General features: G+C 48.8%; 1 protein-coding gene across 1 annotated transcript; it reads right to left on the bottom strand.

The window, feature by feature from the left end:
• Positions 1-1,492: 1,492 nt before the first annotated feature.
• On the bottom strand, positions 1,493-31,376 carry LOC142488469 (uncharacterized). Its single transcript, XM_075588991.1, has 7 exons — positions 31,242-31,376; positions 20,421-20,816; positions 19,318-19,407; positions 18,491-18,574; positions 6,381-6,438; positions 5,936-6,035; positions 1,493-2,293 (listed from the first exon to the last, which is right to left on the bottom strand). The coding sequence occupies exons 1-6, from the start codon at positions 31,300-31,302 to the stop codon at positions 5,963-5,965; spliced, it is 762 nt and encodes a 253-aa protein (XP_075445106.1). The 5' UTR covers positions 31,303-31,376; the 3' UTR covers positions 1,493-2,293; positions 5,936-5,962.
• Between the last annotated feature and the right edge of the window lie 29,572 nt (positions 31,377-60,948).

Here is a 60,948-nt window from a genome sequence, read left to right as displayed (position 1 = left end):
GGCCTCTCTCTTCGACACGGGCGGTCAAATGCTGTCTGGGCAGAGCGCCACTCCTAGTCTCACTGTTTCTCTGACCAGGTGGTCAGAGTCATATCTTGGGCAGCCGCCCTTATTCTATCACAATTTAATATCAGGTCACCATCACACTCGCTCATTATAGTGGGTGGATTCACATTTATTCACCCTTTCGATTTAGCGCTACCTATTCCTTTTCGTAAGTCCTGAGTAGTTACAGGCCGTGAAAGGCCATCCTGTGAGTTTACCCTCTCACGCAGCCTCTCTGATTGGCAGGAGAGGTGGTGACATTGGGTCTGTGTGACAACCAATGCTGTGGCAGATCTAGTGCCCTCCCTCCTGTCACAGAGAGGAGGCTCCCTAAATTATATTGGAGTGCGCCCCTGAGGTGAGGGATTTATTCCTACTTCCCCCTCCTTGGGTGAGGTTCCTCCTCACCCCTCCTGGGAAGAGGAGGTGCGACAGGAGTTCCAGCTTTCTCCTTCATGGGGAAAAGGAGCAAGACATGTGCTTAGCATGAGGTCTGTATTACTACCTGCTAGCCACTCACCATCCAAGGGCCTGAGCCCTTTCTCCAACCATATGCATACGCAGTGTCATCATCTAGCAGTGGCTGCACCAATAAAACCCTCATTTATATACCACTAGCTGGAGCGCGGTCCTTTAGCCAGGGGTGTTGGAGAACAAAGTGTCACGGTGGGAGGCTACTCGCAGCTGTACTGTGACCTACCGTGGCTGGAGGCGCTGACACCAGGATGGAAAGGACCTTGGAAGACTCTACCCTCCTACCCTCAACCCCCACACCATCGCGGGATACTCACATCTCCTGTTCCCTCGCAGGTACTAGCAGCAGTATCCAGAGCAAGGTCTCCCTGTACAAATGTGCACACACATTCTTGTGTAATATAAATGCACATTGGAACAGTGGGAGAGGGAGATCCCGGGTGTTTCTCTGCGGGTCCCTGCCTGCTCGATCACCGCTTCCATATTCTGACATCAGTTCTGGTGACGTCCGGTCTATGGGCAGAGGAAGCTGGGCTGGAATCTATTGGCTGCCAGGACTCTGAACTCCAGTACTCTAGTGCAAACAGTCGATTCAACGCGTTTCGCCGGAGCTTTGTCTGGAATCTTAACACATCCTACCACTTCTCAGTATTTATGCACATCTAGTGTCATTAATCAATTATCAAATCAATCTTAGCTATAATTATTCAAATAAATATATATACAATCTTGGCTGTTAGTGATATAGCGACATTCTCAAACATTATGTGTAGCACCTTTACCCTAACCCTATGTGAGATTGGGTCGCTACCTGTATGTTTCCTGGTGCTGTGCATACCTGTGAGGCAGAGTAGATCCAAGAAGGATCAAAAGATTCCCCACATGATTGCACTCAATGCTAGGATTGATTATCAAGACAACAATGGCCTCCCAAATAATTTTTACTGTAGATCAGTCAAAGGACCCATTGGGATTGGAAGATTAGAACAAAATAAAAAAATGTTTATTACATCAATAATAATTCAACACAATTAGGATTAAAAACATATATACAATATTAAAAATTCCCTGTTGTGGAGTGGATCATAGAGTCTTAGTTTATAATAGCGTACACCTAAAATAGGTTCAATAAACTCATGAAACTCTATAATGACATCTAAGACAAATCTGCAATAGTTTCCGCTCAGTTATATAAGTTTCAGTAGATTCTAGACTTTATATAAAATGGATGTACCTTTATCTTTAAACTATATACTGCAGCAAATCAAAGTAGTAATTGATAGTGTGAATTCAGTCTCTGGATAGATCTACCAAAGTAGCCACAAGGTAGTAATATCAAAGAGACTGTTAGCTTAGATGTGAAAGTAAATGCATATCTGTCTGTACATTGTATGTTATAGTAACCAAAATCTTGACATATACTTAGCACCCACAGTAACACATGTTGCAACAGTATATCCCAGATAGGAACTGTCACGGAAGACCAGTGCTTATTGACACATTTATTGGATTTACTGGATCCTTTGATTGACCAAGCGTGAAATAAAATAAATTGGTGACATTGTTTGTAGTTGGAAAATCTATCGGCACTCTATTTGTAAGAGTGGTTTGTCCCAGTTACCACCATGATGAAGTTATTTCCAATCACAAAACGCGTAGGGTTCATTTTTGCAAGCTGTGTCTCTCGGATCTTCTTGCACTCCACACAGCAACAACATGGAGACGGTCTGAAAGGTGGATCACAAGGGGCTACACTTACACCGGTGTCCACACCCTTAACAGGAGAAACAGAAAGACATTATCGGACAAGCGGCATTACTACAGTGCGTCCCACACCCCCAAAAGAGTGTGAATGCCTTTTTATATCTTGCCAAATGTGAGTTGAATGTTTTTAATAAATTGAATTACACTATGGGCGTTCTCTGCGCTTTCCTCTCTCTTTGTTTATGCATTTGCCAAAAAATGCATTGCTCGTCACTGTGCTTATCAATAGCCAGAAAGGGGCATAGATAAACACATTGGCAGTCCAATGAGCATCCTAAAAAAATAATAACACAATTACATAAAATGCAATCAATGTGTTTCCTACCTTTTGCCGGATTCATCCTCGTCATCCTACTGCAGCACCAACTCTTGACCCACGACGCAATGCTCAACAGCCTGATGCGAAGAAGTCCATGATCCTCTGTTGATTGGAGAGACGTCTCTGGTAAGTTGCTCCTTTCTTCTCTTCTTTGTAATCCAAAGGGGCCCGGAGATGATGTTCCGACAGCGTCTTGGGCTCAAATGAGAGGAGACTGGCCTTATATAAGGCCTGTGACCTCACATTTAACTGTCAAATGGTACATCCCCCAATCTGATTGGTTGGTGTACCATGTGACAGCTTCCATTTTTTTTAACGATGTGATGTCATCGTCAAGGGAGGGAAGCCACCCAATCAGGAAGGATATGCTTCCCTTCCTTTAAGATGATGTCACCATAAAAAAAATGGAAGCCATCACATTGTACTGTACACTAACCAATCGGATTGGTGGATATGCCATGTGATGGCTTCCATTTTTTTATGGGACGTCATCATAAAGGGAGGGAGGCATGCTACCTGATTAGCTATCTTCCCTCCCATTTTGATGATGTCACTCAAAAAAAGGAAAGATATCACATGGTATATCCACCAAACCGATTTGTCTGTGTACCATGTGATGGCTTCCATATTGTTTTTGCTGAAGTGACGTAATCTTAAAGGGAAGGAAGCATATGAAACCTGATTGGCTGGCTTCCCTCCCTTTAAGATGAAGTCACAGTCTTTTTTAAAAAAAAATGGAAGCTGTCACATGCCATCTCCTCCCATGCAAATGGTGTTAACCTTCTGATTTAATCCTGACCAACCTTAAAACTTGCCCCACAAATCAAGCATCCCAATAGCCTCTGGCTATTGTCCCACACCCACAGTTGCTCTTACCACCCATTGTGACCAAGCACTGCCATCCACAGCACTTATTCCCTCACCTCCTGTCTCTGTAAGTCTCCCATCATACCACTTAGATTGTAAGCTCTTCGGGGCAGAGATTTCCTTTCCTATTGTCTGATTTTGCTACGCTTAATGTATTATTAAAATTCCCTGTACTATATTCTTTGTGAAGCGCTGAGTTCAGTTTTTGTGCTATATAAATAAAGACATACAATACATGGTGCACCAGCCAATCAGATTGGGGGTATACTATTTGTAAAATGTGACATCACAGGCCTTGTATAAGGCCTGTCCTGTCTCATCTGAGCCCAAGAAGCCATTGGATCAACATCTCCGGGGAGCCTTTGGATAACAAAGAATAGAAGAAGAAAACAACAGAGACTCCTCTTCAATCAACAGAGGATCATGGACTTCTTCGCATCATCTTGATGAGGAGCATTGCGTCGTGGGTCAAGAGTTGGCGCTGCAGTAGGATAAGGCGGGTGAATCTCGGGAAATGTCAGAAACACATTGATTAGATTTTATTTAATTGTGTATTTTTTTTAGGATACCCATTGACTGCCAATGTGTTTATCTATGCCCCTTTCAGGGTATAGATAAACACATTGACAATCAATTCATTTGTTTGCAAATGTTTGGTTTTATTTCATTGTAATGTATTTTTTTTTTTTTTAGCTTGCCCATTCATTTTTATTGTGGCAATCCATGCCCATATTGTGGGCATGGCTTACCACAATCAATAGCTTTATTGGCAAATGTTTGTTTTTATATAAATGTCATTTATTTGTATTTATTTGTATTTGTGGTTACCCATTTATTGCCATTGTTGAAAACCATGCCCATATTGAGGGTGTAGTTGGCCCAGGGTGGGTGGTTAGGCCTCTCGGGTGGGTAGCAGGAGGGGTTAACCTCTTCATTACGTTAGCGGTTACCACCGCTATGGTAATGAGGGGGTTAACGCCTCTCGCAACCTTCCTGGTATGTCTAACTACCCATCCTTAGGCAACTTCCCCCTTCACCCACCCCCTCTACCCTCAATAAACCAGGTACTCTGTCTTAACCCCTTCATTGCCGCAGCAGCTAGCCGCTAAGGTAATGAAGCTGTTTTAATGTTATTTTTAATAAGAGTATTGAAGCAGGGGGTCTCCAGAGCTGAATCGCATTGATTTCAGCCTCAGGGAATCCCTGCTTCCTAAGTTACAGGCCCCGGTATGGGGTGCTGGTATCCACCGCCATGTTTCAATACTCCCACGTCACGTAACCCAGGACATTTAAATGCATACTGTAGGAGATACCGGCACCCCATACCGGGGCCTGTAACTCTGGAAGCAGGGGGTCCCCGAGGCTGAATTTAATGCGGTTCAACTCCGGAGACCCCCTGCTTCAATACTCTGTTAACATTAACATTAAAACTGTGCTATCGCCTGTGAGAGCTGTGCAGGGAGATGCAGCTCTCTGTGCAGGGAGATGGCCTGTAAGAACTGTGCAGGGAGATGCAGCTCTCTCTGTGCAGGGATATCTCCTGTAAGAGCTGTGCAGGGAGATACAGCTCTCTCTGTGCAGGGAGATCGGCTGTAAGAGCTATGCAGGGAGATGCAGCTCTCTCTGTGCAGGGAGATCGCCTGTAAGAGCTGCGCAGGGAGATGCAGCTCTCTGTGCAGGGAGATCGTCTGTAAGAGCTGTGCAGGGAGATGTAGCTCTCTCTGTGCAGGGAGATTGCCTGTAAGAGCTGTGCAGGGAGATGTAGCTCTCTCTGTGCAGGGAGATCGTCTGTAAGAGCTGTGTAGGGAGATGTGGCTCTCTCTGTGCAGGGAGATCGTCTGTAAGAGCTGTGCAGGGAGATGTAGCTCTCTGTGCAGGGAGATCGTCTGTAAGAGCTGTGCAGGGAGATGCAGCTCTCACTGTGCAGGGAGATTGCCTGTAAGAGCTGTGCAGGGAGATGTAGCTCTCTCTGTGCAGGGAGATCGTCTGTAAGAGCTGTGCAGGGAGATGCAGCTCTCTGTGCAGGGAGATTGCCTGTAAGAGCTGTGCAGGGAGATGTAGCTCTCTCTGTGTAGGCAGATCGCCTGTAAGAGCTGTGCAGGGAGATGCAGCTCTCTGTGCAGGGAGATTGCCTGTAAGAGCTGTGCAGGGAGATGTAGCTCTCTCTGTGTAGCTCTCCCAGGCTGCTGGAGCGACATTGCAATTTAAGCAAACACAAGCTAATGCAATGTTGCATTTTTTTTACCGAACTATAAAACGTGTGATTTATCTTAGTGAATACCGTTTTGAAACACATTTCTTATAGTGGGGTAAGAACATGCAAACCCGCTCAGTAATGCACTGAAATTACCGAAGTTTAGTGAAGAGCCCCTATGTGTTCCTGGAAGTAGCAGTCAACGGTTCCTATATCTCTGGTCACCGGGTCCATGGTCTTAACCCCATTTGTACAAAAAGAAGTAATCTCACCTAGAAAGCAGTGTTCTTCGTTACAGGCTATGCTGTGTCCGTCTTCAACCTGCGATCTTTTGCTAGTTCCTGTAACAGCAGGTTTAGGCCAAATCTATTGCTAAAGGAGAAGGGGGTTAATCAAGGCAAGTTTAGGGGAAAATTGACAGAGTATTAATATATGTGCCATGTATATACTGTTACACATACAGTATATCGAGAGCCCCGTAAAATGCAGAATACATGTGTGTCCCCAGAGGCCCACATGTGTACAGACTGTTATCTATGTTTTTATCTGGTCTACATAATTATGCTTTTAATTTGTAAATTTCACAGGAAAAAATGGTGTGGTCAGTTCCAGTAAAGGTCAGTTCCAGTAAAGGTCAGTTCCAGTAAAGGTCAGTTCCAGTAAAGGTCAGTTCCAGTAAAGGTCTTCTATTTGCATTGATATTGATCTATTATTTACCTTCTGGTCCATGCAACAGACAGCAATTCTCGAATATTCTTCATACACTTCTTCCCATCTACAATGCAGATTACTAATTACCAGTGGGTACAAACATGTCACTATGTTATATGACATAACTACTTACATATTATATATTCACGTTTAACCAGCTCAATGCTTTATGTTATACAGTGGGAGTTATGTGGGTTAAATATCAAAGCCTTCCATGTACAAATCCAGTGCAAAAAACTAGCACCAGATTTAATATATATATATCTCAAGTTTATTTTGTTTGATAAATGACAAAGGGTGGGGGGCCGTTTGGTTCCTTTCTCCCATGTAGTAACAACGCAGGGAGAGGGAGGAGGGGGTATGGTACCTTTTATTGGACCAGCAAGTAGTTGATACGTTACAACCTTTCCAACTTCTCAGGATCAGGGTTACCCGATAAAGGACCCTGAGAGGTTAGAAAGGTTGTAACGTATCAACTACTTGCTGGTCCAATAAAAAGGTACCATACCCCCTAATCCCTCTCCCTCCTGTGTTAATATTTGATAAATGTAAATTACGGGAAGATGGGGGAAAATAAGGGGTGGAAAGTGAGAAGAAAATGGGGGGGTGAAGACAGGAATAAAGGCTGGGGGAAACAAAAAACCCGGAATGAATAAAAATTGGCATGATGCAACATGCACAATAATGAACGCTTCCCTGTAGCGCGCCATTTTAATATATGCCCATTTGGATCTATTAAAACACTTACATACAGCGCCATTGAAAATATATCTATACATCCCAGAGGGGGACACAGGGAGGCTTCACTAAATCGTCGTGAGATGTTCTGGATTTATGCCCTTGGGACAATGGCACCCAGGTGCATGAATCAGGACTGGGAGGTGAAACACTTCCTCAATTGACAAAAACACCAGTCTAGTGTCCTCACTTCAGATGCAGGCATTGACCTATGTAGCATTCATTTGCCTTACACATCAAGATATATATTTGACAATACAATTCTTATGGAATCTAGTGTCTACTCATATATAGATCTTATTATACCAATCTAGATATTAGTCCGTCAAGAAGACTAATAATTATTGTTCCAAAAGTATATATGCACCATACAAAATCAATTCTTTCTGTTTATTCACCATATTTAGTGTACCCTTAGTTATCACATTAATTAAGATATATGGGGTCAATATTAGTTTCCCCACATGGTGAAATAAATATGGCATTCACAGATACGACTGATCATTATATCTCAACATGGAGTATAATAGGGACAAATTGTCTTATACCTGGGGATAAATGTATTGCTATGATTAATTATGACATATTGGCAATACAACACTAAATGATTGCCCTTTAATAGATTCTGTGATCTCCATTGCAGCTAAAAGATTTGCTATACAATGTTTAATTGTTCATGTCTGTTGTGTATGTTTTTATTATTATTGTGCATGTTGCATCATGCCAATCTTTATTCATTCCGGTTTTTTTGTTTCCCCCAGCCTTTATTCCTGTCTTCACCCCCCCATTTTCTTCTCACTTTCCACCCCTTATTTTCCCCCATCTTCCCGTAATTTTCTCTCCCTCTCCCTCTCCCCCTCCTCCTCCTCCCCCCCTTCCCCACACCCCTCCCATACGATTATATATTCATCCTCACAGAACACAGAGACGGGCAGTTCAGAGCATTTGTTTATTTTTGTTGCTTAGCAACGTCACGTTGAAGGAGGGGATGTACGCGCAGCTACCAACATGCGCGTCATTACCCGGCTCAGAACACACTCGCGGCATATGGCTGCTGATTGGCTAATAGTACCAACCAATTAGGGGGTAGTTCGGCGATTTTCGCGCCAAATACACGCAGCGCGAAGACGCAGGTGGGAGGGGCTTACCCTTTAAAGATGGGGGAATCAAACGGCACGAATCAACTCTATGATTAAGGACTTTGTGGGTCCGAAACGCATAAGAGTGTATCCCCCATACCATGCTTCATTAATAAAGTTTAATTTTTAACCTACACCTTGCTGGTCTCCTGTATCTACCAAGCTGTGCACCGCTGGAATCCAGGGATTTCTACCACAACATTGACTATGGAGCGTTGATGCACGCAACCAAGGAAGCAGACCTCAGTGAGTATTGTTTTTCTCCCCAAGAGGAGACTTGATGACCGGTAACAGTGCTGCAGCCGCAGTGTCCTGCATGGCAATATTCCACACACCCATGGTATGTTATACCTTCATTTTATATCTTTATTGATACATGGATCATCTCACTCTGCCAGTGATTTGTTAGTGGTTGTTATCTGGCTGCCTCTACATAGCACTGGGTCCAATATCTCACTGTATGGTTAAAACTGGCTTCACACCTATATGGACTGCATATATTCATATGACTGGAGTTCAGAATTGGATTGAGCACTGCTATTGGGACGTATGCCCCAAACCACCGATTGATAAATGTAAGTCTGTAAACAACTCCCTGGGTTTCCGAAATGAAACATATCTTACGTTATGAAACAAATGTTAAAAACCGTTACCTTATTATTTATTTGCCATATTTCAATACTTAATAATAATAATACTTATACTGTATATGTTTTGGATGCAGCTCTAAACATAACATGTAACTACAGTATAAAACTACTGCACTTTCTATTACATTCAGTTTAGGTTCTAAGATTATCATTGAAAAACAACTAATTATAGTGTCATGTCCCATGGGTAAAGGAAGATATTTTGATGTTGAATTTCGGAATATTAATGTAGCCATGCCATCTGTGGCTACTAGTTTGTTTCCCTCCTGGCAGTAAGCCCTGGTACAAGCAGGCCTTGCTAGTAGTTCATATGTTTTTTTTCCCCCTCCTGGGTCCTGCATTTGAGTTACAGTGGGAGGTGGTGACATCAGGCCTGGGCATGACCTATCATGATTCAGACCTGGTGCCCTCCTCCTGGCTACACTTAAGGGCAGGCACCGCCCAAATTTAGCAGTGCCTTTGCCCACTTGAGGAAGTCAGGTCACACAGTGGAAAGGCTGATTATTGGCCTTCTCCAGTCCTCTTCCCTCCGGGGAGAGTGAGTGTGGACCATACCTCTGCTTCTGCTAGGGAGGCAGGGAAAAGCTAATATGGTTGTGGGTGCCCTTGTCCTGAAGTAACGGTCCAGGGACCATCCTTCTGTGGTAGCTGAGAAGTACTGCATCGGGCAGTAGTCTGCCTTGGTACTGTGCTCAACAGAAGACAATTAACCGTTCCTCTTTGCATATACCTCCTGCCTGGTGCGTGACCTTACTGGGGGGAGAGGTAATAGTTCTACCATTGGAGATCACCTTCAGTTCCTGGAGCCAATGGCAGATGGAGGCGCTGCAATGCTAAAGAGATATGTAGGGTATGAACCCCAGAAGCCTAGTTCTGTGTCCCCACTACCACCGGCGGATGACTCAGCCCTCCTGTTACCAGCAGGTATCATGCACCACACGACCAGTAATGGCCAAATCTCCCACCGGGTGGAAATTCTGAATCCTCCACTTCTCGCCAAAATACCAAATTATATTTGAAGATAAAAAATTTTTTGGTGATGCCTACTGTGACCTTTTTCCTTTCTGGTAGTAAATAAATGGATCTTGTTTTTCCTGTAGGAAATACTGTTTTTTTTTAATGTAGTTCATATGATTTGAAATCGCCTGATCTCCCATGTTAGAAGAGCCCCACATGGCTCCAAGCAGGGCTGCCAACAGGGGGGGTCTGCTGGGGTTGGGATCCCAGGCCCGGTGCGTCAGGGGGCCCCCTGCGCAGCCATGCCAGTGTAATAATAATAAAAAGTGTCATTAAAAAAAATGCCACGGGTATGGCGGTGGCGGTACGATCGGGTCCTCTGACTTGTTGCGCAACAAACCGTCCGGCGATCCCCTTGCGCATGCACAGAGGTCTCGGTGCGCATGCGCAGTGAAGCATGGTGGACCTGCTCCCCCCCGCTCCCAACGTGGGACGGTTGGGTAGCGCCTGGGCAAGCCATTGCCGTGACTGTGTGCAAATTATGCGACCTTAAAGATTTTTGTGTGTTTTTGCCTTTCTCGGGGTGCTGGGACCAGGAGATTTCTAGGCTGTAAGTTCCAGGGTGGGTTTGCCGGAGAAAGCCTTGACAGAATGTGGCTATGTAGCGGGATTCCAAAGTTACAGGATACCCCAACGATGTATCCGGGAATCAAGTAAGATTCTCGGATATATCAAAGCACTTTGCTCCGGGCAAACTCCTACACTGAAAACTTTCTTGCGACTCACCGCCAGGATTCCTGCTTGTCAGGGTTCTGCTCGCCACAAACCAGGACCGGACCGCGAGGCTGAGGTGGGGTTGTAAAAGCACCGACCTGAGACCGCGCAGGCTGATCCGGATTGCGCAGTTCGTTGTCGTACATCGCAGGATCAGGATAGGAGAAGACAGCGTCGTCGTTGTACAAGCCAGGGTCAGGGCTGGAGATATCAGGATAAACATTGTTCAAGCAAGAGTTTGGCAACATGTAGTCAGGAGAGCCCCGCTTCAGCTTAGGAGCGCGGGGTTGGGCTTTGCGCGAGCGACGACCATGGCCCATGGTGCTGGTCACAGGAGATGGAAAGCAGACCAGCGTAGCACACCGCTTAGCTGCACGGGTGAACCAGTGCTACAGCGCAAGAGTCCTGAGCGGCCTGGGGAATCCTCTGTAACAGCGCAGGAACCAGGACACGGCCTCTCTAGATTAGGGAAAGAGTAGGCCCCAGGAACCAGGAAGCTATAGAAAGACAGGGAAACCACCGCTGCAGTGCAGGAATCCAAGAAGCTGAAGGACGCAGGGACGAAACCTCCGCTTCAGTGCAGGAATCCAGGAAGCTGAAGACATAGGGGATACCTTTGCTTCAGCGCAGGAGAACAAGCGGGAGCTTGAAGGAAGCTGAAGGACGCAGGGCGGAACCTCCGTATCAGCATAGGAGAACAAGCGGCTTGAAGGAAGCTGAAGGACGCAGGGCGGAACCTGGTATCAGCATAGGAGAACAAGCGGCTTGAAGGAAGCTGAAGGACGCAGGGCGGAACCTGGTATCAGCAAAGGAGAACAAGCGAGGGCTTGTGGCAAAACAGTAGACATCCAGTTAGGACTATGCTCGGCAAGGAGCATTATGGGAAAGCAATACTTAAAGGCCAGCGGGCCAATCCCCGGGTACTGCTCCAAATGAGTGAATGCAAGTCTATGTTGCAGTGATAGGCTGCACAGCTGCAATAGATACCAGAGGGAGTGTGTATTGCTTTGGTGAGTGAATCCAGGCTGCAGCAAACATCAGGAGAGGTGCTCCAGGACTGCACAGATCTGCAAGGTAAGGCAACCAGTAAACCGCGGAGCGGATTCCTTACAGTACCCCCCCCTTCACGCGAGACCTCCGGGCGAACATGAGCACACATAGAGTTGGGGGACCGGGAATTGTTGCTGAACCGTCTAGGATTGGGGGTAGAGTCGTGGTCCAGAGACTCGTGGTTACTCCTTAGTGTACCCCCACCCCACGGTGAAAACTGCGGCCAGACAGGACCATCCATGGGTCTTGGAGACATCGAGTTGTTCCTAAAGTTCTTTAGGTGGAAAGGGGATCCGTAAACGAGCAGTTCCTTGGTGAGTACAGTTCTAGGAAATGAGAGTGGTAGAAGAAACATTCTTGGTACATGGCTCGCCCCGCAAAATGACTTGGAAATCCAGGGCTGTGAAGAACCAGAGAGTTCCAGAGCAGAAACGGCAGAAGAACCCCTACAGGAAGCCCAGTCTTTAATAAATGAACCGGAATCTAGGATCAGCGACCCTGATAGTTGATCGAATACACCAGGAGGAACTTTGTAACAGAAAAAGTCTTGGCTGACCACTGCATGTTGGAATTTGCGAAGAATTTTTCCTCTAGAAGGCTCCCAGGTAATGGTTAGTAAGGGTATAGGTTGGTTGGAAGCATCTCCCGGTATTGGTATGGAAGATGACAAGGCAAGCAGTAAACCAGGCATAGGGACCGAAATCTTGGGATACGTACAGAGTATTTCCAACTGAGAGGAAATAACAGGGGCAACCGAAAATTCCGAGGGACAAAACCATGGTTTAGCAGGAGCAGAGAAGCAAACAACAATAGAGCTCTCCAATACTGGGAAATCTTCATTGGGAGATAATATTGTCAGTGAATCAGGAATAGTCCTTGGGATCTTCAAATCAGTAGCTTGAGAAAAAGGCAGAGCCAGGGTAGTGGTGGGAGGGAAGCTAACATCAGAAGCTGAAGTCTGTACCTCAGTGACAGGGCCCTGAGAATCAACAAGCAGCAAGTATGAACTATGAAAACTCTTAATAACAGGCACCTTAGGAGTACAAGGAGTCTTTTCCGAAACTGCAATGGCCCTAACCACAGGGGTACCTAACCTGACAAAAACATGAATTGGTGTGTTTTCTAGTGCAAAATCTCTGATCACAGGACTCCTAACCGATAGTGAGGGTGTCTGGGTTTGATTAGAGAAAAAATCAGATGTATTGATAAGTGACTTAGAAACAATTACTGAGGTTTTAGATTTGCTGGACATGTGAGAAAAAATACCCTTTAAGACAGGAGTTTTCATTTCTTCCCAGAGTAACCCCATGTTTGCTGGGGCATATTTAGACACAGTACTGAGGGACTGGGTTTCAGCAAAGGCAGGACAGCTAAATAGCTCAGATTTAAACCCCAGGACTTGTAATATATGCATGGTGACCTCAGACAGTACTAAGGAAGTGACCACAGATATGCTGATCCCTGGAGAATTAGCCTGGAGAGAGAAATCAGGGGGACCCCCAGACAGGATACTCATTGTAGAAAGAGCTTCAGAATCAGAAGGAGAATCATTACCTCTCAGAGTCTCAAAACTAGTAAGACACAATTCAGCGAAAAGGGAAACAGAGTGCAAGCTTTTTACTAATCTATATGAAAAAGCGTCCCTTTTGGGAGAAAACCGTGCGTCAGCAAACATTCCTGGGAACACAATATGAACCCCAGGAGGGACATACAGACTACTGTACGCCTTTAACCCTAAGCTTAAAGAGGAGGAGAACTCAGACAGTACACGGGGGTTAATCATAACTGTACTGGTCTCTGAAGTAGGTATTTGGTAAGGAATATCTGGGAAACCAGAAATTACTGCAGACTCCATGATGTGGGAACTATGCGCTGAAGCAGGGATCACCGCTATGTGGCGACAGGCTGGTTCAGTGAAATACCCGGGAGAAGGAACTCTGCGACCAAGCTTAGGGAAAAACCTGACTCCTGAATACATTTATCAGGAACCAGAACTTTAGCCGAAGTCTCCGGAGACGAAACTGCGGAAACTTGAGCTGAAGCAGGGGATTTATAGCAAAGAATATCTAAGGACTCCATACGGTTATGGGAATCCCTCAATGCAACCTCTGCTGTCTGACTTGTGGACTCATTCTCTGAGGCTAAAATGAAGGCATTAACTTGGAGGCAGCAAGAATTTACAGGGGTTAATGCAGACAATGCCTGAGAGTAAAACATAGGTAATCTTCTCTCTGTATTAGGACAGACCAGGAATCTCTCCTCTGGAGCTAGGGGCGTGACCATGGCTGACAGAGAACAGGGATTTACCAAAGGAAACTCAGAGAGCTTCCCCACAGAGGTTAATACAGAAATAACCCTGGGAACAGAACTTAGGGATTCTTTCTCTGACGGGGAAAGCGCACAGGACTGCCTAGCAGAGTTTAAAGCTGGAAAACCCTCAAGAGCTGGAGTGACAGATTCGAAGTTAGAAATAGGGGAACAAAGGGACTTATTCTCTGATAGTAGAACCTTAGTGTTGGCTAGTGAAACATATGTATTCTCCAGGGGAACCTCACAGGACTGCTCGGCAGGGGTTAAAGCTGGAAAACCCTCAAGACCTAGAGAAAGGACTTCTGAGCTAGAAATAGGAGAACTAATGAACTTATTCTCTGATACAAGAACATTAGTGCTGGGTAGAGCAACATATGTATTCTCCAGGGGAACCTCACAGGACTGATCGGCAGTGGTTAACGTAAACCTATCATTGGTGTCAGGGAACCCGGCCATACAATCAGAGCTAGGGACTGTGGCAATCACTACGCTGGGAGATATTGGTAATGGTTCCGTTTGGTCATCTCCTGGAGAGGGAGATACGTCCCCCGGTTTAGCAACAGGACTGGCAGCCGAGGGAAACCGCCAAAGGACGGCGTTAGCGGCCAAGAGACGATCCTGTTTTAACAAGCAATCATCCAATACACAGGAAAGTAAATGCAGCGTCTCGTGAGCGAGAGCCACCATGACGGAAGGGTCCGGGAGTGTTACAGGAATGTCCAATGATAAAGCCAGAGCATTGAGTGTACTACAGGCGTTGACCAGTTCCACAGGGCTCACCTTATCCCCAGTTAAAGGGGAATCAGGGGAGAAAACACTGTTTGCACTGGCCAAAACACTGGCCAGATACTGTTTTAAGTCTCTGAGGCAGTAAGCCTTATAAACCAGATTATTACGGCATTTCTTTTGCAAGGGAGTCAAGCCCTCCGACATACTGCACCGACACACTTTATTCGAGCAAATACCCAATATGTACCTGGCAGATACCTGGAATGCGCCGCTCCTCACCTCTGACAATCCCCGTTGCGTTTGCCTTCCCAGCCTGGGTTCATGCCTGGCTGACGGGCGGCTGATCTGTTAAATGATAATGATTAGGATTTAATAGGCTGCAATGCTTCGCGTGTCTACCAGATGGCATAAATTCATGAATTGTAATGCAGTATATATATATATACTGTGCAGTATTGCAGCCAGCGGGAATAAAATGCTTCAATCCCTGCCTGGAAAATAACCCAATGCACTCGGGCAGAAAACAGTCACAAACCTCAATATACCCGGGTATACCCGAATTCGTGGGACTAGCCGAGCTCGAATAAAGTGTGTCGCCAGTGTAAACGAATCTTCCATCAGGGGTATTATATCGCACAAATAATCATTCTCAAACTGGGACTGGTCTACAGGCCGGGACAGTTTTTTTAGGAAAAAACTTACCAACCCGCACCTCAGCGGGGTCCGAGTTTGTGCGGCCGAGCATACTGTCAGGGTTCTGCTCGCCACAAACCAGGACCGGACCGCGAGGCTGAGGTGGGGTTGTAAAAGCACCGACCTGAGACCGCGCAGGCTGATCCGGATTGCGCAGTTCGTTGTCGTACATCGCAGGATCAGGATAGGAGAAGACAGCGTCGTCGTTGTACAAGCCAGGGTCAGGGCTGGAGATATCAGGATAAACATTGTTCAAGCAAGAGTTTGGCAACATGTAGTCAGGAGAGCCCCGCTTCAGCTTAGGAGCGTGGGGTTGGGCTTTGCGTGAGCGACGACCATGGCCCATGGTGCTGGTCACAGGAGATGGAAAGCAGACCAGCGTAGCACACCGCTTAGCTGCACGGGTGAACCAGTGCTACAGCGCAAGAGTCCTGAGCGGCCTGGGGAATCCTCTGTAACAGCGCAGGAACCAGGACACGGCCTCTCTAGATTAGGGAAAGAGTAGGCCCCAGGAACCAGGAAGCTATAGAAAGACAGGGAAACCACCGCTGCAGTGCAGGAATCCAAGAAGCTGAAGGACGCAGGGACGAAACCTCCGCTTCAGTGCAGGAATCCAGGAAGCTGAAGACATAGGGGATACCTTTGCTTCAGCGCAGGAGAACAAGCGGGAGCATGAAGGAAGCTGAAGGACGCAGGGCGGAACCTCCGTATCAGCATAGGAGAACAAGCGGCTTGAAGGAAGCTGAAGGACGCAGGGCGGAACCTGGTATCAGCATAGGAGAACAAGCGGCTTGAAGGAAGCTGAAGGACGCAGGGCAGAACCTGGTATCAGCAAAGGAGAACAAGCGAGGGCTTGTGGCAAAACAGTAGACATCCAGTTAGGACTATGCTCGGCAAGGAGCATTATGGGAAAGCAATACTTAAAGGCCAGCGGGCCAATCCCCGGCGGGGGTATGAAGGTACTGCTCCAAATGAGTGAATGCAAGTCTATGTTGCAGTGATAGGCTGCACAGCTGCAATAGATACCAGAGGGAGTGTGTATTGCTTTGGTGAGTGAATCCAGGCTGCAGCAAACATCAGGAGAGGTGCTCCAGGACTGCACAGATCTGCAAGGTAAGGCAACCAGTAAACCGCTGAGCGGATTCCTTACACTGCTGCAGCATGATCCAGACAAGGTAAACGGGGCATTGTTGCAGGGTAGATGCAACCACACATTTGTGTTCTTGCAAAGGCTTATTTGTTGAGCCTTAAAAATATGGAACACAAAAAGAAAGCGGCTTCTTTTCAGCATATAAAACAGAAAATAAGTCCTGAGCGGGGGTTGGCCCTTTTCCCAACAAGTTCTGTTTAGATTCCAGCGTAACAGTCTAGCAAACAGTTCATCAAAATAGTATAGTGCAGACAGACCTTAGCAGTAGTTCTCCCTCAGCAATTCAGTATCTCTCACTGGATCAGACAGGCTGCATGTGTGTGCAGCCTGTTTTTTTTTTAAAGCTCCTTGATGATGCAGCTGAGACCAGACTAATTGACAAGACCTTCCCAGCTGAAAGTTAACCCGGTGATTGCTGCACTGCAGACCTAAACATAGGTCTGCCAGGCAGATAGCTGGTGACGTTTATTCACCCTGTCACAGGCATGAAGGGGTTAATGTATACCTGCAACATACAGGGGGTCCCTACTAAAATGGGGGATGCACAGGTACATGCCCAGGTACCCTGAACCTAGAATAGGGGTTATGGGGATGCCAGGTTGCCGCATGCCCCCTTACAGACTGAGAAAAGGTGCCCTCCTGGCTTTACAATACCGGCAAATTGGCGATTGGCTGGCAGGAGACTTCCCACGCTCTCATAGGCTGTAGAGGTTGGTGAATGAGAGCCTGAAAGCCTTAAGAGGGCTTGCAGTCAATCAGGAGCGCGGATTCCAAGTGCCAAACCAACAGCGGCAAATTCAAATACGCTCTGGACTGAATTATACGCGAGCCAGCTTCAAAGATTTTGAACTCAGAAGAGTTTCGAAGTCCCGCTTTTGAGAACGTAGCGGTCGCGTCTGGCATTGCATGCCGAAAACAGTTCCAGGACTTTTGTGAGTAACTACCGGTCATTGGAAAGTGCTCTAAAAAGGCCATATTGGTGAATATCGTTCCAGAAATTGATTTATTCGTTAGCCCCGTTCCCAGTAAGTGTGTTAACCTTGTAATTGTGTTACATTGTGTGTTTGTCTTTTCGTGAAATAAATTACAATTTATTTTACCTACTTGTTTTGCTCAATGATCTCGGTATAAAAAGGTGTTGATAAACCTGGTCTCTCGTGACAATCTGCTCTCCCTGACACGTAAGTCCTAGTAGCTACAGACAGGGTCAGGCTTAATCTTGGGTTTCTCTCCCCCCCCAACACAGACAGCTTCCCTGAGTGACAGGGGTGGAGGCAGGACCTGGTCTGTGTACGGCCCAATCCTGGGTGCAGACCTTGTATACTCTCCCTCTGTACTAGGGAAGAGGCAAGTCTAAACTTAGGGTAGTTGAGCTCTGAGGAGTGAGGGTGTCTCGCCCTACAGTGTGGGACTGTCTGATCAATCCTTTAAGGGGACTGTGAAAAAGCAAAGAAGGAAAGACAAGTACCAAATCATATCATCTGACACAGGGACCATCCGGAGGTCCGGGACCTGAGAGAGAGAAGGCAGTACAGTATTCACTGTAGTAACATGCAGTATGCAGTGGATGCTAAATAAAGAAGCTCCTGTTTCAATATACTCCTGCCTTGAGTCTGCTGTCAATCAGGGGGAGTATGGACTGGTTCTACCGTAGGGGATACCTCCAGCACTCCTGGAGCCTGCGGTGGATGGAGGCGCTAGCACCGAGAGACTGAACCAAGCATCTACCTAAAAAGACTGTCCTGTTTTCCCCAACACCATCAGCGGAACCTCAGCTCTCCTGCAAACCAGCAGGTACCATGCACCATTACACACTGGGTAGCAGAAAAATCTCCCATGGGGGGGGGAGGGGAGGGGAGGGAAGCAGCGCTAAATAAATAAATAGGCAAAAATAACTGAGAGAGAAGAAATTCCTCCTGATGTTACCTTTAACATAGAAGAACACAACCACTGCAATTACAATGAATCCACCAGTAATGAGAAACGTATAGGTGCTGCTTTCCTTCCAACCTGTAAGAGAAACAGACAGAAGAGATGTGAAACTCCCAGTCCTACTTACCACAACAATAAAGAAATATATCTTGTATGTATACTGTATAAATGCATCAGACTCCTTGATTTGGTTTCTTGAGTCTACAAGAAATAGAAGTCGTTTGTTAATCCTTTCAAACAGAATGCAAAACAGAAACCCTTACTTAAAGGTGCAATGCCTTGGAGCCAGCCAGGAAACCACCTGGTGTAATGGTCCAATTGGCTTCCCTAAATGTAACTATACTAATAGCAAAGGATGTGGCTGCTTTAATCTTTGAGGGAAATGAATTAGAAAATGCGGTTTTCGGGGTCCACTTCTAAATAGGGAAGTGTTTGTAAATCAAGTGGTTTCTTTAACCTTACCCCACCTTATCAGAGAGCCTAAATAAATAAGGGGAAAGGGGTAAGTCTGTGCAAAGTATTTTTTTTTAACACAAATTGACATCAGACAAAAGGGATATCATACCCCTCCCAGGTCTCAGCTGACCATGGGCTAGATTCACTAAGATTCATTATACCTGTGTAAAATATGGCATTATTAAATAATGGGATTGTGACAATATTATTTGGAATGACTCCAGTATACACTACGAATGATGTAGTCATAAACGTGTGGTGATGTTGCAGATTATTTGGATACATGGAAATAGTTTTACTGCTAGTCTGGGGTAAAGAACACACAATGATAGAAATGAAGCTCTCACAAGCAGGGTCCCCATTACCTTCTGTGTTTCTATGCGCTTGTTTGTTCTTATTTGGTAGGTTATTCCGTACATGTGATTGATATCCTTTTGTTCCTCCATTGTGCTGCGCTGCGGAATAAGTTGGCACGTTATTAAAAAATTTTTTATAATCAGCGTTAATGATCGTTAGGGATAATTATGTGTAACCCTTTTATCATACCCCCCCCCCCCTAAGTGAGATGGGGGATATGCTCCTTGCTGGTTACAGGGCTGACAGAGGAAAGGCCCAGAAAAAGAAATAGCTGCCGGAAGGCCAGGCTATAAATGCAAACGAGGAGTTTACCCTAATACAGACATTATTATTCCTCTTCACCAAAAAGTTAAAAAAAAAAAAAAAATGCTAACTGACTAAAATTGAGATATTGGTAATTTTCATGTGAAGAAACAGTTTTTGTCTGTGCAGGTTTTAGTGAGAGGAAAATAAATGGCAATGATACCAGAAATATAATAATATATATAATAATTCAGTATGTACCCCTATCATAGTGTATTTGATATTGAGTAGAAAGGGGCCCACAGCTATTTGTATTAAGCTTGTGGCTGTCACAGTGATAATGAAGGCAAGAAGTGGACATATCCTCGTGATAAAGTTGAGTTGTCACCATGCCCCCCGGGAGGACATTCCTATCTCAGTGGTGGTGGTGGGATGAAGGTTTCTTTGGTGATTGTCTTTCTAGAGAGTTCTATAAAAATTTAATATTCCTGGTGAGCTCTGGGCTCATGAACTAAAAGCAGCAGCCAACACAGCTCAATTATTATCTCTTTTTGTTTGTTGTAATAACCTGAATGAGTTTAGCGTTTAGATCATGGGAACCTGCAGCCAAGCAAATATGATCCTCTGATTTAGTGGCTAGTCTGCGAATGGAAAAAATAAGTTGGCAACAATTTGCCAGATAGCCAATAACTGGGGGGAACATTGCTATGGCACGTAGGGTGAGACATTGCGAACCAGCTCCCAGAGACTAATATTATAGGAGTTAAACTCACAGGCTTCTTAGGGGCAATTGCTGCTTTAATGTAAGTGAAGGGTTGTTTAGTATAATGGTTACAAATTGATATAAGAAATAACAATGAACACTTACTTGCTTTTGTCTCTGTGTCCACAGTTAATGTCACCTCACAGCAGAGTTGGCCTCCTTCTGGTCCAACTGGAATTTGTGCCACAAAGCATTTGTACAAACCGGTATCCTGAACAGAGACCCTGTGCAGCTGAAGGGTGGCATTGCGAATGTGAAACCAGTCTTGGCTCACCTCAGTCCTCCCATGAAATTGATCACTCTTTCCATCATCGTCGTCCTCTCCATTCTGGTAATGCACCACCAGGTCATCCTGATCCTTTCCTTGCTTCTTCTGCCACACAACCTTGTGATCACTGGGAGGTTCCCCATGCCAGGAGAAAGTGCAGGGCAGGTATACGGAGGCGCCAGGATGGGAACGGACTTTGACATCTTGGTTTGAATTTGGGCAGGAGAAATAAGCTGAGGAGAGATGATACAGTGTTACATTTAGAGACAAAGGTGCACCCTTCTGTATTTAAAGTGTCATCAGTGCCATCAGTAACATGCAGATGTGTTCTGCGTTACTCAATGGTCGAATTTGATTAACAGGGCAGTTAGATTGTCTCTAACTTAGAAAATGTCTACGTTTCTTAAACATTAGGGCAAAGCTCTTTGAACTGTTTTTGTAGCAAAATGTAATGAATGGTTTTACTATAGAAAAATGATAAATGATCTAATGTAGAAAAGGCTCTCTAAAAGAAATATCTTCTTAAAAAAAGTGTAACACAGAGAAGTGCGGCAAATATATATATTTGTTTTACATTATCTGTTGGGCCAAATTAAATCCATAGCATACCGTATGCTTTATTTATTAACCCAGTGATTCCAAACCAGAGTTCCATGGCTCCGTGAAGCAGTCTCAGGGGTTCCTTCTAAGGACTATGGACCCTGCACCCCTACCCCCTCCCCCCCCCAGAGCCCGCTCGCTCTCAGGACTTCAGGGTGGAGCGCGCTCTGGCAGTGTGACACAGCACTTCTGGTGCCTGCTGCTAGCTAGAGCAAGCGCATGCAGTCCTGCTTGCTCTGCCATTCTGCTGTCCGCCTCCTCCGCCACCGGCAACCGGAGGATACCAGCCTCTCCTCCCGCCTGCGATAGGCAAGGGGGGGGGGAGAGATGATGTGAGATCCAGGGTGGCGGAAGGTGATGTAAAATGCAGAGGGGGTGGGTGATTTGAGATGCAGGGGGGAGAGTGATGTGAGATACAAAAGGGGAGAATGATGTAAGATGCATGGGGGAGGGTGATGTGAGCTGCAGGGGGGGAGGGTGATGTGAGATGCAGGGGTGGGTATATGAGGATGATAATGAGGGGTGCTGAGAGAGATATGAGGATGATGATGAGGGATGCTGGGGAGAAATATGAGGAGGATAAAGATAAGGGGTGCTGGGGGAGATATGAGGATAATGATGGCGATGATTTTACCCGTGCGGACCAAATCTGTTTTCCTGGAGCAGTTCGGCCCTTCTCACTTTACAAGTTTAATATGTATTGGCGGGGGCATTTTTAATATGTGTTGCGGGGAGGGGTTATATGTATTTAGTGGGGTAGGGTTTTTTGGTATGTATTTTGTAGGGGGGATTAAGTGAGAGTGGGGTAATTGCCGGAAGGTAGGGGCGAGTGCGACGAGAGAGGGGGAGGGAGTGAGTGAGGAAAAGAGGGAGTAAGAGTGAGACTAAGGGGATAAATACAGCGGCGGGAAGGGGAGAGAGTGAGTGAAACAGAGGGGAGAGAAATACATGGGTAGAGGGTGGGAAATAGAGATGGCTCGTGAGGTGTGAAATTTTGGGATTTGCCTGTCGAACCTAATATGTGTCAGACAGATAGGGGTTCCCTGAGATTTTTTTAAATAGTTCAAGGGTTCCTCCAAACAAAAAAGGTTGTGAATCAATGTATTAACCCCTTCAGGGCATATTTCACATAATTCACAAACATTTCTATGCATTTAGCATTGGGACCTGCTATTGTGGCTTACCTTGACGTTGGTGAGCAGGCTTGTTATCCTGGAACCAGGGTCACGTATGATGTATGAATAATTCCAGTTAGCTTAACTCATGCCTTCCCTCTACCAAAGCACGACAAGTCCCTTTGTCTTTCTCAGTTTTATTGCAAAGTCAAGGAAACAAAGGGTTCTTGTAGATGGAGTAGTGTGGTAGAGAGTGCTTCTCTAGAAGTGCTGTGTATCACCGGGTAAGGCGTGTGTAAAAACAGAAAGGCCTTGCTGGGGCTAATAGCATAAAGGTACTCACTCAGAGTCCAGGGTGAAAAGGAAGTATATTGCTTTCTGGGAACAGGAATAGTTTGAGGGTAAGACTATCTGTGAAAACAGACAGGGGAGTAAGGAAAACTACTCTAAACCAGGGGAATTAAGGGGTTGCCAAGACAACCTGGTTATGAGCTAACTGGAGAACCCAAATGCAACAATGTCTCAGTACCACAGGCACTGTGTGTTTTCAGAGCAAATATACATGCAGCTGAAATAAGGAGCTGCAAAGGGGGGTAAACAGATATATGGATTCTGTTGCAGGACACTCCGTCTGGTATCTGTAGATACCACTATATTAAATGTGTGTGGAACATATGTAAAATGCAAAACAATACATAACATAACAATGCAAAGTTCATATCCACATAGTGATGTGATACCGGCCGGTACCACTGGCTTAAAAGTCTTTTTGCAAGGTCCTTTAGCAAAGGATGCCAGGTGGATACACCGATCCAGGTCAACTGGGTGCACCACAATGTCTTTGTGCAAAAGTCTCTGGCACCGTTTTCTTTTAAATTTGTGAGAGAACAGTCTTTTTATTTCTGTAGTTTTATCTACAGAGTGCATCCCCTTGTAGATATGCCAGTCGTGGTAGCCTGTCACTCTATCACCTGGCGTTTGGCAGAAGGAGATGGCTTTTGGCTCCTTGTGGAAGCGGATCAACACTCCTGAAAGACTGGTTGTTAAGTCTGGTCCAGTGAAGAGGGCGTCATTCAGGGAGACTCTCTGGTGCTGAGCGCTGGAGCTGAACACTACCTGGATTTGACCGGGCCTCTGGGGATGGTAGACACCAAATGATGGGAGATTCCAGCACTCTTCAACTTCCTTTAGTGGGGCCGCTGGTTCTGCATGTCCGCTAAGTAATATCTCTTGCATGAAGGCCACAAGTTGATTCTTGGTCTCCGGCTTCCTTTGTAGGTTGTGGTGGAGCGAAGAGAGCCTAGTGATGACATGTTCTTTGTTGCTTGGAAGGTGTCTTTTTGGTGAACGGAATGGTAGCGGAGTCACCCAACTGCCCGGTCCGTCTTTTGAAGAGCTCCTTAACCGTTAACCTCAGGAATTCTCTATCTTCCATTGATGTGCTTGCTTGTCGTCGTCCCTTGTTGCCTGGAACACTGTGCACCCTAAGTCGTCGGTACATTTCTCTGGCACGAGAACGTCTCCATGTATTTTGGTGATACGCCTTTGTGTCTCTTTGTTAACTGCCCTCAGGAGGTTGTTTTCTTCCTGGACATGATAAAGAACAGTCTCTTTTGCTCTTGTAAATCCCTTTGTGAAATGTTTCTGCGACTGTCTCTTTTTATGCGTGTAAAAGAACAGTCTTTTGGCCCCTTTAGTTTCACCTGTAGGGGTCAATCTTTTGCAGCCATGCCAGCCGTGGCAGCTGGCTGCTTTGCCACTTGGTTTTCTGCGGAGAGGAATGACTGTACGTCTCAGCTGTGCCATTGCTCGCAGGAGGACTGTCCGATTGTTTCTTTTCTTTTGGACGATCCCTTTGTTGGTCACCTTCAGGAGGTTACTTTCTTCCTTCAGTGGAGTCGACTCATCATCCTTAGTTGCCTGGACTACTGAGCATCCTAGGCCATTGTCACATTCCCCTGATGCAAAGGTGTTTTTGTTGATCTCAGGGGTACTGTATGACCTTGTCTCTTCTCCTCGCTTGGCCTTCCTGTCACTTGGATATGGCCAATACATTGGTCGGAGAGGGATGTGTGTCCACATTCTGCTATCACTGTTCTGCGGGCGTCAACATAGTCTGGTTCGTGCCCTTTGTCAATGCACACGTTGCCCACTATCACCCATCCTAGGTCATCTTTGGGCGAATGGGACGTTGTGGGGTCTGTTGCGCTGTTTGCAGACCTTGTGAACCCTCAGAATGTCCCTACCGAGCAGCAGCAAGATCTTGGCGCCTTGTTTCGCCGGCGGGATGTGGTTGGCTATTCCCCTGAGGTGTGGGTGATGGCGTGCCACGTCTGGTGTGGGAATCTCATCCCTGTTTGCCGCCATGTGATTGCACTCGATGAGTGTGGGGAGAGCTATCTTCACTGTGTTGTCCACTGAACGTATGATGTAGCCATTTGCTCTCCTCCCTGTTGTCTCAGTTAATCCTGCGCAGGTTCTGAGTCTGTAGGGTGAGGCATTGTCTTGTGCGTTGAACAAGCTGAAGAATTCCGTCTTCGCCAATGATCTGTTGCTTTGATCATCGATGATTACGTACATCCTAATAGCCCTCTCAGGTTGTCTCTGGGGGCGTACTATGACAAGGCATATTTTGGAGCAGGACCTTTTGTCACATCCTTTTCCGCAAACGGTGCACTGAGACGTGACAGATGTTGGCACTCCTTCTCCTTCCTCCCCGCCATACTCTGCTATGGAGGATGGGTTGTTGAGTTGGTGGAGTGTCAGCGCCTCTGGATGTAGAGATGTTACGTGCTTGTCGCTTTTACACACTGCACATTTGATGGCTTCTTTACAGTCTTTGGCTAGGTGAGTTGTGGAATCGCAGCACCTGAAGCAAACGCCAAATTCTCTGAGTAACTTCTTGCGTTCCTCTATGGACTTCATCCTGAACCCAAAGCACCTGTTAAGTGGGTGTGGCTTCTTGTGTATGGGACATTCCCTATTTGGTTCCCTTGGTTTCTTGTTTCCAGCGACCGACAGCTCGGGACTTGTTTGGGTCGTGGGGGACACGTCCGTCCTGTGGACCGAGATGGGTGTTTGTGCATTACCGTATCTCGCCGCTGGTCTCTCATTCCTCAGGTGGCTTGCACTGTGTGTGGTCTGAGCACCTAAGATGAAATTGGGATCGTTTCTTGTCCTTGCTGCTTCGCGAATGAAGCTCAAGAAGAAAATAAGGGAGGGAAGGCGACTTGCTTCTCCCTTTTGTATTTGGAGCCTTGTGACGTCCATCTTTCTTGGAGGTTGTAGGGTAGCTTCTCCAAGATGGGTCTCACTCCGCGAGCCAAGTCTAGGATGTTGAGACCTGTTAGGGATTGGTTGGTTCTTGTAAACTCCAGCTCCTGCAGCAGATCTCCAAGCTCTCGTAACTTCGTGTAGTCTTTGGCTGTGATTCTAGGAAAGTCATCAACTCTTTTGAAGAGTGCGTCTTCGACCGCTTCGGGGCTACCGTAGCACTCCTCTAGCCTTTCCCATACCAAGTCAAGACCTACTTGGGGGTGGTTCACGTTTGCTGCCCCGAGTCGCTTCGCATGTTCTATGGATTCTTTCCCAAGCCATTTGGTTAGTAGGCTGAGTTCTTCCCTTGCGGAGAAACCCAGGCTCTTGATTGCATCTTTGAATGTGAACTTCCATATTCGGTAGTTCTCAGGACGGTCATCGAAGTTGGTTAGTCCTGTTTGCACCATGTCACAACGGATTATGTACTTGCCCATGTCTGTCAGGCCTGACGCATCGGTGTGTTGGTCTTGTTCTGATGTGGTTGCCGGGAGGGTCCTTGCAGTCGCCTCTTTGTTGGCATGGACGTGTGATGACTGCTGGTCAGTGTGAGGGGCTGTGTTTTCCTGTGTGGGTGTGCCTGGATTGCGAGCCTGTTGTAGTGCATCTGTGTGCGCACTGACATGTGGATCACTGTTGCGGTTGTGGCTATCCCAGGTAGCGTGTACCCTTGAAGGAACAGCGTCTTCTCCACGTGGACCTAGCAAGTCTTCGGTGTCTGTGGTGTCACCCTCATCGTGTTGAGATGGCGCGCTGGCGTTTACACTGAAGAGGCTCCTCACATAATCTTCAGTGCGTTGGAGTGGATCCTCTGAGGCTATCCATCTGTACGGTTGCTCCCCGCCATCCTGCCTCGCAGCTGCCACTAAGACTTCAGCTTGGCTATGGTGGCGTCGTCGTCTTCTTTGCTTAGAGCATCTAGATTCGCGTCCAATTTGGCCTTTCTACGCACAGCGGCGGCGGCATTGACGGTGACATAGGCGGCATTCTGCTCCTCCTCTTCTATGCGCGCTATCTCTGCCCTTACGGCTGCCTCTCTCCGACCATATTCGGCCCTGGCACATGCGGCCTCTGCGGTGATTCGCGCCTTGGTAGCGCTTGCGCTGGACGCGTTAGATTGCGCTGATGATGCGGTTTCCAGCAAAAGATCTTTTCTCCTACTCTCAGCTTCCGTGATAGTGGTTCGCACGCGGCTGTCACGTGTTAGGTCAATGTTACTCTGTAAGTCTTTTTCTTGCAGGCTTTCGCCTGTGTTGGCTCTGGTCAAGTAAGTGATATATGTGTCTGACAGCTCTTGGTAGCATGAGTGGTTAGACTTTATTTGAATAATTGCCTGCCCGAGCTGCTGTGCATTATTGCCAATGCTAGCAACATTGCGTATCTCTAGTGCAGTTTTTTCCCAGGCCTTTTCTAATTTGGTGCGGTGCGCTTCAATGTCAGCCTCATATTTTTCACGGGCCTTTTCTGTCAGTGTGACTGTCCGTTTAGGCCTTGCGCTTGTTGCAGTTGTGGAGCGGTCTCTGTGTCTGAGTGGTCACTCTCCTGCGTGGTGTCTGGTGAGGGTCTGAGTTCTGCCATGCAGCAGGTGTGTACTGAAGGCCTTTAGCCAATGCGTGTGGCGTGCGGTCTGTTACCTGCGTTAGCGATGGGCGACTGTCTCAGATGATACCGACCGGTGTCCTGCGCAAGCAACAGAGGCTACTTACAATGTAGCAGAAATAACAGGCATATCAGTAAAATGCTTTCAGATCGCTGCATCAAAGGGGCTGATAATCTCAGGAACCGCTCACTCCGTCTGTGTGCTTGGATGCGGAAGCCTTTAAATAAGGCTTTGCAGCAAATAGAAAGACAGTTAAAAGACCTGAATATAACTAGTTTTCGTTCCCAGAAGAAGTCTAAACTCAGACGAAACTAGTAGGGTGAGGGTCTCAGTAGATCTCCCTATTTTCTGTTATATTCAGGACTTTTAACTGTCTTTCTATTTGCTGCAAAGCCTTATTTAAAGGCTATTGGGACTGTTATATCAATTTCGGAATTGAGCCCTGTGGCTAATCTCACAGAGTGAAAGGAGCCAGCGGTATCCCCGTTTAGGGGAGTGACGTCACCATCAGAGGACCCGCGCAACTGCTGATTACAGCTGAGCAGTGACGCTTCCGTGTCCGAGCACACAGACGGAGTGAGCGGTTCCTGAGATTATCAGCCCCTTTGATGCAGCGATCTGAAAGCATTTTACTGATGTGCCTGTTATTTCTGCTACATTGTAAGTAGCCTCTGTTGCTTGCGCAATAATTTTATTCATAAACGTACTTCACCATATTGGTATCTTTTTCATCTATAGGTACATCTCGTTGTGGAATTCGAATATAGGACTTGTTCACGTATTTATCCTTCAGGTGTTGTATATCCATGCACCTGTGTCTCTGATTTCCGCCTTTTGTGTTTTTTTTGTACTTTGTATTTTCTTTGGGGTGGTGTACACCCATTACATTGTGGCAGCACTCATAGACATCATTGCAACACTTTTAAATCAGTTTTGCGCACAGTATACTTTTTCTTCTTAGATATATATATATATATATATATATACACATATATATATATATATATATATATATATATATATATATATATATATATATATATGTAGTTGGTCCTCAGTGTCCGACGTTCCGCTTTCCGTCGAATGCCTTATCTGACGCCGCATAATATAGTCCGCTGGACGCATTATTCGATGTCGGACCCGCTTATCCGACAGTCACCGGTGACGATTAACATGAACCCAAAATCCGACGGTCCGTTATCCGATGGTGGTTTGCGGGACGCATTCCGTCGGATAAGCGAGGACCGGCTGTATATATAAATAAATATAGCACCCTTGGGGTATGCTAGAATTTTGTTTTTGTAACTACAGGGTAGTAAGTGGTTACATCTTCTTACAAGCCCGAGTTAAGTAACACATTTCAAGTAGCTTACTCCATGTTACTTAATTCAGTAGTTAAGTCCTTCTCTTTTCCTGCCCAGCAACAGGGGCAAGGGAACGTTTATAAATATTTGGGACCTGTATCTTTTCCTCAGATCTCAAGTGTCCCAGCGTTGAGGGGATCTCCAGGGCTCATAGCCCTGTAATAGGGGTAAGCAACAGTTTCTTGTTTTCTAAGTTAGGGCAAGTCTCCCAGTATAAGGGCCCTAGAGACACTACACTAAAACAGGGGTCCTGCCACGGTAGGAAGTGGGTTCTTCACACAGAGGCTCATGGAGGAGACCTGGAAGAGTGGCTGGGAAATTGCAGGGAAATGGCTTGAAAAAGAGCTACTCTGCCTACAAGCCTCATGGTGTAGGAAACCTGGGTCTATGTGTCTGCATGTAAACAAGAAGAGATCTTTGTAACCTGAAAACCGGTTCTGCTGCTATCCCAATTTGTACTGTTAATAAAAGTTAAGACATCTCCTAGCGCCCTGTCATGGGAGACCAGCACGTTTAACACCTTAATACCCAGATCCTTTGATTGAGCAAAGCGAAGAGATATAAAATAAATTATAATTTATTTCCACAGATTGACACTGTGTACTCCGCCAGAGCTGCTTCGTTCGTTCTGCTGCTGTAGTCTTGGATCTTGGAACCTCAGTTCTTACGAACTGTTGAATCTTGTTATGAAGTTTAAAAATGAAGCTTAGATGCATCTGGTTCCCGATGGGCTGCAGGGATTCTTACAGGGTTAAAACTCCTATACCTAACCTGGGCAGCCAATCACTCCGTGGGAATAATTTTCCCCACCTATCCCGGAGTTGCCAACACCCTACAAGCTTGGCAGAGGTGGCTTCACATTCTGCTACGGGTATGCGCGGACCTCGCACCTTTGCCGCTTAGCATATGAGACCCAACCTCTTTACCTTGCGACACTCAGTCTGGGCTGGACAGCCATTTGCCGATCTGCCCGGACTTTACACTAAGATTTGGGTACTTGGGCTACCCCTCCCCACTTCACACCTTAGTAGATCGGAGCCTTTCAACTCCGGACTTTTTCAGACATCCCGGCAGCATGCCAGCGGGGTGTCTTAGAAGTCCGGGCTGGAGATGCTCCGCTCATTCGCAGGAATTTCCTGCCATACATTTCTAACGACAGTTCCAAATGTTTTTTGTGTCCAATAACTATAGTTCTATATATTTTTTTAATCAATTATATATAAATATGTAAATTGATTTTTACTACCGGTACTTATGATATTACATTTTTTAACCACTCCCTATAAGGTGGAGGGTGTTTGTTTCATAGTCAGCTTGCTATTCTTAGTGTTACTCCACAATTGTGTAATTATGTTGCTAATGCTGTTTTTTCTTATTTCAGCTCCATCAATATTTGGGAATTGAAATAGGACATATGTTAATGTTTTATCTGAATTAATTTGTTAACCTCCTCTCTTACCCCCTCCCCAGGTCAGTACCCCTTTAACACCCTCCCCAGTCCCACTACCCCCTCTTACTCCCTCCCCAGGCCCAGTACACCCTCTTACCCTTTCCCCATGCCCAGTACCTCCTTTTACCCCCTCCCCAGACCCAATACCCCATTATACCCCCCTCTACAGCTCCAGTACTCCTTTTCCTCCCCACAAGGACATCATTATACTCTCCCCAAAGAATTCCTTTATACCGTCCCCCAAAATTATTCGATCAGGAATGCTCCCCCTTTATAACCCCCCACCCCAGGTCCATAACCCATTTATAATCCTCCGTCCTCAGTGCATAACCTCTTTATAACTCCCCCCCCCCCCAATCCATTACCTCTGTATAATCTTCCCAGGTCTATTACCTCTTTATAATCCCCCTGCCCCCCAGGTCTATTACGACCTCATAACCCCCTCTTCGGTCCATTACCTCCTTATATTCCCCCTACCCCCGGTCAATTACCACCTTATATTCCCCCCCTACCCCCCGTTCCATTACCTCCTTATAATCCCCCCTTCCCGGTCCATTACCTCCTTATAATCCCCCCCCCCAAATCCATTACCTCCTTATAATCCCCCCCCAAATCCATTACCTCCTTAAAATCCCCCCTCCCCGGTCCATTATCTCCTTATAATCCCCCCCCCAAATCCATTACCTCCTTATAATCCCCCCCCAAATCCATTATCTCCTTATAATCCCCCCCCCCCAATTCCCTTACCTTTATAACCTCCCAATGCCGGTCCATTACCTCCTTATAATCCTCCCCCCCCCTGTCCATCACCTCTTTATAATCCCTCCCCCCCTACCCAGTCATTACCTCTTTATAATCCCTCCTCCCCCCTTAGTCCATTACCTATATATATATCCCCCCCCCCAGTCCATTACCTCCTTATAATACCCCCCTCCGCCCTCTGGTCCATTACCTCCTTATAATACACCCCCCCCCCACCCCCTGGTCCATTACCTCATTATTCCCCCCCATTCTATTACATCTTGATAATCCTCCCCTCACCCCTCCCTGCTGCCCCCAGCCCTGCTGCCCTCACCCGTGCATGGGTCCTGCTTCACATGTTTGTCCGAGGCTCAATGATTTCTGTTGGCGGCCCTACAAAAAACTACAATTTTATGAGCCCCCTGTGCCAGGTAAGAAGGAAATACAAAGTAAGACCAATGAATGATACATACCGTGCGCTTGTGTCACGGCGTGCAGGAGACCGGTGAAGAGAGCACAATCTTGCAGCCTCATCTTCAGGCCGCTGGTAAACGTTTTTGTAAAATTTACACATGGATACACGTTCTTCCAAGGTTTGTAAGTGAAAGTGAAACCAGATCCAGCATAAAGGAACTGACACAGCATATTTTGATGGGAGCAGAAGTTTGTTAAATGTACAGGCAGTCCTCGTTTTACAACGAATGGCTTATCCAACGCTATGCAATGCATACCTATGTTCATTTTTACAGCGCCAAAACGGCTTATCCAACACTCTTACAACGCTTTGCAAAGTTGTTTGTGTATATAATATATATATTATATTATATAATATTATATAATTGTAACGGGTATTCCCCCCCCCCCAATCGCAGATATAGTGTGGGTGCAAGGAACATACAGTGTTACCATAGTTGTGGTGCATTACCTGTTGGCTCGCAGGAGGGCTGAGCTTCCGCCACGGGGAACCTGGGGCAATTATACTAGGGGTACTCACTTACAACGATGCAGCGCCTCCACCTGCGATGGCTCCCACCAGAGGGGGAGTGGTTCCTCGCAGGACAATCAATAATACCATACACAGGGATTTATATATTAACTAATACCATTTACTGGGAACAGCATATAACACATCAATACATAACATATCAGACCAGGTGTCCCTCTCTCGAGGAGACACTTACTGCGACGTCCAGCAGGACACTTCCCCAACACCAGGTGATCCCACCCAGTGTCCAAAGAACCCCACCCAATGTCCCGCACTCTTGCAGAGAGAGTCAATGGGTGACTGCGCAGTCACTATTTATACTGAGGGCCCGTTGGTGCACTTGTGTATTAGATAGTACCTGCCGAGCACTCCCGTGCTCGGATCTCCAACTGGCTTCACAAAGGATCCGTCGTATGATGGTTCCGTCTGATCCTACACCGGACTCCTTTGTATCGCACAGACCTCCAGGGCGGTCTCAATCTGGAATAGTCTCTGTGGACCCCAACGTGGGTCCGAACCGCTTCACAGGAACCGCAGCATCCGCTGAGTCCCTAACTAACACTTGGCACTAACGTGACAGGAACCCTAACCTAGGGCCTGTCCCTGTAGCACCGCAACTGGGGGGGAAGAACCTATCTGGGACCTAAGGGGTTAATAGCCTGCCTCGCTCCCCTAACTGTTCCCTGTTCTACTCTACCCCTGCAACTAACCTGCGCAGTCCTGACTAACTACTTCTAGTCATTCCAGCACTTGCCGTAACACGCTGCAAGCTACTGGATGTGTACAGCCAACGTGCTGCACAACACTGCGCCTGTCTGTCAGACCTCACGGCACTGACAGCCGTGACCCTGACCAGACAGCACACTAACACTAAGGGCAGCGTCCCTATCTTGGGCCTCCCTACGCGCTTACCCACTAACCTAGTGGGGAGTTGGGGCCTACCTGGGGTGTGGGTACCTATAGGGGTGCAGGAGCTGCACTCGCTCCCCGCACCCTTCCTTCCCTCACAGCTCCCTGACTCCAACTCACTTGGAGGGGGCAAAGGGTGACCTGGCTACACTCTCACCCTGGTGAAAAATCCAACGCCCTCGCTTGGGGAACGACATACCCTGACATAAGTTTACACAATAAAAAATTGCATGACATAATTGGTACACTTAGCAGGTCGACTTTACCCTCACCAAAACATGGCATATCACACCCAGTAATACCCGACGCTAGCTGAGACCATTTGTGGGGTGGCCCTAACTGATCATGTGGGGGTACCTCACTTTTTCGTCCGTGAGCCTCCCCTGGGTGAATCTCTCGGAGATCACCCTCCGGGATAACAGTCACTGGTTCAGTACTACTTCCTCCCCCTGGTGGAAGGAATAGCACAGTGTCTTTCAAACCGGCCTTTACCTGGTCATCCATGGCCTGGAAGCAGCAGGCCAGGCGGCCAGGACCTTTCCCGCGGTCCACTACTTGGCGAATGGGCCGCTTCTTCTTGGGCGCAAAGGAGGCAATTTCTACTATATCCTTTGCCCCACAGTCCTGGTCCCTACCTACTTGCGAGGCTTCCACTGGGAAGCGAGAAATGAACAACGTCTCTTTTCTCAAAGTCTCTGTTTCACCTGACAGGGGGTAAAGGGTAGATACCTTACCACTGCGGTGATTCACGGGGGCCAACAGGTCCTCGGGGACGCTGTCAGTTCCCACCTCAACTGTCTTGGGACCTGCCCACAACACTTCTGGGACAGTCCACTCACTGACTCGAAACTCGGGAGCGTTGGATCCCAGTCCTGGGACCATTTGGGTTAGAGCGCACGGGCTCATACTCAGTTCAGGAGCCGTAACTCTGGCCTTTTTCACGGCCACCTCCATCGGAGCCTGTGGGGGGCAAGGGGGTTCCTTACCACTCTGCTGGCTTGCGATGGGTTTCTCTTCTTCTGGAACACTGTCAGGTATCTTCTGTGCTTCACCTGACACCACGACAGAGCTGACTGTTCTCTTCAACTGAACGGTAGGCGGTAGATACTGATCCGTTCGCCCCACTGGACAATTATCTTCCAAGGAGGACACCTCCGCCAGGACGCGATGCAGAGGGGAGTCCTTCGCCCGGGTGACCAGACTTAAGGAGCCATCGTGCTCCGCGGTCACCTGGAGGCTCACCCCCAACACCCCTGGGGCAGTCAACTCACCCTTGTCGTCGGTAGGTACTGGTCCCCATTCTAGGACCGATGGTACCATAGGAATAAGCCGGACAGGCCATGGTACCATAGGAATAAGCCGGACAAGCCCACGGGCCCACAGCAGGGTCCGCAACATCAGGATACACTTCCTCTAGGGCACACAGGCCCACAGCAGGCTCTGTATCCGCCGAGATAGTGTGTTCGTTGATTTCACTAGAGTGGTCCGCCGGCAGGCGCATCACCACAAGTGATTGGTCACTGGACTCATTACAAGAAGGTGGGGGTATAGACACCTTACCCTGTGATTCCTCCGTCTCCTCTGTATCAGCGCTGGGGTGGTTCGCCGGTAGGCGCATCGCCACCGATGTGTCACTCGGTTCCATAGCTAGCTGGGCAGGTGATACCTGCTCGGGAACCGGATCTAGAATGTTCACGAGGGCACACGGGCCCTCCCAAATGTCTATGAGAGGGGTAGATGGGTTAGCTATACTGACCGGCTCCTCGTCCTCTGTTGGTTCGGCCAGCTGGGGTACAATAGGCTTCAATAGCCGCATACCGCAGCATTCACAGTGGGACCACCATGTCAATGTCTCTCTAGAACAGCCGCACGTGGGGCTAAAGCACTGTATGCCCATTTCTCCTTCCACCTCGATGGTCCTGAAGTCGAGGGGTAACCGAGCCACGTTGGCTCCCTGAGCGTGGGCTTCTTGCAGGCAGGAGCACATGAAGAGAAGAGAATCTACTCCGGACGCGCGCCAGGCCACATACACACTAGGGTGTATCCCCTGACAGTCTAGCTCGTCTTCAGAGGAAGGATAATCCGTTTCTGCATCAGGGTCTTCCTCCCCTACCTCTGATGGTTCTGTAGACTGCGGCAACTCAGGTCGAAGGAATTGTACCCCGCAGTCACTACACCGGGGTCCCCGGCTCCATTCACAACCTGGGAAATCACAGTCGGGACACGGGCATTTAAGACAAGGCTTCCCTTCCACTTCTATCGATACAACCTCGGTTGGTAAAGCAAGGGGATGCAATTCAGCGCCAGCAGGCATACCCAATTCATCTTGGAAGCAAGGACACACCAAAGCGATCGTATTCATTCCTTTTAGTCGCCACTCACCATACCACGGAGGGTGTGGTATACTGCATCCGTTACTTCCCATAGGGTGAACAATTATAGCTGGTAGCTGTTCAAAGCATCCTCTCCCCCTGGTGGATTCTAGAGGAGGGGCGCTTTCTATCAACGAGCAAGCCGGGCTCTGCACTGTGCCACTCACTTGGCGGGGGTGGGGCTTAGGTTTTCCCGCCATCCCCGGATGGTTTTCTGCAAAGTCATTCTGCGCCTTAAGCGCGGCACCACGTGCATGTTGCCAACTTGGAGAAAGTGGCCATGGCGCAGGGTCAGCGTATACTAAAGGGTAGCCCTCAGGGGGGCATCCAGGCATAAACAATATGGACTGTGCCTCTGCCAGGCATATATCCTTAAAGGGGACTGCCACAAAAAGTATGGTTTTCCAGGTGGACGTGGGATCTTGTTCTGCAGCTAAGTCACATGCGTACGGCCACCCGGGGATTTTACGCATATGCTTACAGACTTCTATATCTGATAGATGTGCGGGAAGGCCTCCTACGGCCACCACACGGCAGGGGCTAAAGTCTTGCCTCAAAGCCCAGGCAAGGACCTCGCGTCCGGACTTCACAAACATGGTGGACAGCAAAAATTGGAATTGGACAATTTGGAAAAATTTGAAACAGGGCACCCCAGGACTATCTCAGCAGCGCCTCCAAATGTAACGGGTATTCCCCCCCCCCAATCGCAGATATAGTGTGGGTGCAAGGAACATACGGTGTTACCATAGGTGTGGTGCATTACCTGTTGGCTCGCAGGAGGGCTGAGCTTCCGCCACGGGGAACCTGGGGCAATTATACTAGGGGTACTCACTTACAACGATGCAGCGCCTCCACCGGCGATGGCTCCCACCAGAGGGGGAGTGGTTCCTCGCAGGACAATCAATAATACCATACACAGGGATTTATATATTAACTAATACCATTTACTGGGAACAGCATATAACACATCAATACATAACATATCAGACCAGGTGTCCCTCTCTCGAGGAGACACTTACTGCGACGTCCAGCAGGACACTTCCCCAACACCAGGTGATCCCACCCAGTGTCCAAAGAACCGCACCCAATGTCCCGCACTCTTGCAGAGACAGTCAATGGGTGACTGCGCAGTCACTATTTATACTGAGGGCCCGTTGGTGCACTTGTGTATTAGATAGTACCTGCCGAGCACTCCCGTGCTCGGATCTCCAACTGGCTTCACAAAGGATCCGTCGTGTGATGGTTCCGTCTGATCCTACACCGGACTCCTTTGTATCGCACAGACCGCCAGGGCGGTGTCAATCTGGAATAGTCTCTGTGGACCCCAACGTGGGTCCGAACCGCTTCACAGGAACCGCAGCATCCGCTGAGTCCCTAACTAACACTTGGCACTAACGTGACAGAAACCCTAACCTAGGGCCTGTCCCTGTAGCACCGCAACTGGGGTGGAAGAACCTATCTGGGACCTAAGGGGTTAATAGCCTGCCTCGCTCCCCTAACTGTTCCCTGTTCTACTCTACCCCTGCAACTAACCTGCGCAGTCCTGACTAACTACTTCTAGTCATTCCAGCACTTGCCGTAACACGCTGCAAGCTACTGGATGTGTACAGCCAACGTGCTGCACAACACTGCGCCTGTCTGTCAGACCTCACTGAGAGCCGTGACCCTGACAAGTCAGCACACTAACACTAAGGGCAGCGTCCCTATCTTGGGCCTCCCTACGTGCTTACTGACTAACCTTGTGGGGAGTTGGGGCCTACCTGGGGTGTGGGTACCTATAGGGGTGCAGGAGCTGCACTCGCTCCCCGCACCCTTCCTTCCCTCACAGCTCCCTGACTCCAACTCACTTAACTGATCACTATCAGCGTATGCAGCAACACCCTACAACTTAACACTAAGTCTGCTGCTGCCTTTCTTTCCTTCTGTTCCCCAGCTCCCACTAATGCAAGTGACAGGGTCCCTAACCTGAGGGCTGTCCCTGGCAACACTCACTTTACTGGGGAGCTGAGCTATCTCGGGCCCTGGGGATACTGGCCTAGTTCAGGGAGTCCCTGACTCCTGTACCCTACCTCCTTCCCTGGGCTGCTCCGGTCTCTGACTGCTACGTAGCTGCAAGCCTGCCAAATGTATCCACTTGCTCCCTCTGCAGATCCTTGGCCCTCATTGGCCACACTGATGCACCTGGTGTGCTTGGCCCTAAGCCTCATGGGAGTTGTAGTCCCAAGTAACCTGCAATAACGTTGGGGCCGCGTGCGCGCCTTCCCTGTGCTTACACTGACCCCTAATGGCCGCCACAACATCTCCCTCTCTATCCCTACTCTCGTGCGACTCTCCTGGCCTGTTCCTACACTAGCGCGATGCCTACCTGACTCGCGGGGCTCCCTTGCGCATGCGCTATCACTGCGCAGGCGCGAGTGGCCGGGTAATGGTGGCGCCCTCTTCGCCGGCCGCCGGGACCTTAGAGACGCGACCTCGGCCTTAGCGACGGCCCGATCGCGTCCCCGGCAACCGGCCCGCTCGCGGAGGCAGAGCACTACTCCCTGCAACGGCCCCCACCCTTGGGATGGCCGTCCGGTCTGCTGCTGGCCTACAGCAGTACCCGACATCGCTCCTGGCCATGGAGGCTCCCTGGGAGGTCGCAGGGGGCAAAGGGTGACCTGGCTACACTATATTATACTATATAATATATTATAATGTAGCCCTCTTTCCTACGCTCTAGAGTGACTACGGGTACTGCACACACCTTTGGACTCCAGGAGATCTGGGCCTCCGCTAGCTGGGAGCCTGGGGTAATAGTTATCTTATTGGCAGCGCCTCCACTTACCCGGATCCCCATCGCGTAAGATTCCCCTGGGTAAGAACAATAGCAACACACATATGATTGGAACTGTTTTACTGCAACGCACGGATAAACCTTTATTACTTAATCATAGCAAGAACAAATATAACACATTCATTAACCTGTACTATACTATAACACTAGTGGCTCGGACACTGTCATAAGGAGAAATGTCACTGTTCCTTCACCGCGTGCCCACACACCGTGTCCATGTACTGAAATATGTATATAGGCTCAGTCCTTTGGCCACTCAACTTAGTGTCCCCAAAGAGTGTTCCCTAAGGCGGGATCAGCGCCTGTTGACCGGTGTTGGTGCATGTGGCAGGACGGCCTATAGCCGAGGTCAGGGAACAGTCCACACGTGTAGTTTCAGGGTAAATGAAAACGTTCAGTGGCTTTATTTCTCCACAGCAACATAACATGCGGGTACACTGTCCCTTTAAACAAAGCAAATCCTGCTCCACAGTGGGAGAAACTGACTAACACAGCAGACCTATCTTGCAGGCTGGCTGGCTAAACCATCACCAAACTGTAAGAGTCTTTTAAGCAGTCATGAAAACAAATGAAACAAATCTTACTTGGCTGCAGTAAGTACTGTAGTGTGCTGTATCCGTCTGCTAGCAGCACATATATCCATGTGCTCTTGTCTGAGAGAGCCAGCTACTGCTAGTAGCAAGATCCTTATCTACCTTGCTGGCTCTCAAGTGTCAGCTTACATCCTGATTAGCTAGCTTCCACCTGAGTTAACCCTTATGAGTGCTGGATGAAGCACTCAGACATATGTTTCCCAGGCATAATTGATAGGGGTTGACTTCACCCTGTCACATACCTCCCCTGTTTGTGTGTGGCTAGTGTCCCACACGGCTGAAGCCCGACCCTCCACTCCTTCTCTTGACAAAAAATCTGCATTTCCATGGTCCTTTCCAGGTCTATGCTGAATATCAAAAGAGAAGGGTTGGAGGGCCATATACCACCTGGTCAACCTTGGATTTGTGTCCTTCATGGTGTTTAAGCACTTCAAGGGCGCATGGTCAGTGACCAGGGTGAAGTGTACTCCGGCGACATAATGTCTCAAGGCCTCAATTGCCCATTTTACAGCGAGGCACTCCTTCTCAATTACGGAATACCTCACTTCCCTTGGGAACAGCTTCCGGCTGATGAACAGTATGGGGTGTTCAACACCATCAAATTGCTGAGACAGCACTGCTCCCAGTCCTACCTCTGAGGCATCTGTCTGGATGATGAAGGGCTCTTTAAAATCTAGGGCTCCGAAGAGCGGGGCCCTCTGACAGGCATTTCTTTAGCATGTCAAAGGCGTCTTGGCACTCCCAAGACCATTTAACTTGGGTCGGGGCACTCTTTTTTGTCAGATCTGTTAGGGGTGCAGATATTTCTGAAAAATTGGGGATAAACCGCCGGTAATACCCTGCTAACCCCAAAAGGGAGTGGACCTGTGTCTTTGTCTGTGGGGTGGGGAATTCCTTTATGGCGGCCACCTTGCTAGCTAGTGGCCTTACTATCCCTCCCCCAATGGCATATCCCAAGTACTTTGTAGTGGATTTACCCAGGGCACATTTTTTTGGATTTGCAGTGAGCCCTGCTTCTCTTAAGGACGTTAGGACTGCCCTTAACCTTTTTATATGAGACTGCCAGTGTCTGCTATAGATGACAATGTCATCCAAGTAGGCCACGGCATATGCCCTATGGGGTCGTAGTACCTTGTCCATTAACCTTTGGAACGTGGCTGGAGCCCCATGTAACCCAAATGGCATAGTGACGAATTGGTATAAACCGAGAGGGGTGGCGAAGGCAGTTTTGCATTTGGATTCTTCCGCTAGAGGTATCTGCCAATATCCTTTCGTGAGATCTAGGGTGGAGATATACTCTGCTTTACCAAGCGAGTCAAGCAATTCATCCACCCTAGGCATTGGGTATGCATCAAATCTGGATACAGCATTTACCTTTCGCAGATCCATGCAAAACCTCACCTTCCCATCTGGTTTAGGGACCAACACTATAGGGCTACACCATTCGCTGTGGGACTCCTCGATCACGCCCAATTCCAACATGTCTATTATCTCCCTCTCTACCAGGTCTTTTTGGCCCTCTGGCAATCTATAGGGACGGGACCGTACTTTTACGACAGGTTCTGTCTCAATCCTATGGGACACTAAATCAGTCCGCCCTGGCAGCTCCAAAAAAACATCTGGGAACTGGTCACATAATTCTAGTAGGTCTGACCTTTGTTCCGTTGTTAACTGCCCTCCCATGGGAACCTGATGGTCATTGTACGTACTACCCTTTGGAAGCTGTGGACCCAAATCCGTCTCTCCTTCCCGAGGGTGGATGAACAGCGATCTCATCGTTTTCCAGGGTTTCAGGAGGTTCACATGGTAGATTTGTTTACCCTTCCTGGACCCTGGTTGAGAGATCTCATAGTTCACCTCCCCGGTGCGGCGGAGAACTTGGAAAGGACCCTGCCACTTCGCAAGGAGTTTACTCTCTGATGTCGGTAGTAGTAGCATCACTTGGTCCCCAGGTTGGAAGACCCTCAAGCGAGCATTTTGGTTGTACTGCCTCTCTTGACATTCTTGAGCAGATTTGAGGTTTTCCTTAGCAAACCGACCTATCATGTCTAGGCGGTTTCTAAGGTCTATGACATACTGAAGGGAATTCTTGGAGGGGGAGGGCTCCTCCTCCCAGGATTCCTTCAGTAGGTCGAGAATACCCCGAGGTTGGCGTCCATATAGGAGCTCAAACGGGGAGAAGCCTGTGGATGATTGGGGAACTTCTCGTACCGCAAACAACAGGAAAGGGAGAAGTTCATCCCAAGCTCGCTTTTCAGTGTCCACAAACTTCCTAAGCATGGTTTTTAAAGTACGATTAAACCTCTCTACCAATCCATCAGTCTGACGATGGTAGACTGAGGTCCGGACGGATTTTACCTCCAATAACTTCAGGACATCCTGCATTAACTTTGCCATGAAATTTGTTCCCTGGTCAGTTAACATTACTTGGGGAAGTCCTACCCTAGAGAACAGTTCTAACAGCCTGTGAGCAACCTGTTTAGCAGTGGCTGATCTCAGAGGGAAGGCCTCAGGATATCTGGTGGCATAATCTACAACAACGAGTATAAATTTATGTCCCTTCGCAGAGGGTTCTAAAGGTCCGACCAGATCTACCCCAATTCTCTCGAATGGGATGGCTACCAAGGGCAGAGGGACCAAGGGAGCCGGCTTCTGTCCTTTTTGGCTAGTTAACTGGCATTCAGGACATGTCTCACATAGTTTCATGATGTCACCATGTATGCCTGGCCAGTAAAACTGGGACGAGATGCGGTCCGTGGTCTTATCTCTGCCCAAATGACCACCCCATGGGAGAGAATGGGCTAGGGTGAACACTGTTTTAATCAACCCTTTAGGGACTAACATCTGTCGAAAGACCTCCCCTGTTTGTGTAACCTTATTCACACAATATAGAATGTCATTCAACAGTTCAAAAATGTGGAAACACTTTTACACCTTGTTCATCCATTATCTTGTTGTTGACCTGTACCACCTTCTCATATTGTCTAGCCAGAGCTGGGTCCTCCCTCTGCCTCTGACGGAAGTCAGGAAGATCCAGGTCTGGCAAAATTCCCGTATCTATCTGTTCCCCACCCTGGTCATCCCCGGCCATGACCTGCAGTCCTTTGGGCTGACTAATGTTACCAAGAGTCCCAGCCTTTCTTAACCAGTCCTCTTTTTCCGCACTTCTCTCTTTACGTGTCTTTGGAACGTGGTGTCTACGGGGGAAAATCTCTGGGGAAAAAGGAAACAAGTCTCCGGGCTTCTCCGGCACCAGAAAAGTAGGCTCGGTAGGAGTAGGGGCCAAGAATGTTTTGAAGTAGGGCCAGTCTCGGCCAAGTAGAACAGGAGCAGGTAGCCAAGGAGCAACTCCCACTAGTAGGCTAGCCTCTTGATCCGGTAACAACTTCGAAAAGGATCCGCCGATCCAGCGCCTGTTTTCCGGTGTCACGATGCTCAGCAGCCTGGTCCCAGACGTTTGCAGCAACCTCGGATCCGCACACTTTGTCCCTATCTGTTGTACAGTAAGGGCTGATGTAGCTATCACTACAGGGCGTCCCTGCAGCACACAATCTACTGTGACTCAGGGAATATCCTGGGGTCTACGGGGAAGATCTATCCTATGCAGGTGGGTCACGGACCCCCTGCACCCACACTACCTCTTCCCTTGCTCCTCCGGTGCCCTCTGACTAGTGTGGCTTTTCCCCCACGCTTCCCTTTCCTGCCTCCCGCGAATCCAGCCCTCCCATTTGCTCCCTGGCGTCAGGTGACCTCGCTAAGGCTCCTGGGGATTGTAGTTACTGGCTGAGCCTTTATCCTATTTGCCCGCCTTTCGTGCGCTTGTACTGCGCATGCGTGACCTCTCTTTGTTCAGACAGTGCCCCTTACTATTGCGCAATAACATGGCGGCGCCCTATGCTGTTGGGTCGCAGCGGAACCTTCCCACACTCCTTTGGAGATGCGCTGCAGCACAAGGAAAGCAAACTAACACATCCCTACATTCTCCCCCTCGCAGAATCCAACGACCCCGCTTGGGAACGTAACCATAACATATTTACACATTTTGTACACCTTATTCTATATACTCTACATGAGGTTATACATTTCACTGAACATGCCAATTACAGATCTCACTTTATGGCGAGCCCACTGCTGAGCCTCATAATGGGGTGCCTCAAATTGATCGTAAGCCATCCTCATTGGAGGTTGACCAGTTCTTTGGCTTCTGCGAAGTTGCTCTTCAGTTACTTCCTCGGAAGAGTAACAAGTCTCATTTGGCACGTCAAATTCTGCCCATGAGGGGCTCAATTTGTCTACGCAGTCTTTTTGGGGCACAAAGCACAGGCTCTGCGGGTCTAGTGGCTGGCTTACTGGAGTCAGTGTATCTGTCATTGGATCAAGGGGCTCCTTACCCGTAGCTCCTTCAGGAGATGCCCCCGCGGTCAGAAGGCCCCTTTGAGAGGTTCCTTCCATAGGATTCTCAGAGGTGGCATTTGTTACAGTCTCTGGGCCATCCTCTGTACTATCCATCGAGTGAAACAGTGGGCACTTCCAATTCGTTATCCCCTACTTGAGGTATAGTAAGGAGATGGTTTCTATGCCATACCTTTACCCAGCCTTCAGAGTCCTTGATGCGGTATACCGGGAGGCCATGCATCTGTGATTCCACTTCATACACCCCATCCCTCCACTGGTCAGCCAGTTTGTGCTTTCCAGGAATACCGAAGTTACGGAAGAGAACTGCATCCCCTGGGCGGATTTCTTTATGTCGCACCTTGTGATCATAGCGCCTTTTATTACTCGCATTTAATTGCGCCGCTGCCTTCTCAGCCAATTTGTAGGCCTGCTGCAAGCTGTCTTGTAACCTTTGCACATATCGAAAATGCGTCCTATTGGATACCCCATCAGTAGATATCCGTAGTCGCACATCCACTGGCAGCCTAGCTTCTCGTCCAAACATTAAGAAGTACGGAGTATAACCTGTATACTCATGTCGAGTACAGTTATAAGCATGTACCAACGTCTCTACGTGTTCAGTCAGTCTTCTGAGAGCCTTTCAGAATGCCCAACATGTCGAGCAGCGTGCGGTTGAAACGTTCGTGCATAGCGTCCCCTTCCGGATGATACGGGGTAGTCCGTGACTTGGTGATGTTCAACAACTTCAGCAGTTCTCGAATGAGGGTACTCTCGAAGTCCCTGCCTTGATCAGAATGCAGTCGATTCGGAAGTCCACAATGAATGAAGTATCTCTCCCACAGCACTTTGGCCACTGTCACCGCCCGTTGGTCTTTGGTAGGAAAAGCTTGAGCGTATCTTGTATAGTGGTCTGTAATCACCAGCACATTCCCGATACCCCGCGTGTCAGGCTCAATACACAAGAAATCCATACACACCAAATCCATGGGGCCGGAGCTTTTCAAATGGGCCATGCTGGCCGCCCGGGTGGGGAGTGTCTTCCTCTGTATACAACGAGGGCACTGCCGGCAACGTATCTCCACCGATTCTCTAATTTTTGGCCAATAGGATCGATCATGAAGTAACCCAAAAGTTTTGTCAATGCCAAGATGACCATGATCATCATGTAGTGCCCGGAGTAAACTGCATCTGAGAATGTGGGACAGGAATAACTGTCGCCTGTCAGGATGATTGTGGTACGGTACGACCCGGTACAGTAGGCAGTTGTCCAGTTCGAATTTACCAAACTCCTTCATTAACAAGTTCACCAATTCTCAGGGAGCTTGCTTAAGTATGGCAGGGTTGTCCTGTTGCAAGGCTTGACGAGCTAGTTCAACTACTGGATCTTGAGTCTAATACTGCATCAATTCCTTCCATGAAATAATCTTATCCTCCGTTATATTCATCCCTTCGGGATGTTGGTACGCTCTAGGAACTGCTCTGGACTGACACCCTACCGAGTCTGCTATTCTTAACTCCGAGAACACTACCCGATCGTCAACCACTGCAGCGAGAGAACACATTGCACGTATGCCTGGCCCCGGAATTTCCTCCCACACTTCTTAACATTCGGGATGCACATTAATACCCTGACAACCAAGACCTATGCCGAACTAGGGGTACTTTACAGGAACAAATCCTCCCTAAGTCTCCAGGTCAGAAAACGTATCGCACAGCAGATGCCAATGCCAATTATTGACTATGTAGACATAGTATATGGCTCGGCACCTCAAACTCACCTTAGCAAACTTAACACCCTCTACAACTCAATTTGTCGTTTTGTTCTCCAATGCAACTATAACACACATCACTGCGAAATGCTCAAAGAACTAGATTGGTCATCACTCGAGTCTAGGCGCAAAGTTTACCTTTCCTGTCTTGCCTTCAAATTCTTTATGGGCAAGCTACCCAGCTACCTGAACAAGCTCCTCACCCCTACCACATGCAGCACCTATCACCTGAGATCAGACTCCAAAAGACTGTTCATGGTCCCAAGGCCAACAAAGTATCCGGCCGCTCCTCCTTCTCTTACCGTGCACCCCAAAACTGGAACAACCTACCACCACCACCATCAGTCTAAGGTCATCCACCACCAGTCTAAGGTCTTTCAAATCTAAGGCTGTCACACATTTTAATGTGGTCTGTAACTGTTTCATACGCCCATAATACAAATTATCTTTAACTGTGCATGCAATGTCTTGTATATAATGTATACCCTGCTCATTATGTAACTGTACAGTATTTGTAAACATGTATTATTTGTCTTAACTCTGTGCCCAGGACATACTTGAAAACTGTGACGACTCAGGAGATTCTTTCCTCTCCCTGTCCCTCTCTCCCATCTCCTGTCTCTCTTTCTATTCCTTCTCACTCCCCTCCTTCACCTTCTACCTCTCTCCCCTTACCGCAGCGCGTCCCCTGCAGGTCCCGCATACCCACGCGCTCCCTTAACCCTTGCCTTGATCCTCCCCGCTCCATCTCCCCTGCGGTAGCTCCGTTACCTTCCCCTGTGGTGCCATCCGTCCCGTTGCCTCCTCCTCGCGTGGTACCCGCGGCGCTCCGCGTGTCTGGTGACGCATCCGGTATGCGCGCCCCCTCAGCCCACGTAGGATGCGCGTGCATGTTCCTCCCTGCCCTTGCTGGCCATAGCGCGGGCGCAGGCCTCGCGCGCGTTCCCCTCCTCTTGGCTTCGTCCTCCTCCTGCGGTCTTCCCCTGCTCCGTGCGGGCCGCGTCTGTGTTGCAACCTGTGTGCGCGCATCCCCAGCTTACATGGGGCGCGCGCACAGACGCTTCTTATCAGCTTTCCCCTGTCTCCGCCTTCCAAGCCGTACAGGCCATTCCCCCGACTGCCCCTTCTGTCTCCTCCTCTTCTTCCCCTGTCCTATCTCCAGCTTCTCCCACTTCTCTCTCTACTCCTCCCCTCTCTGTCATTGGTGCACCTTCCTTTATAATCCCTGTCTGTCCACCTCTTCCTCGCTCTGCAAAGTTCCTGTTTCCCTGTGTGTACCTGACCTATGCTGTGCTCCCTCTATGCTCCTGTTATTACCTGCTCCTGTTATACTTTGGATTTCCCTGGCTTTGACCCCTGCTGACCCTGGACTACTCTGCTCTCTAGTATCCCTTGAACTCTGCTACATGTACGACTTCGCTGACCTCTGGCTTCCTAGGACCTGGCTTGCCCTCTGACGACTCTACCCTCTGGATCCCGGGACATTGGCAAACGGACACGACTTTTCTCATGGACACTCCCCAAGCGTTGCAAGTATACTTTAACAACTCTTCCAACAGGCCCAGCAACGCTATACCACACTCCGAGCTTGCTCCCACTGCTGTGGGTGTGTGGTATCATACCGTTCCCACCTCAGTACTGGGGTCTAGCTTGGTCTGCGGGCATACAGGCGTGACAAAAACGAGAGGTAACTCTCAATGTATTACTTCCAGGTAAAATATTTTATAAATAAATAAATTCATCGGCAGTAGGGTGGAGCCCAGGTCTCCGAGACAGTGCATCTGCCCCTATGTTGGTGGGTCCGGGTTTGTACTTGAGATTGAACCGATAGTTTGCCAGGGCCGCTAGCCACCGGTGACCGGTCGCATCCAGTTTTGCAGACGTATTGATGTAAGTCATAGGATTGTTGTCAGTCCTGACTTTGAACTGGACCCCATACAGATAGTCATGTAATTTATCCACTACTGCCCACTTGAGGGCTAGAAACTCCAACTTGTGGACTGGGTAGTTATGTTCACTTGGGGTCAAGCTTCGACTAGCATACGCTACCAGTCGCAGTCCGGTGTCATGTTTCTGATGCAACACTGCCCCCAAGCCGTTGAAGCTGGCATCCACATGCAGGACGTAATCCCGGTCGGGATCTGCATAGGCCAACCCCGGGGCATGCGTTAGATTGGTCTTTAATCCTTAGAAGGCCTGTTCACAGGCAGAGGTCCATTTATCCCAAAACGGTGTTTGCATAGAGGTAGCTTTCCTCCCGGTGTCTTCAGGGTAAATCTTTAGGAGGTTATTCAGGATTTTAGCTTTACGTGAGTAACCTTCCACAAAGCGGCGGTAGTACCCGCAAAACCCCAGGAAGGACCGTAGGTCCTGGACATTGTTGGGTCTTGGCCAATTCACCACTGCTTCTATCTTCCCCGGATCTGTGGATATCCCCTCCGCCGATACAATATGGCCCACATAGGTCACGGACGTGAGGCAGAACTTGCCATGGACAGTTTCAGTCCTTCATGGCGAAGTCGATCCAACACCTTCAACAGCTGCTCCTCATGCTACTCCACTGTCTTCCCGAACACTATGATGTCGTCCAGGTACACCAGGTATTCTCACGGGCTCATGTCCCCCAGAGTCTTCTCCATCAACCGCTGAAAGGTGGCCGGTGCTCCTCATATCCCTCGAGGCATTCGCGTGAACTGGTAGAAACCTAACGGGCAGATGAAAGCTGTCTTCTCTTGATCTTCCAAGTCCATGGGTATTTGGTAATACCCAGACCTCAAATCCAGTACGCTGAACCACTTACTCCCGGACAAGGCGTTCAGGAGGTCCTCGATTCGCGGAAGGGTGTACAGATCAGGTACAGTACAATTGTTCAATCTCCTATAGTCTACGCATAGACGTACGTCCCATTCTTCTTGCGTACTACTACGATAGGCGAGGCGTAGGGACTTCGTGATCCTTGAACGATACCAGCCTCCTCCATTTCGGCTAATAGCCTCCTCATCTCTTCCACATCTCGGGGTGCTATGCGGCGGGACCGTTCGCGGAACGGCATTGTGTCATTCAGTCGAATGGTATGGCGGGCACTGCGACTGCACCCCACGTCCATATCACTTAAGGAAAACACCTCCCGCCGGGTTTCCAGCTTGGTCTGCAGTCTCCCTTTCCATTCCTCCGTCAACGGCGAGTCTCCGAAATCAAACGCCAACTTTGGAGTCACTGCATGAACGGTGACCACCGGGCATCTACCTTCTGCCTTCCTCTCAGAGGTCACCGGGTAGATTCGACCCAACGGCTGCCGTTGATCAATGCTCATGAGGTAAAGGGAAAGGTTCCTCACGTGTACCCGAGTTTGAAGAGGAATTTTTCCTGACCACTTCTTTACCGCAGCCAACACCTCGTAGCCGAGTCGCTGATCATCAAGTGCCGTGCTTTCCAATGAGAATAGTCGATCCTCCGGACGTCTGGTGGGATAAGGACACGTTGCAACCATCATTCTTCCTTCCCCGGGAGGAATCTCGGTCAACCCACACTCTTGATTATACAGCACCCATGTTCCTCTTCGGTCGCAATCCTACCACAAGCCTCTTGTAACGCTGGGCATGTAGCTAGAGCCAGCAACGGTAGTTCACCCGCTTCCTGCAAGTACATGCGGATCACCGCTTGTACGATGTCTGTATTGGTCCTCATGATTAAAGTGGCGCTGGGATGATCCTGGGGTTCCGGGCACACTAACGCTTCCACCTCCATGGGGTGATGCTTGCCGGTGTTCAACTGGGGAATATCCAGGTGTACTTTCACCACTCAATCAATAGTGTCAGCGGATAGTAGTGGCAGCCGATGCAGATGTTGATCGTATTAGGGTCGATACACTATGGTCACTTGGGACCCAGTATCCATTGGCACGGAGGCATAGATACCCTCAATAACCACCTTGACGATGGCCGCCGGTCCAATTCGGCTCTTCATCGGGGATTGGCCCGCCGCTTCACTGGCTTGAGGAGTACACAGCATAGACTTGGCCGGGCGGGACGCCGTCCTTCGTTGTGAGGGACAGTACGCTCAGATGTGCCCCATCTTTCCGCAGGCGTAACACTGAAGGTTGCTGCGGGAGGGACTATCTCGGAAGGTCGGAGAAGTTCGCCCCGAGGCGGGGTGCTACCAGGCAATCGTAGGTTCCTCAAAGTCCTCCTTCTCCGGGTTCACATCCCCAGCCGCCTCAACTTTAGCCTCTGACTTCTTAGCTTCTTTGGCAACCACTCCCGTCTTCTTTCCCGGGGTCAAGTCACGCCCCAACAGCACAGTCTCATGTGCCTGCATTCGGTCCGTCAGGTCATCAAACGTCAGGGCTTGTCCCGGCACCAAACAGCCACTGACTCGTACAGACACCCGATGCAGCGGAAGAAGTCCCCTCCGTAGTTCCGTGGTGCACAGTCCGTCGGCATCCGCCTTTTGCACTACCTTCCTCCATACCAGGGTCCACAGATCCAAGTGTAGACGCCTAAGAAAATCAGACACCATCTCTCCCTCTTTCTGAGTCAGGGCGTGGAACTTGGCCATCAGGGCAAACGCATCCACTGGGATCCCATAGGCTTTGGTGAGGGCATGAATGATACCGGCCGTGTCGGCATCAGGGTGGTCATCCCAGTAACAGTGTAGCATGTGGGCAGCTGGGGGTCGCAGGCATTCTATTATGCGCTGCCTCTGTACGGCATCCGTGCATGACCATTCAGGAAGTACCTGTTCAGCATGATCCAACCATTCCTCAAAGCCGACTTCTCCCCGAGTGGTTGATTTGTTGCCCGAAAACACCTTCAGCTTCCGGTATTGTTGAGACTGCATGGATTGATGTATGGCCTCTGCTAGCACCGGAAGGGACACATTATCAGGCAGACTATTCCCGGCAGGGGCATAGACATCAAGTCTAGACATACTGCTTCTACTTAGCGACGGCCGAATGGTGGAGGGGGTGAAAGAAGCGCCTAAGCCCATTGCAGCGGGCCACCTGGGGTGCATACTGCTCTCAGGGGTACGGAAGGGATTGGTCGTGGCTGCGCTTGACGGGCCAGGGTACTCCTTCTGTGGCGTGGAGGCAGCCAGGGGTTCGGCTTCGCCCACCTGTACTAGCGAGCAATGAATGCCTGGAGCTTCGGGCAGGATTAATATTGAGGGAATGGCTTCAGGGCATATGTTCCGGTCTGAAACGAATAATATTTTACGCCAGTTATGCTCTCTGTCATAATAATGGTCTACCACTCGGGCAGTGTCCAGGAACGGAAGTTTCCTTACTTGATCGGTCACAGTGCCCAGGGAGATGGAAGCAAGGACGTGTCCAATGGCAATTGCACAGGTCAGGGGAATCTGGTGCCGCTGGGCCCACTTACGCACCTCGGGCTGTGAGGGCACAAACATGGCGGAAAAAAAATTAGAGCACAGTTGAGAAAAAAATATATAGGGAACCCCAGGTCTGAGATCTCAGCAGCGCCACTAATTGTAGCCCTCTTTCCTACGGCTCTAGAATGACTACGGGTACTGCACACACCTGTTGACTCCAGGAGATCTGGGCCTCCGCTAGCTGGGAGCCTGGGGCAATAGTTATCTTATTGGCAGCGCCTCCACTTACCCGGATCCCCATCGCGTAAGATTCCCCTGGGTAAGAACAATAGCAACACACATATGATTGGAACTGTTTTACTGCAACGCATGGATAAACCCTTATTACTTAATCATAGCAAGAACACATATAACACATTCATTAACCTGTACTATACTATAACACGAGTGGCTCGGACACTGTCATAAGGAGAAATGTCACTGTCCCTTCACCGCGTGCGCACACACCACACACCGTGTCCATGTACTGAAATATGTATATTGGCTCAGTCCTTTGGCCACTCCACTTAGTGTCCCCAAAGAGTGTTCCCTAAGGCGGGATCAGTGCCTGTTGACCGGTGTTGGTACACTTTAGTAAATACCTTCCAGTCACTGCGGTGACCAGTAACAACTTCGAAAAGGATCCGCCGATCCAGCGCCTGTTTTCCGGTGTCACGATGCTCAGCAGCCTGGTCCCAGATGACTAGCAGCAACCTCGGATCCGCACACTTTGTCCCTATCTGTTGTACAGTAAGGGCTGATGTAGCTATCACTACAGGGCGTCCCTGCAGCACACAATCTACTGTGACTCAGGGAATGTCCTGGGGCCTACGGGGAAGATCTATCCTATGCAGGTGGGTCACGGACCCCCTGCACCCACACTACCTCTTCCCTTGCTCCTCCGGTGCCCTCTGACTAGTGTGGCTTTTCCCCCACGCTTCCCTTTCCTGCCTCCCGCGAATCCAGCCCTCCCATTTGCTCCCTGGCGTCAGGTGACCTCGCTAAGGCTCCTGGGGATTGTAGTTACTGGCTGAGCCTTTATCCTATTTGCCCGCCTTTCGTGCGCTTGTACTGCGCATGCGTGACCTCTCTCTGTTCAGACAGTGCCCCTTACTATTGCGCAATAACATGGCGGCGCCCTATGCTGTCGGGTCGCCGCGGAACCTTCCCACACTCCTTTGGAGATGCGCTGCAGCACAAGGGAAGCAAACTAACAAATCCCTACAGCAGTAAAAGAGATCCGAAGATTCCAGCGGTGCACAGCTTGTAGAAATGGGAGACCAGCAAGGTGTAGATTAAAAATAAAAATTTATTGAAAAAACATTTGGTAAGGGGGACACACTCTGACGCGTTTCGGACCTGCGTGGTCCTTAATCATAGAGCTGATTCGTCGTGTATGTTGGATACTAACTGGTATATAGATAGGTCATATGCAACCTCCTCAATGCCCCAAATTATGTCTTATCTAAACAACCATAGTTTATAATTATTTGTAATTTGGGGCACATGAGTAGGTTGCATATGACCTATCTATATACCAGTTAGTATCCAACATACACGCGCAGTCATCAGACAGGAACTTACTATCTATGATCGGGGTTGCGCTGATACACGCAGCGCTATGACGTAGGCAGTGTTTATTGCGGTCACTTAGCAACCCACAGCGTGTGTTGACAGAAGAGAATAGCGCATGGCTAATTAGTATGCACTGCACCATCCAACACGCGCGTATACACAGCTGATAGGTATAGACCATTAATCGCTTTGTACCGGCGATTTTTCGCGCCAAAACACACAGCGCAATGACGCAAGGGGGAGGGGTCTCACACTATAAGACAGGCGTCAATGGAGACGCGAATCAGCTCTATGATTAAGGACCACGCAGGTCCGAAACGCGTCAGAGTGTGTCTGTAGAGGGAGAAAGGGGGTGGCCCGGTATTAAAGGGGTTGCACCCCATTTGGCCACCCCTGACCCCACCCTGGAGACAAGGGGTTAACTGGACTGAGGTCCAGAAATGTGATTTCACCCGTTATAACCTGTAAATGTGTATTTTCCTGTTTCAGCTCTGTTATTGTACATCAGTGTCTGCACACACACACTAGAATCCATCCGGGAGCACAAGGGTTAATAGTCCGTTAATACTGTGTCTCAAGGTATGGACAAAGCTTCAGAGAAATTCCTTGCTATCAGGATGACAGATGGCCATAGGGTCCCAATGGCTAGAACTTAAGCTTTGTTCAAAAGGTTTTATCACCCTGTCTCTGTGAGAATGGAGGGGGGGGCGCATACCATAGCAGTTTTTAAGTGTCCCTCTTATCACTGTCCAACACAGGTTATCTTGTCCAAGATCCGGAGTGGTAGCTGGGCTGGCATTCCATTTGCACATGTGGGGCCTCAGAAAGGAGACTCCAGAGTTCCCTGCACATGTGCCAGCTAGCAGGGGGGCCTGTTCTAAAATGTGTTCCCCCATCAAAGATGGGCTGGAGATAATTGCAAACCAATCACAGGTTCTTAATGTTACAGATAGAGGGACAAAAGGTTTATAACCTGCTGTTCCCCATCTATCCTTTGTCTTCATTTTTGGTCTTCATGCAAAGTCTTCATTCGTTTTCGTTTGCTGATATGGTAACCTGATCTCACCTGAATGATTTCCTGACTGCTGAGAGAAATGCTACATCATACTTCTCATTCCCCAACCCCTATGTAAGTGTACTTCTTGTTTGTTACTGCATTATCTGTTGTGTTCACCTTTATTCTAAGGAATAAATACAATTTATTATATCTTAAGCCTCGTTCAGTTCAAACCCAATTATTTTTGTGTAATATTAATAAGCCTGTGGAAGCTATCGTCACAGGCGTATTAATAAAACTGGTGGCAGCGGTGGGATTGAACTGGACCTGGATTACAGTATTCTGCGGGGTACTGTGATCCAGTGGGAACTTGATGGTAATTGCAAGTTCCTGGGACTAAAGATATTGAACACACAGTAGTGCAACAAGTAACGCAAGTTGTCACACCACCTCACTGCTGCGACCCAGAACTCAGAGCCATGAGTGAAGCGGAGAACCTCTATTACCTGAGAACTAGAAATCAGCTAAAAGACAAGTGCCGTGCCTATGGACTGGAATATGTGGACCAGGAGGTCGAGGACATGGTTGTTGCAGTTACCGCATATGAAGCTGAGCATCCAGAGGTCCTGGAAGTAGCTCAGCTTGCCCTTTTACAGCTGCCCGGAGATCAGGGACTGAACCCAGTGCCGGGCCGGCAGGATCCCGGGGAGGGACCAAGTGCACCTCCCAGGACAAGTGCAGCAGGAGGGGCACTGATAGCTGCAGCTACCAGCCCGTTTACCCCTGAAATGCTGGCACTGATAACAGCGTGGGAAGACCGAGGGACACCGGAGGAGCGGCTACAGTTTATCTCTATGGCAGTGAACATATCCGCTTATTGCCCCCCGGTCCGACCCCCCAAAGATGGACTCCAACTGGACAAGCACAGTCTCACCAAGTATGTGGAGGGCACTGATCAGATTGACATGTTTCTAAGGAACTTTGAAACGCAGTGCCGGCGGTACGGGGTGCTTCCCCAGCATAGGGTTGCATGCCTGGACCCGCTACTCTCCGGCTTGGCTAAGCAGACCTTGATGGCGCTTCCAGATGAGTTTGCTGATGACTATGACCACCTGAAAAAACTTTTGCTGTTTCAGCACGGTTTTACCCCTGAAGCTTACCGGGGTAAGTTCCGGCTGGAGGAGAGGCACCCTCAGGAGACCTATGTCACTTATGTGACCCGCATGGCTTTGTACGGGTTACACTGGGTGGAGGGCTCTGAGGCCAAGACTTACCAACGCCTGCTGGACCTCATCTTTCAGGAGCAGCTCATGCAGCAGTGCCCGCCGGCGGTGAGGGCTTTTGTGTATGATAAAAAGCCCAAGACCTACACCGAGGCGGCGAGGATGGCCGATGACTATGTGGTCAGCCGGTCCCAGATGACCGCCAAGGTACCAGCCCAAGCGGTAACCCCAATGGCGCCGGCCAAGAAAGCTGTGAGTACCCCCCAGTGGGCCCAAAAGCCGCCTGCGGGCAGCGGGTCACAGAAGGCGGGAGAGCTCCGGCATGAGCGCCGGTGCTACAATTGCAACAGCACTGGTCACATCAGACCAGATTGCCCGGAACCCCTGCGTTCCAATGGACCCTATCGAGGGCAACGCACCCCAGCTGCGAAGCCAGTAGCCCGCGTGCAGGTGGCTTCCCCCAAAGAACCAGGACCGTCATGGAAACAACTCCCAGTGAGACGTCCCATGTCACCCCTACCCCGGTTTCTTCGGTGCCTACAGCCAGGAGCGGCGGACAGCACAGCGCAGACCTGCAGCAGACGGACGGCCGGAGAAAGCATCTCACCCCGGTCACAGTCGGTGACCGGCCAGCAGTCGGCTTGCTTGATTCAGGAGCTGCAGTGACCCTGGTCCGACCTGATATGGTCCGGCCAGAGGAATTGCTCCCAGGCCCTGGGATGCAGATCACTGTGGCTGACGGAGAGCCACGTTTCCTGCAGGTGGCCGGCATCTTTTTGGATTGGGGGGTGGGCAAGGGTGTGCGGGAGGTGGGGGTTTTACCAGGTTTGGATGCTGAAATTCTTTTGGGCAACGACCTGGGACCGATGACCTGCACCTACGACCGTGTGCCCCAGCCCGCTGCAGTGGCGGCGGTTACCCGGAGCCAGACCGCGGCAATGCCGGCGGTGGCCACCCCAGTCCCCCAGCCTTTGGGACCAACGTTAGCGGAGGGCACAGAGGAGCCCGGGGAGGTAAGCCAGGATCAGTTGCAACCACAGGCTGACTCACTGTTTCCCCTTACCTTGTCCCCTTCCCCTGACAATGATATGACTGGGGGGGTGGCCAGATTTAGGAGCCCAGTTTAGGGAGGCAGTGAAGGCAGACCCTACCCTGGCCGGCGTGAGACTTCGGGCGTCCAAATCTCAGGCAGGGGAGGGCACTGAGCGCTGCCTATGGCATAAGGGACTCCTATACAGAGAAGAAGGGAACCCGGGGATAGAGAAGGGATTGACCGGTAAGCGACAGCTAGTAGTGCCCCAGGGGTACCGACAGCAATTGTTACGGGTAGCTCACTCTATTCCGTTAGCGGGACATCAGGGGGTCACCAGGACGCGAGCCCGGTTATTACAGCGTTACTACTGGCCGGGGGCATCTCGAGATGTGGGCAATTTCTGCCGCTCTTGTGATGCCTGCCAGCGAGTAGGTAAGGCGGGCGACCGTGTGAAGGCACCCCTGAAACCCCTACCCATAATAGGGGAACCCTTCCAGAAGGTAGCGATGGACCTGATAGGACCCCTCATGATTCCTAGCAGGTCAGGGAAGCGCTACATCCTCACGGTGGTGGATTTTGCCACCCGGTACCCTGAGGCGGTAGCGCTGGGCACCATAAGTGCCAAGACAGTGGCAGCAGCTTTGCTGAACATTTTTGCTAGGGTAGGTTTCCCTAGTGAGATCCTAACCGATCAGGGGTCGCAGTTCATGAGTGAACTGTTACATTGTCTCTGGGATGCTTGCGGTGTACGGCACCGGCGCACTACCCCTTACCATCCCCAAACAAACGGATTATGTGAGAGGCTTAATGGTACCCTGAAGCAGATGCTTCGGACCTTTATAGAGGCGGAGGGGAAAGACTGGGAGATTCACCTGCAGCACTTGCTGTTTGCATACCGAGAGGTACCGCAAGAATCTACAGGCTTCTCCCCCTTCGAGCTACTATATGGCCGCAGGGTACGTGGACCTCTGGACCTCTTCCGTGAGGGATGGGAAGGGGAGACTACTGCTACTGATGCTTCAGTGATCCAGTATGTAGTAGATCTCCGAGACCGGTTAGAGATGCTTATGGGGGTGGCCCAGGACCACCTCAGGGCTGCTCAGACCAAGCAGAAGCAATGGTATGACCAGCAGGCCCGTAGCAGAGAATTCATCCCAGGACAGCAGGTGCTTGTTCTCAAACCCACTCGGGAGAACAAGCTGTTGGCTGCCTGGTCGGGACCGTACCCGGTTATCCGAAAGGTGAATGAGTGCAACTATGTTGTACAGGTAGCGCCTGAGAGGCACAAGACATATCACATTAATATGCTAAAGGAATACAGAGCACCGAGTATGGGAGCAGTAATGGCCATTTGTAGCCCACTGCTGGAGGATCCGGCGAGCAATGCTCTGCCTGATCTCCTAGGGGAGGCAAAGCAAGGAAACACTGTTGAGCAGGTAGAGATAGGGGCACAGTTGAGTGCTAGGCAGAAGGGAGAAGCCAGGGACATGCTAGCTCAGTATAGCGCCCTCTTCACTGACATGCCAGGGACCACCCATCTCACCAAACACCCAGTACACACAGGGGACCTGCAGCCTCTGCATAAGCACGCTTATAGAGTGTCAGCAGAGGTCAAGACAAGTATGGAGAGAGAGATTGAGGAGATGCTGACCCTAGGGGTAATTACTCCGTCCCAGAGCCCTTGGGCAAGTCCAGTAGTCCTAGTGCCTAAGAAGGACAAAACCACCAGGTTTTGTGTGGACTACCGGTTGCTCAACGCTGGGACGGTGTCAGACACTTACCCCATGCCCCGCATGGATGAGTTACTAGATGAGCTCGCGGGGGCAAAGTATCTGACCACCATGGACCTGAGCAAAGGCTATTGGCAAATCCCACTGACCCTGGAGGCTAGGGAGAAGTCAGCCTTCATCACTCCAAGTGGCCTCTATGAGTTCTTAGTGATGCCATTTGGGATGAAGAATGCCCCGGCTACCTTCCAACGCCTGGTCAATAGGTTACTGGAAGGGATGCAGAGCTATGCCAGGGCTTACTTAGATGACATTGCTGTCTTTAGTAATTCCTGGGAATCCCACATAGGACATGTAGCTGCGGTGCTGGATAGGATCAGGGAGGCTGGGCTTACCTTAAAACCCACTAAGTGTATGGTAGGGATGGCAGAAGTCCTGTACTTAGGGCACAGGGTGGGTGGAGGGCATCTCAAACCAGAGCCAGCCAAGGTAGAAGCCATAGTGGAGTGGCCTGTTCCAAAAACCAAGAAACAGGTCATGGCATTTTTGGGCACCGCAGGGTACTATAGGAAATTTGTCCCACAGTACAGCGCCGTGGCCAAACCCCTGACTGATCTGACTAAGAAGCAACTGCCTGTGCTTATTACCTGGTCTCCTGCCTGTGAAACTGCTTTCCAGGCCCTGAAAACTGCGCTTGCTGAGGCCCCCATCCTGGCTGCCCCAGATTATACCAAGCACTTTCTTATTCAAACTGATGCCTCAGACTTTGGTGTGGGGGCCGTGTTGAGCCAGGTGGGGGACGACAGCAAAGAGCACCCTGTGGTGTATCTCAGTCGCAAACTGCTCCCCAGGGAGGTGGCATATGCCACCATTGAAAAGGAGTGCTTGGCCATTGTGTGGGCACTCAAAAAGCTCCAGCCCTATGTCTATGGGAGGGCTTTCACGGTCATCACCGACCACAATCCCCTGAGTTGGCTACAGAGGGTATCAGGGGAGAATGCCAAACTGCTGAGATGGAGCTTGGCGTTGCAAGAATTTGAATTTACCATTCAGCACAAAAAGGGCAGTGAAAACAGCAATGCTGATGGACTTTCACGCCAGGACTCTCCCTCTGAGGCTGAATTCATTAATGGTGCCAGCAGTGCCCCACTTCCCGTTAGGGCCAGTGGGCCACAGGACACGCATTAAGAAGGGGAGGTGTAGAGGGAGAAAGGGGGTGGCCCGGTAATAAAGGGGTTGCACCCCATTTGGCCACCCCTGACCCCACCCGGGAGACAAGGGGTTAACTGGACTGAGGTCCAGAAATGTGATTTCACCCCTGTTATAACCTGTAAATGTGTATTTTCCTGTTTCAGCTATGTTATTGTACATCAGTGTCTGCACACACACACTAGAATCCATCCGGGAGCACAAGGGTTAATAGTCCGTTAATACTGTGTCTCAAGGTATGGACAAAGCTTCAAAGAAATTCCTTGCTATCAGGATGACAGATGGCCATAGGGTCCCAATGGCTAGAACTTAAGCTTTGTTCAAAAGGTTTTATCACCCTGTCTCTGAGAATGGAGGGGGGCGCATACCATAGCAGTTTTTAAGTGTCCCACTTATCACTGTCCAACACAGGTTATCTTGTCCAAGATCCGGAGTGGTAGCTGGGCTGGCATTCCATTTGCACATGTGGGGCCTCAGAAAGGATCCTCCAGAGTTCCACTGCACATGTGCCAGCTAGCAGGGGGGGCTGTCCTCAAATGTGTTCCCCCATCAAAGATGGGCTGGAGATAATTGCAAACCAATCACAGGTTCTTAATGTTACAGATAGAGGGACAAAAGGTTTATAACCTGCTGTTCCCCATCTATCCTTTGTCTTCATTCAAAGTCTTCATTCGTTTTCGTTTGCTGATATGGTAACCTGATCTCACCTGAATGATTTCCTGACTGCTGAGAGAAATGCTACATCATACTTCTCATGTAAGTGTACTTCTTGTTTGTTACTGCATTATCTGTTGTGTTCACCTTTATTCTAAGGAATAAATACAATTTATTATATCTTAAGCCTCGTTCAGTTCAAACCCAATTATTTTTGTGTAATATTAATAAGCCTGTGGAAGCTATCGTCACAGTGTCCTCCTTACCAAATGTTTTTTCAATAAATTTTTATTTTTAATCTACACCTTGCTGGTCTCCCATTTCTACAAGCTGTGCACCGCTGGAATCTTCGGATCTCTTTTACTGCTATATTGTACACCGAGCGGGGATGCACGCACAGGAGAACAGCCATATGTGAGTATTGTATGTCTCCCTTCATTGAGACTGGATGACCGGTAACAGTGCAGCAACACAAGGGTCATGTAGGGCGCAATCCTACAACGTAACGGTACGTTAACCCTCATTCATGTTATTTGTCATATGTGATAGATTCATGTACTAAGCACTGGGTCCAATACCTAGTTATGGTCATAGGCTGACTCCACAACCTAATAAGGATTATTATCTACTGAAGTTCTGAACGAGATTGAGCACTGTCTTTGGGACCCTTGCCCCATAACCACATATAACAAATCCCTACAATAATATACTATGTTATAATATATATATATATATATATAAAATACAGTATATGCACTATATAATTTATGTGTGTGCTGCGTATCTTATTGCCTGCGTAAAATATTTGGTGTATTTTAGTGTTAAAAATGCCTTCAGGAACGGAACCTTCCATTTAAACAGTGTTCATATGGGAAAACGTGTTTCACTTTAAGACTTTTCGCTATTCAACGCCACGAGGACTGCCTGTACAGGTGGAAGGATTTTTGCTGCTGGAGACAAATTAAGTTTTGCCCCACACTCCTTGCTCAGTAAAGAAATCAGTTTTTTTCCCTTTAAGAAATGCTTTTACACAGTTACATAGTAAATGAGGTTGAAAAAAGACATACTGTATGTCCATCGAGTTTAACCTATGCTAAGTTTAGACGACAGATACTTTATCCTATATTTGTATTTACATCATCTAATAATGTCTCATAGGGAGAAAAAAGTTAAATAACAATGGAGGGAGAAGGAGGAAGGGGTATTGGACCAACAAGTTGTTGATATGTTACAATCTTTCATGGTTCTTCATCAGGTGTCATCAACGACTTGTTGGGCCAATAAAAGGTATCATACAACCTCTCTCCTTTGTTATTTTGCTACATGGGAGGAAGGACCCCTGTGACGGTGAGGGGGTAACAAGGCTCACAATAAAGGTTAAGCCCGTTTGGTTACCTCTGATCCATGTATTGGGGTTCGGGAGTGTCAGCTCTTGAGCCCAGTGATTGTCCATGCATTGCTGTAAATTATGCGACAAATAATTATTGTGTTTTTACCTTTCCAGGAGTGCCAGCGAGCAGAGATCGCTGGGCTATGAGTTTCAAGGGACACATGATACATAAAGCTTGGCCCCCTGCAGACGCACTTACCAGAACATCCTCCTACTGTCTCTGAACGTTCTCCCTACCTACCAATTAGACTGTTAGCTCCTCAAGGCAGGGACTCCTCTTCCTTAATGTTACTTTTATGTCTAAAGCACTTATTCCCATGATCTGTTATTTATATTATCTGTTATTTATTTGATTACCACATGTATTACTACTGTGAAGCGCTATGTACATTAATGGCACTATATAAATAAGGACATACAATATATGCTTGTGCACAGTATTATGAGCTGGGTCTTTCTGGACCGATGTTCTGAGTGAGTCACTGGGCTACCAGCTTGGTGCCACTGTGTCTACCCAGACATCGGATATCAAAGCCTCAGAGGATGCCAGGTGTGTGAAGAGCATTTGGGCAGGAGGTTTGGGTTGAGCACCCACGTCCTGGTACGAATGGCAAGTCCTTGGACTACCATGTGCCTTCCTAGACCGTGAGGAGCCTAAACCAGTGGGTGGCATCTGCATACCAAGTGGCTGAGGTGCCAGGTTGGAGCATACTCTTGACAGATTCCAAAGTCCAGCTTATTTTTTTGAGTTAGAATTTGAATATGGTGATGCATGCATAATCTGGTTTATGATGTGAGGAATACATGTGGTACCGATGTTTCCTTAGCATACAGATGTAACGGATTTTCTGACCTGGCCTGACCCACCCAATCTCACATTGGCCCCTGTGGTCTAACCAGTCCCCATTACATGGTAGTGTCTGGTGGTGCACCTGTTGGCAACAGGACTCCTGAGTCTCCCGCATGATGTTGTGTGGGGATTGCCAACCCAGACAGGCAGCTGAGGTAGTGTGCTTGAGTCCTACCTAGATCCAGTGCAGCGCCTCCACCTCATCAGGATCCAAGCGTCAGCTTGTGGATGGTCCTGGTGAGGAACTCCTCCGTGGTGCAGCCCTCTGTGTAATTACTCCACACTTACACACGAGG

The sequence above is a fragment of the Ascaphus truei genome, chromosome 2 (assembly GCF_040206685.1).
Source record: "Ascaphus truei isolate aAscTru1 chromosome 2, aAscTru1.hap1, whole genome shotgun sequence".
In the NCBI taxonomy this organism is placed as follows: Eukaryota; Metazoa; Chordata; class Amphibia; order Anura; family Ascaphidae; genus Ascaphus; species Ascaphus truei.
The sequence above is the reverse complement of the archived record's forward strand: the minus strand, read 5'-3'. Positions and strand labels throughout refer to the sequence as shown.

Bases quoted from the DNA above. Each gene is read 5' to 3' on its own strand.
- LOC142488469 (XM_075588991.1), bottom strand. From the start codon at position 31,302: ATGAGGCTGCAAGATTGTGCTCTCTTCACCGGTCTCCTGCACGCCGTG. The intron at 20,817-31,241 runs GTATGTATCATT...ATCTCTCCTCAG, and splicing joins CGCCGTGACACAAGCGCACG to CTTATTTCTCCTGCCCAAAT. The intron at 19,408-20,420 runs GTAAGTGTTCAT...CTTATTCCGCAG, and splicing joins GGACACAGAGACAAAAGCAA to CGCAGCACAATGGAGGAACA.